The sequence below is a fragment of the Phoenix dactylifera genome, chromosome 7, assembly GCF_009389715.1.
Source record: "Phoenix dactylifera cultivar Barhee BC4 chromosome 7, palm_55x_up_171113_PBpolish2nd_filt_p, whole genome shotgun sequence".
NCBI lineage: Eukaryota > Viridiplantae > Streptophyta > Magnoliopsida > Arecales > Arecaceae > Phoenix > Phoenix dactylifera.
Window position 1 is genome coordinate 1,405,475 of NC_052398.1, and position 71,723 is coordinate 1,477,197.

The following is a 71,723-nucleotide window of genomic DNA, read 5'->3' on the forward strand; positions in this document are numbered from 1 at the left end:
ACCTGAAAATACAGGGAAAGAAATTACACATGGTGACTAGAACATAGCATTCCTACTCTAGTTTTCAAAAGCCATAAATCAATAATTTACCAAAATTACTTTTGACTCCTGCAAAACGAACACAAATTCTCACACGCAGACCTTGAGCTAATAAATCATTCTATACATTTCCATCACAGTTCTTCCAAGCCCATGCACAACCGGTTACCTTCGCCCTTATTAGGTGGAAAGGCAACCATGTCATCATAGACAGCATTCATACATGTTAAATACAAAAATATTTGAATGTGCCAATGATGCTAAGCAGTTGGAGACAACTCAAAAGATTCTGCAGCCCCGAATCTGGATTTCTGGCATGTTTTAAACCTGCAGAGTGAAATTAATATGTAACAAAAACAGTAAGAAGGGCTAATTACTACAGATTTAAAAGGTCACAAGAAATTTTAATGCAGCTGTATGGTGTAGGATTGCATGACATGTCGAGAGATAATATGATTCATACCTTCCTTCATATTTCTTTCAAATTAGTATTTTGGTGCTAAGATATAGTAGCAAATTATTTTGGTAAACAGTAGCCACTGAAGCCTTGGATAAGAGAACTCCTCCAGCACCCGTAAACTTTTATGTTTTTTTCAGTTCAACCTCCTCTTCTTTGCCCTCTAGAAGTACAACCATAGGATGGAAGACTCACTGTCAGTGAAAGTAAGTAGAGAACAGTAACAGAAAGTGAATCAGCGCCCATGGGGCTGAGGCTTTCTTTTCTTCATCAAAATGAAACATGAACCATGATTCCTCCTACCAGATACAAAACTTCATCAAAACTTGTTAATTGCATCAGTTGTTCTTACTAATCATCAAATGCATTCTTTCCAATACATGAGCTCTGTCCATCCTGAGAACAGCACACTTCAAGTTAGGCAGGTATATGCGATATGGCTAGACATGCTCAGGCATAAGATGTTTTTTACAGATAAGTGGCTCTTAAACTGTGCCTGCAGCAAAAACATGCCTTTACATGAAAAAATAGTTAGCCAGGCACTAACAACCTTCAAAATGCAGTCAATGCAGATTATCCAATCATATAGAATTTTCAATATTCCCAATTGTCCCATTTGGGTTCTTCCACGTGGATTTCAGGTTGAGCTCTTTAACCCAAGCTTAATCTGCATGTAGATAACCAAATCAATTGTAGGACATCACTTCTGATTGTAGATAAGAATTCACCTCGAGTTTTTGTTGCACATTTGATTGCTATCTTATATCTGCAGTGGAATTGCACTACCTTTTCAATATGAAAATACAAAAATGTGGAACAGCAGGAAACAGTCAACAGAATATAGGTTATTGAAATTATTATCATGATGAACAATAAAAAACTGTCATCAGCAACTCTATCTCAAGTGACATAAAGTTAGGAAATAAAAGTTCTAAAATATGAATAAAAGTATGGTAGTCCATAAACAAAATAGCAGCCAATATTTTTCACTCTAGGCAAAGAGCAAGATTGAACCAGACGCACAAGCAACACTAGTTAACTCTATACCAGCATGCATTAATATAGCATTGCAAATATTAAACACGAGAGAGCAACCATGAATGGAGAATGGCATCAAAATATTCTGTCACGAGGCATTGACAGTTAACAACAGATACCATGGTCCTGAAATGTTGAGCTAGTACACTCTCCATGGATATGATTTTGCAGATAAGACGAAGTGAAGTACTATGTAGCAAAAAACAAATTAACCGACCTTCGCTTTGTTTTCAGATAGACTCAGAGAACTTCACATATCAAGGAATTCACCAGACTTCAATAAAAAGATTGCTTCCTACAACTGCATAACAAGGAAACTAGGAATTTAATGCATCAATAAGATGTAAGAAAAATAATTACTAGACTTGATCAATCCGGTTCAATCAAAGGGGGGAAAACACCAAACTCAGAACAGGATAGGAGCATATCACCTCTTCAAGAATCAAAAGATATGAGAACGAGATAAGAAAGGATCATGTCGTCTCTTCAGGAATCAATATATAAGAATGAGATAAAGAGAGAGATCACGCTAACAAAAATACCGGAAGGATCTTCTCAAGGTATCACTAGAGAGAGAAAGAGAGAGAGTCTAGGTTCTGAGTCCCCCATGGAACAGGAACGATGTGGTCGATGGCTCCAGCACCACAATGCCCTCCTCTTTCCTTGTTTTTGAATCCTTTCAAACAGGATACTTAGCATACCTAAAGAAATTAACTGAGCATCACCTTGTTTTCAGATCCAACGGATAGTTGAAATCTCAAGACATTCACTTGACTTTAGTATAGCAAGAAACTAGGATCCAACGGATAATTGAAATCTCAAGACATTCACTTGACTTTAGTATAGCAAGAAACTACGATCAAATACAACGCAACAATAAGTTCTTGTTTTGCTGAACCTATGATCACTCCAGTTCAATCAAAGGCTCAGAACAGATCACCTACTCGAGAAACAATATATACGAAAGCAAGATAAAGAAAGGGTCACATTAACAACGTACCAAGCAGAAGGATCTCTTCAAAGTATGGCTGGCAAGGATCTAGGTTTTGAGTCCATCGTGATCCCCATTTCCTTACAATGCCCTCCTCCTTCCTTGTTCTTGGGTCCTTCGCAGAGAAACAAAGAAGAGGGACCTCAAATTTCTTGAAGGAGATTAGGGTTTCCGGACGGGAGAGATCGTCCTCTTTCACTGTTCTTGGATCCTTCAGGGAGAAACGAAGAAGAGCGACCTCAAATTTCTTTAAAGAGATCGGGGTTAGATTTTCCGAACGAGAGAGAGGAAGAAAGAGGGAAAAGGAGTAGAGAGGAGGAGGAGGAGAGATCGAAGCGCGCGCTAGAATTACCTGGCCGCTTGAGTCTTGACACGGGGAAAGGCGGGAGGCCGGGCCCGGGATGCGTACCGGCGTATCTGTAGCGAGACCAAGGCGGTGGAGTTTCCCTTTCATCAAGTACGGTGGACATGAGATACGCGTAGAAAGTACGCGGACTACTTTTGATAACAGAAGCATAGGATAGTAGGATACGCCGTACGCGTAGAAAGTAGGCGGACTATGCTTGACATCAGAAGAGACGAGTAGAACACGTGAGGAATATATGTAGGCGTACACGGTATGATAAACCAACGGAGGATACGCATCTTAAGAAATTCATCCGACTCGAATAAAGCAATTGTTTCCACTAACGACTGCAAAACTAGGACTGAATCCAATGCCTTGGATAGATGGGACACAGAAATATTATAGATCACTACAGTTCAATTAAAAGGAAGAAGATACACTCAATCCCACAATAGGCTGCAGGAACGGACGGCCTCTTCAAGATTTAATAGAGTGGGAGATAGTGCCAGAGAAGCAATCAAGCCGAGACGAAACGGATGCCTAGAGACTCGAGTTCGACTCGATTTAATATATTTGAATTCAAAATTCGACCCATTAATATCTAAACTCGAATTTGATTTGATCAAAATAATAATAATAATAATACTTGAAATCAACTTGATTCAACTCGAATATCTATGGAGCCATACTCGAGCTCTGGTTCTAGCTCAAATTGAATTTTGGTCATAATTAAAAAAAATATAGTTAAAACATAATATTACATAATATTATATTTTTACAATATTAAATTAATAAGATATATTATAAATACATTATATATATATATATATATATATATATATATATATATATATATATATATATATATTACTAGGTTTACAAACTTTCAAACTAAGGATTTTGCTACTCAACCTCAACTTGAAAAACTGTTCAAGCTACTTAAGCTCGATTTGAGCTCGCTAATCATCGAAGTCGAGCTTCAACCTAAGCCGAACTCAAGCACCCTATGGCTGGACTTATTTGCACATCTTGATAATACGATAATGAACGTTTCAAGATATAGACACCTGAACAAGGAGGAAACACAAAAATGTGGGTAAGTTGGATAATTCTGAACCCTTCAAAAAGGACTCATCCGGTCAGCTGCTTGCCGACGTCCTAATTGCATGCATCGGCATAAAGAAAGAACAACAAGAAGAGGGGGACGAACCAAATGGAAAGGAAAGCAGGTGAAGGCACCGATGAACAAAGGCCGAGTGTGGAACGAAGCAGAAACACAAAAATGTGGACAAGTCGAATAATTCCGAACCCCACAAAGAGGACTCATCCGTTCACCTGGTTGCCGACGTCCTAATAGCATGTTTTAGCATAAAGAAAGAACAACAAAAAGAGGGGGACGAATCAAATGGAAAGGAAAGCAGGTGAAAGCACCGAGGAACAGAGGCCGAGCATATCATAAGTCCACAAAGCAAAAGCCCAGTCCTCACTTTGTTGGCTCTAGAAGTGAGAATACTTGTTCCATGGAAAGGTGGGGCCATGTAATGCGAGCAGACGTGAGCAAACTAACAAGAGCCATATCGCTATCACGCAACAAAAGGTAGGTTCCACCGTACCAGTTTAAACCTTTGAGTAGAAGGAACAAAAACAAATCGGCAAGTACGTCAACGTCACTCATCAGAATCTAATGGTGACCTATCTCAGTTACTTTTGCTTTTGATAGGAAATTTACCATGCCGCCCTTTCCTTGTTGATATGATGATGCGGTTATTAGCTATTACATGCACATCACATTCAATAACAAGAAGATTAATTATTCGAGTGTAAAATTTGATCTATCAATTAAAAAAATGTGTTGCTATGATTTATGAAGATTGTTGTGTTTACAAAAATTTGAAAAACCTCCCAACAAAAAAGTATCATATAAGTGGTTGGAAGATACTTCTTTTTATTTTAAATAATTAATTTGAGTTATAATTATAATAAAGCACATCTTAGATAGCAAGCATGATGAAAACTTAGAAAAAATGTCACGCTATTTACAATCTTGTTTGCAGGAAATGTATTATTCTTAAGTTTGGTGTGGTGGAATTTAGAGAGTATGAGGATTAAAAAAAATCAATTAACATAAAAAAAAATTGGAATCTTAAAATAATGCAGCACTTTTAGCTTGCTATTTTTTAACATGTTTTTACTATTTATAACAATATATCTTTTTTTTTTTCAAAGCAAGAAGTCTATTCCTGAAATTCTCCCTCTTAGGCCTTAGCCTCCCTTTTTTTTATATAATAAAGTTAATCACTTTTAGAACCCTCTGGGAGCGTTGAAGGCAGATTTGTCATTTTAAAGCAAGCGAGACGGAAAGCATGGCTATTCCTGAAGCCTCCCCCATCCTCACTCCACTTTAAAGCCTCACCTTGCCGCGTTCGCTTCCCACCGTAACCTGACAAAAACTTCGAGAATCACTAGGCAAAGAGCCGAAGAGGCCTCACCGCCTCTGTTCCCAGAATACCCTCATTCCCGATCAACAGACACCTCTCTCTTTTCTCCATGGCGGCGGAGCTCGAGGATGAGCAGTCCTCAACGTCCGGAGCCGACGAATCCGACGGCGACGATTCCGCCTCTCTCTCCCTCTGCGACCTCCCACTGGCCGGCCATGACGAGTCCGACGGCCCCAATTCCTCCGACTATCGCCAGTTATCTCCTCCTCAGGACCCTTTCGAGTTCTTCTCCGGCAACCGCTCCGCCGCCGAGCAGATGTGCTCCGCCGAGGACGTCTTCCTCAGAGGGATGCTCCTCCCCTGTAATCCCCCTCCTTCGCAGTCGTATCCGGCGAAGAGGAGCGATGCCCCCGCACCCCAAAACGCGCCATTCGATCACAGGCGGTCGGAGTCGCTCGACGGGAACAACCAGCCCCGGAGAGGCAGGGATCTCGCGGCGGAATACCGGAGGCTGAGAAGGGCGACCTCGGACTCGGACCCGAGGACCCCTCCGCCGCCGCCGCCGCCGCATCCTTCGGCGATGCCGAGGTCGAGGCCGAAATGGTATCTAGTCGTTTTCGGGTCTGTGAGGGTACCGGTGGCGATGGAGATGAAGGACATCCGGAACCGGCAGAGACGGCGGAGAACGCCGCTGCTTGCGGAGTGTGACGGGTGGAGGAGCGAAGGGGGGAGAGGCCCCTGGAAACTTCTCCGGTCACTGAGCTGCAAGGCGGCGGGGAGCACCGTCGTCGCATCGCCGTTAAGCTTCGTCTCGCACCCGGCCCGGTCCGAACACCTCCCTGGGTCCTGTCTCGCCCGGCGAGAATTTATCGGTGCCGGTTTTCCTTATCAGCCCCTATAGAAATGGAAACCGGTGAATCAAATTGGGTGGCAATTTTCTTTCTTCTCTTCTTTTTCTTTTGTTTGGGTAACAGAGAGTGAAGATACTACAAAACGAATGAAGGTAACATTGAAAGCCTCTATACTAATGGATTGAGTCAGAACTCGAGGAACATGAAGACAAATAAAGCTGGATAGAGTGGTGCATAGCATCTTGATGTTTCTCAAGGCTGGATGATATCAAGACTCCTTCCTATTAATCTATTTTACCACTGTATTGGAGTCCCTTCTAACAAAATTTTATCACTCTTAACCATATCAACCGCTATTTTCAACCCATGCCAAGAAGCCATACGTTCTACTATAGGTACAACGTTTGTAATTATAGGGATTGATGCAGCATAAAGAATTCTTCCTATATGATTTTGAATAACAAACCCAGCACCCAAAGCATTAGGCCGAACTAAATCATCAAAGTTCACTTCAAGAATACAATGGTTTCTCAAGGCTGGATGATATCAAGACTCCTTCCTATTAATCTATTTTACCACTGTGTTTGAGTTCCCTTCTTGCAAATCGTCCGAGGGAGGGTGTCAGTCATCAATCTTGAGATTATACAAATTTTCCTCCAAACAGCGGATGCATTTCTTGGTTGGTTGGAAGTCCTTCAATCATCATGGAAGTGATACTTTGCTTTCAGCACACAAGCTAACAAGCAGTCAGATTCCGTTACTATCTTACCAACTCCTTTGATCATCAAAGCTTCCCACCAGTAGCCAATGTTTGGAATGCCCAATCCTCACATCACCTTAGGTTAGTAAATGGTTTTCCAAGCTATTGTGTGCATGTGTACGACCACAGACACAGGTTTTGTTAAACCATTCTATTAAACTTTTTGGATCTACAGTAATTGAAATCATGTGGATAGGCAAAGAGCAATGTACAGATCTCACTAAAGTGATCCTTTCAGCTGAAGATAGCCGGGCATTAATTTTATCCATCATTATCTGCATATCTCCTATCGTAAATCTTATTCCTTAATGGTACGCCAAGATATTAACCCAGCTCGTCAACTTTTCTGATTCCCAAACAGCTAATATATTCAGCCATTGGAAGCCGCAAGCATTTTTGCCACCAGCTTGAATACAGTATTACATAAATTAATGATTTCTTTTAAAACTACTAATTTTAAGTTCCCGAGCCAGTGGGGTTACACTCTGCCTGACGACCGGTTTATGGACGAGGAGGACCACAAATACTTTGCCGAAGAATCGAATTATGCGATTGACCGGCCATGACGCAGTCTGGGAGCCCACCTCCTTAATTGCATCTGGGATCAAAAGGACCTCAAAAATCAAAAAAAAAAAAAAAAAACAAAAACAAACAAACAAAACAGACCTGGTTCAACATCCATTAGCACCTCACTAATTTCAACTTGAGCTTGCTTTGAAACTTAATATTGCACATTTCTTCCAATTTTCTTTCTGAACATTGGACAAAAAGCATGTTCTCCAGGCTTTCCACATCAATTTTCTTATCTGCTACAAAGGAAGGACTGCTTGAAATGATTTAAAAGCAATTGTAAGCAAACTTCTTTGCTGAGAGATCCACTTATCTAGACAAAGGATGTTTAGTTGGGAATAATCTAAGGGCTCGTTTGGTTCACGGAAAGTATTTTTCTTTCTGGGAATATGATTCATGGAAAACAGATTTCTAAGAAGAGGATGTCTAGGAAAGTATTTTTGGCATGTTTGGTTGATCATAGGAAAATAACAAATTTCCAAAGTGCTTATGTTTGGTTGACCATCCACTTTCCTGGAAAAATTATGTATAATTCCTATTATACCCTTAATAAAAATTAGGTTTTTAATGCCTCGTTAATACTTCTTTAATGCTTAAGAGTCTTTTTAGAAAAAAAATAAAAATTGAGTGATTCCTGCCTCATAGGAAAATAACTTTCTCATGTTTCCCATAGAAAAGACTTTCTTATAAAATATGGGAATCATATTCCTATAGGAATACAACTTTTCCATCTTCATACTTTAAAAACTCCAACCAAACAAGAGACATCTAATTACTTTTCCGTTGACCACACTTTCCCCCATTCTTTTTCCGCGAACCAAACGAGCCCTAATAGGGAACGAAAGAGGTGGTAAAATCAACAGCAGATCTTGCCCTTATTTTTTTGGAAAAAAAGTAAAATAAATTGCACAAAAAAATGATATTTTTCCAAGCTAAATTAATAAATGTAAGTAATTTGAAATTATCTCGATATGATGAAAATATGTCTACTTATATAATATAATTATATTAATATATTATAAATATACTAATATATTATGTTAATATTTACTATAAACTTAATATTAGTATATTTTTATTATATATTAATTACACTAAATATAAAAATATATTTATAAACTATAGTATCTTAATCAATATATTAGTAATTAACATATTAATAAATGTTACTTATAAACAATAATATAATTAATATATTAATATATGTATTGATAAATATTATTTTTAATAAATATTTAATCGATATTCATTAATAATTATTAATCAATGTGGCTTGGGTTTATTAATAAGTAAAGTATTTACATAATACTAATATGTTTCTTAAACTGTTAATTAATATATTTATTAATATATCAAAAATATATTAAATTTACCTATAATAAAAATTATATAATATATAATTTATTTAAAAATATTTATTAGTTTATATAAATATATTTTGATATTTGAAATGATTATTATTAATAATTTTTCTGTAAGTGGGCCACAGACTAAGAACAAATGGACTAAATAAAAAAATTAATACTCAAATAATTTATTGATAGCCTTTATGTAAATAGGGTATAAAGCCAACAAATGAATTGTATCAAAAACAATACATATATTACTTAAATTATCTATTCAATAGTATTATTAAAAAGTTGACAATATGCCCACATAAAATTATTCAAAACAAAACATAATATTTTTTTTGATGTTAATTTTTAAAATAATTTTTCTACCAATCAAATACAGTAAAATATTTTTCCCTCCACAACTATTTTCTAGATAAATAATTTTTAAAAATCGTTAGATTACCCACCTCAAACAAACTGAAAAAGGCTATAATTTTTTTTGAATAAAAATAAGATTCACATCTTATGAAAAGAAAGATATATTGAGATATTAAAAAAAATTAATTCTCACCGAATAAAATTTAAAAAATATTCTTAAAGCTTTAGATAAAATAAAATCCCTTTACCGAAAGAACAAGAGATACTTTATACAATTTTTAGATAGTCAACTAAATATAAATCTTTCTGAAATATATCATTTCTTTTTATGATTAACTAAATATATAAAAACTATTTTTTTAGCCATCACATACTCAAACATCAATTTTTCAAAAAAAAAATAGTGGGAAATAAAAAGTTTCTCTGCGACCCAAATGAGTCATTTAATTCCAGCTACACAGAACTTAGGCGAGAAGAAGGGGCCTGTGATCAAAGTTGGACAAATTACCAACAGGAAAGACATACCAATTAACTACACGCCAATTAGCTACAATGTTTAGGCCTGGAGGAACCCCATAGGGAAGTCCAAATTGTCACGCCCCGGATCCGGATCCGTGACACGGCCGTGCTATTGCCGACTATCGCCCACAGTAGCACGCAGCCTCATACAGGGGTAACAGGTAGCCAAAAAGGATTCATCCTTATATATATATTAAAAGTTTGCAGTACAACCTTCAAGTTTGAAACCAAAAATACAGAACTTCTATGCTATTCAAATGTACAGAAGTATATAAGCTTCTCCAAAAATACGAAGCTCTGTAACAAAATAAAAACATATCTGATGGCGATCACTGGTGAGGATCTGAAAGAAAACGAAACATAAACAGATGTGAGCTACACGGCTCAGTAAGTAATCCTGCATAATCCTACCGGATCAACCAGTAGACTAAACATGTAAATCAGGGTTTTGAGAAGCTGACATGCATGTTTATCTAATAATCATCCTGGCATAATAAGTATGCAATTTAAACAAAGCAGTAGTGCAAATCACAAAATTTTCATATTATATGCATATGAAACCGTGCCCCCCGGCATGCCGTGGTCCTTTTACTCTCGGATGCTACTGCGAAGTCAGACTCGGCCACTGGCGGGGCCAGCTCAGTTACTATTCAGCCACTGGCGGGGCAAGCTCAGTTACTATTCAGCCACTGGTGGGGCAGGCCCAATTCCAATTCAGCCACTGGCGGGGCAGGCTCAGTTACTATTCAGCCACTGGCGGGGCAGCTCAGTTACTATTCAGCCACTGGCGGGGCAGCTCAGTTACTATTCAGCCACTGGCGGCTCAGTCATTCTCAGTAGCATCTTTGAGCCCATTATAGTGCCTCTGGGCTAGCTAAGACTTTATAAACTTACATGCATGATTATAATATCAGTATCATCATGTTGCATACATAGCCATAGCTTCTGGGATCATTAAAGTTACTTATGCATTGTAACATATCATGTATGAAACATATATACTTAAAATAAATGCTTAGGAAACATTAATAACATAACATGATCCATAACAGGATTAGGACAGGTTACTTACATTCTTCACTAATCATGCATACAATTCAAATTGTATGAAAAACACTGGTTCATCTTATAAAACGTAATACAAGATCTACGATAGGATTAAGACAGATTACTTACCTCAATTCGCTTTCCAAATTGCTCAAGTCCAGGTGACAAATCCTTAATCACCTAAAACAACATCATAGGGTTTACATTATTCCCCATTTATTTATTATAAAATCTCTTAGTTCATCATACTATGAACTTACTTGCTTGGATCCCATCCAAGGATCTAGCCAAGTCCAATTTACCCAATTTAGAGCCTTTGGGGCTCAGTTTAAAACCAGATTGGGCCCACATGGGTTGATTGGGTTTTTAATTGAAGGATTGGGCCTCGTTTATAATTGGGTCCAACCTTTTCTAGCCAATTGGGTCCTCTGTCAATTTACTGGGCCTAATTTAGTATTAATTGGGCCTGCTGGGATTAACTCCACTCAACTGGGTTCGGACCCAAATCAATTTGGGCCTAATTTGGTTCGGATTTGACCCAATTTGCAGTTTGGGCTCGTCCAGACTTAGCACAATCTGATTGAGCTCGGATTTAGACTTGCCCAGTCTAATTGGGCTTAGGTTAGTCAAATTTGGCTAAACCCCCTCTTTTTATATTTTTTCTTTCTTTCTTTCTTTTTCTTTTTCTTTCCCTTTTTCTTCCCTTTTTCTTCTTTTCTCCTTCTTCTTTTCTTCTCCTTCCCGAAGCTTCCTCTCCTCCCTTCTCTTTCATCCCGATCTCCCCCTTCCTCTCTTCTCCAACGATGGGAGCACGACGAGCGGAAAGGGCGGACGGCGAGCGGAGGGGGACGGGCCACGACCGGCGGCGTCCGCAGCCAAGCCCCGCGGCATCCCCGGCCGAGCCTACGGCACTCTCGGCCGCGCCTGCGTCGACGGTGCTCGCGGCCGAAGCCGGCGGCCGCCGCACACGACGACGAGGATGAGTCCCCTCTTCCTCTCTTCTTTTCCCTCTTCCTTTCTTTCTTTCATTCTTCGTCTTTTCTTCAACCTCCCTTCACCAACCCCCCATATTCTCTCTCTCACTCCCAAACCCTCTCTCTTCCTCTCTTCATTCTTCCCCTGTGAAGGAAGAAGGGGGGTTTGGGAGGGCCGAGCCACAGTCGGCGGTGCCACGGCCGAACTCGCGGCGTCCACAGCCGCACCTGCGGCGGCCTTCTCTTCTCCCATGGGGAAGAGATGCCGGGAGAAGCCGGCGGCACTGCGGGATGCCCGCGGCCGCTCCCTTGGTCTGCCAGCAGTCCCCTTCCTCCCTTCTTTCTTTGTTTCTTTGTTGTCTTGCACAAAACAGGGGGAGGGAAGGCAGGGGGCTTACCTGGCTTTTTGCTGGTTACCGTTGGGCAGTTCTTCCCCCTGGTAGTCCCTCGTTCCTCTTGGAGCTTCAGGGCTCCTTCGCCTTCGGCTCCAGGGCTTCAGCTCTCTCTCTCGTTCAGTGTTCTTGGGGGTCTGTGACTTAGGGTTGCCGGCAGAGGCTTAAACAATTGTTTAGAGGATGACACCCCCCTCTGAGAGGTCCCATCCGCTCCATTCCTCCCCTCTCCGGGACTGGCCGCCGCCCCCTGTCTCCGGTGCGCAGGCATCGGCTGCCAGCAGGGGTGAGGGTCACCCTTCCCTGTCGGTCTTATCCCTTCGTTTTTTTTTTTAAACATTATAACAGCACTGTCCACAGTAAAATTTGGGCCCAAACCCTTAGCTGGGCCCATTTTTTATTGGGCCTAGTAGGTTGTGGGCCCGGACATTACACAAATTATGATTTCTGATAGCTGAAAGAGGAGGAAAAAAAATGACAATAAAGATTCAAAACATGCAGGATGTTCAATGAAGAAGAAAGAAATAACAAAAGGCCAATTCAAAATTTTCGAACAAACTCAAATATCCCTTGTAATTTTAATATCATCCAGCACAATCCCCAGAAGACCTAAATCAATAACAAGCCAAAATTACCAGTTCCAGTATCACTGCATCCTGGGGGCGAGAACCTCACATGATGGCTTTCAGGTTTACTTAGGGAGTACAAAAAAAGCTTTATTTTGACGACCATCAACCATAGGGGCAACCAATTGAAACAGTTCTCCAGAATATGATCATGGGCAAATTCAAATTTGTAGGATTCCTAATTGAAGACCTTAGCATCACAACTGGTAACATCACGTGGAAAAGATCATCAGATATTTTTTATATCGCAAGAAAACCGTTTCCGTTAACAATATTCTACAACCCATACCGCCATCAAATCACAAAAACATTCACAAGGAACAAAGATAACAACCCTCGTTTTCCTTTTTCTAATTCCTTTTCGACATGAAAAAAAAAAGGACCTAACCCTAACCGCCGAAGCCGTAGAGGGTGCGACCCTGGCGCTTCAGAGCGTAGACAACGTCCATGGCGGTGACCGTCTTCCGGCGAGCGTGCTCGGTGTAGGTGACGGCGTCGCGGATGACGTTCTCGAGGAAGACTTTGAGGACACCACGGGTCTCCTCGTAGATGAGACCGCTGATGCGCTTGACGCCGCCGCGGCGCGCGAGGCGGCGGATGGCGGGCTTAGTGATGCCCTGGATGTTATCGCGGAGGACCTTGCGGTGCCGCTTCGCCCCGCCCTTCCCCAACCCCTTGCCTCCCTTGCCTCTCCCCGACATCTCCGACTCTCTCTCTCTCTCTCGATTAAAGGGAATCCAGGCCTCGCTGCGCTCGGAACGAGGAAGAAAGGGGGATCCGAAGGGATCTTTTATAGAGGATTTCTTATCGCGTCGACCGTTGGATGGGACTGCGATCCGCGAGACAGAAATGTTATTCTTTTCATCCGTCCGATCACGGGATCTCGCATTTGATTGGTCGAGATAGGGCTTCGGCGGATCAAAGAAGTGCTCGCTTGCGAAGGAAAGTGGCGCGGGCGGCAAAATCGGAAGCAGAAGCCGTGCTCGGAACCGTCCGGGAAAAAAAATAAAATAAAAACATCACCAAGATGGTTGGAAGGGAGCTTAGATTCCACCAAAATGACCTAAGTTTGAAACGTGGGGCATCGATTAAATATGAAAAGCAGATGCCTCCTTCTACTTTGTCTGATGGAGTCACCATCTGATCTACCGAACCAGTGGACAAACATATGGGTCGGAAAGGGTATGTAGAAATTTGCAGCTTGCATCGAACATTTCCTAGTGAAAGGGGCCAGTGGAAGCTGCTACATGGATGAAGTTTCTTCTCCTGCTTCTATTTCTTGCCCCAAAAAAAATAAAAAAAATAAAAATAAAATAAAAAAAAAGATAGATGTTTAGGCCGGTCTAGCCGGGCCGGAATCCACCTACCGTAAGTCCGTAAGAAACGTGGGCCCATATCCCTTATTGGGTTTAAAACTACTAATCCAATAAATTCAAGTTATACTGGGGTCCAATCCAAAGCTTCCGATCATGGACACAAAACTAGCCCATATTAACTAATCTAAATCTTGACTTAATCGCCTAAATAACATTTGAACAAAATAAAAGTTTTTGAACCAATTAAGGAATGAGAATAATATATAATTACTTTATAAAGTTGGATCCCACTCACAATCAGTCAGTCAGTCACAGGTCACGGCTAACCTATGGCATTATCCCATAAGTTGAGTCCAGCCAGAGGAAATGGGTACGAAGATTTGGCTACCTCTCTGTTTCAAATGCAGCTCTCTCGCTCATAATTAAAAACATAGAGATCAATAAAATCAAAAGAAAATATATATTTTCTTTCATTTCTTGTTTTAAGCAAAGGAAATGGGTACGAAGAAAGCAAGCTAGGCAAGAGCAGCAACGTCAAGGGAACCACGTTTCGACTCGGTACCTTAAAAAGTTCGAAGACATGGAAAGTCTTTGTAACTTGCTTCACTCTTCTTCCAGATGACTGACCTTGATGTTCTTTGAGTGTATTGATATATTTTCCTTCTTTTTCTATATATCTTCATTGGTCGATTAACCTTCTGAACCTAATGTCATTAATCAACTGTTGTTATAATTGTTTTTCGAGAAATGCAGCGTGTAAAATTATGGAGGGTCGAGCTAAACAGGTTCCATGCTTTAATATCTACAAGAGAAATCGATTCCCAATATAGAGAGAAATCTAGGGCTCGTTTGGTTCGCGGGAAGTATTTTCCCTCCTAGGAATATGATTCCTGGAAATCAAATTCCTAGGAAGAGGATACCTAGGAAAGTACTTTTGGCATGTTTGGTTAACCATGGAAAAGTGACAAATTTTCAAAGTGCTTATGTTTGGTTGACCATCAACTTTCCTAGGAAAGTTATGTATAATTCCTATTATGCCCTTAATAGAAATTAGGTCTTTAATGCCTCTTTAATGCTTCTTTAATGTTGAAGGGTCTTTTTGGGAAAAAATAAAAAAGGAGTGATTCCCACCTCATGGGAAAGTAACTTTCTCATGTTTTTCATGGGAAAGACTTTCCCATGAAATGTGGGAATCATATTCCCATGGGAATATAACTTTTCCATCTCTCTTCTTTGAAAACTCCAACCAAACAAGAGGCATTTCATTACTTTTCCGTTGACCACACTTTTCCTCCTCCTTGTCCTGCGAACCAAACGAGCCCCTAAGGTATAAAGAGCAATCTGTCCTAAGAGAAGCTTGGCGTAGACATATAAGTGTGTTGTTGTGGTTGAACTTTGGGAAAGAGAGTCCAACATTCTTCTTCCTTTGCTTTTATTTCTTTAGAGCTGCTCTAAGCCATTTCAAACTGCTTCAAATCACTCTTAATTACCATAGTGCTACTCTATAAATCATCTTGCCATGTTGTCATTGATGTACACATTATCATTGGTGCAGCATAAAATTAATTTAAGATAAAAAATAGCATGCATTATTTTTAGTAATTTTGGGTGCATCCACTGCAATACAACTTGTATATGAGTAATGCTATTGAACTTTCATAATGCGCGCATGAGCAATTCTTCTTCCACGTGGCAAAAAGAAATTGGTGCAATTCATAACAATCCCCATACATAGGGAGTTGGTTGATTTTGGAATTGCCGATCAGCATTTGTGCCTGATAAAGTTTTGAATATGTAAAACAGATGTCGCGGTGCATTTTTCTTTATGAAATGATATTTTAACTAATTAATGCCTCCAAAGTGGAGAATATTATTTTTATTAGCTTAAATGTTGTGCCAAAATTTGATGGAAGGTTCCTTGAGATTAAATTTCCTATATTTCTTACAACACGTACACCTAATTTCTTTTTGTATAAGTCACTCATATAGTACGATTTTTGATACATTTACTATTTTATTATCCACTTTTCATCCTTTTTTTTCAGAAACAAAAAATCATATTTCAAAATCTAAAGCAATCTTATATGGTGACAACAAAAGAAATAGTCAAACTAGTGATGGTGATGGAAAGAAAGTATACACTTCGAAAGGGCAAATTATAGAAAGATGCTTCATTGATCTTTAAAATGCTGCTGCTGCTTCTTCTTTGATGGAATTATTTATTCGAAGATGTTTTATTGATCATTGATTATGGATGCAAATGAACATAATGACATACTACTATGTAAGGAGAAAGACAATCAAGTTGACTTATGTTTCTCAAATCTGTTAAAACCTAACACTTGATGCCGTGTACAAGTTTTAGATCCCCAAAGTTCATTTTTCCCTTTGCTATAATGCTGAGAAGGATCAGACTAACCTTGGATACATAATAGAATTACAGTGCCACTCCGACGTTCCTCGAATCTCTTATGCATAAACAGTTACGAACAAGTTCTGCTCTCATTGTGTTTATTAATGTTATAAAATAACAACTAGTATTACACTAACAATTGTAATAATAAATGTCATGCACAAGTTCCTCTCTCATTGAATTAGACTAATATAACAAGTTTTGCTCTCATTTCATTAATTAACGTTAGGTATTAGATTCCCAAACCACTTTGAAATTGAGGGAGCTCTGCTGTTGCGCTACGAAAAAATCAGAGAATCCTTACCCTAGTTAAAGCAAGACTTCCAGGTTCCCACCGGTACTCTTCCCCCGAGGGAGAAGAGAGTCTATTTACAAGAGAAAGAGACACAGTTTTGCTCAGCTGAGGCGCTATAGAAGGGACAAAGGGAAATCAACAAGAGGTGCTTCAGAAGGAGAAACAGAAGTTTGCTCAGCTATTAGGTGCTTGCAACAATGTGGTTAGGGAGGCAATCAATTGATCCTCTGCTTCTCTAGCGTTTTTTGTTTAATGTAAAGGGAGGCAAAAAAAGAGCCATCCGGCTTTTATTGAAGATTAATCATATTTACAACAGAGACGAGTTACATTGTCGAGGGAGAAAATGAACACATGCTAGAAAAAGAAGCTAAATAACCCAAACCAAGTGTCTGATAAAAGAATCCTCTCTGCTCCTCTAACTAAAGCTTGCTGGTTTTCGCATCTTCAACTAGACCAAAGATCGCTCAACTTGGCTGGCCTTCCCTTAGCACATCAGCTAACTTCTTAAGATGGTTCAAAAGCTCTTGGCGAAGGAACAATGAGCAAGCAGGTGGCTCGTTGAATCCAGTCCAGCATCACAAAGGGATATCCTCGAGTTCACCATTCCATCCATTCTTTACAAGGATTTCTTCTCTGTGCAGCTTGTTCTTCCACGTTAGCCACAAGAAAACTTCGACCTTCTTTAGGATGGCCGCATTCCAAATGAATTTATAAAACGAATATGACAATACCATTTTAGGTGAGTTTCCAAGGTCCAAGCCGGCGCATTGGCCTAACGGCACTCAAAGGTCCGCTTACTTTTGGTTAAAGAACAAGTGACAGTCTCCATTAATTTGTTGATAAATTTGTAGTCCAAGTCGCCTTAATGAATCATTTTGGTCTCCCACCACCAGCCATGAGGCGTTCCTACCCCAAACCGTCCCCTTCAACCATTTCTCTAATCCTTATCCCCCTGGCCGTGCTAGCTTTTATCTGCCTCTTCCTCTACCCCAAGGATTTCGAGCTCCAGTCCCTCGTGGTGACCGCCTGCCGTCCCTCTCGATCTCCCTCTTCCAATTTCATCGACCCGGTCGCCCCGAAGCCCGACTTCCGTCTCCTCATCGGCATCCTCACCCGCGCCGACCTCTACGAGCGCCGCCACCTTCTCCGCCTTGTCTACTCCCTCCAGCCCAGACGCGCCACCGCTCACATCGACATCCGCTTCGTCTTCTGCAACCTCACCAAGGAGGACCAGCGAGTCCTCGTCGCCCTCGAGATCTTGCGCTACGACGACATTATCATCCTCAACTGCACCGAGAACATGGACAACGGCAAGACCTACACATACTTCGCCAGCCTCCCGGAACTGTTCGACGGAACCAATGGCGACGACCGGCCTTACGACTACGTCATGAAGACCGACGACGACGCCTACCTGATACTCGATAACTTGGCGGAGTCATTGATGAACAAATCGAGGGAGGACATGTATTACGGATTTGTGCTCCCTTGCGTCAGCATGGATCCATTCCACGACTACATGTCGGGGATGGGGTATATATTGTCGTGGGACTTGGTCGAGTGGATCTCGACGTCGGAGATGGTGAGGAATCGTACGGTCGGGCCGGAGGACAGGTTGACGGCGGAGTGGCTGAGAGATGGGAACAAAGCGAAGAACCGGTGCACGGCGAAGCCGGCGATGTACGACCACCCGGAATCGGAGCCCCGCAGCTTCTGCCGGCACGAGTTTGTGCCGCATACCATTCTGGTGCACAAGGTGAAAAATAGCTTAAATTGGGCCAGGATGCTCGAGTACTTCAATGCCACTGATGGGTTGAAGCCTTCCAAGTTCTACCATATTTCTTGAGCGCTCCCCCTTTCTTTTTTTTTTAAGTTTCATTTTTGTGTTACTTTGGGGATGTACAATTCTCTGATTTCTTGTATTACTTTAATACGCGAACGTGACAAGGGTTGAGGTTATGTCTGTCCGATGGCTAAGAAATACTATGCTCCTATTGACAAAAAAAATCTAGTATAATAATTGTAGATCAAAAATTGTGTTCTGACCTATGGATTGAGTGCGATTAGCCACTTGACATTTAAGATTTCTTGCCTAGATTAAAAAAAGAAAAGACCAACCTTTTTTCAATTTGTTGAAAAACTCCAGCCCTTTTTGATCCAACTCAATCAGGGTGTGGGCACCATCTTATTTTTGAGGAGTGCAGAAGAATATTGCGATACAATCTTTTTAGATTTCATAGAGAAGTGAACAACGATGCTATAGGATCTACTTTTATCGGCGTCTATAGTTGATCTTCCTTTCTAGTTTTCTAACATTTTGTTTTCTAACTCTCAAGATTGTATTCTTTTTGCTTAATTTAAATCATCCAATTTACGGAAAAAGTATAAAATTCTAGCCCTTTGTAGGTCCAAACTTTGACTGCTTGAACAAGTAATACCATAGCAACTAGAATCATTATTCTGTTTTCGCATTGAAATAGGATGAGTTGGGGCAACTTACATCAATTGCTCCTCATATATAGAAGCTGAAAGGGATTTTGATTTAATCGTAATCTAAGATTATAAGGTGAGGGAAATGGTTCTAGACTTCCAGTATAAGAGAACATTAGCTCTACTGCAGCAATATCATTTTGCCATCAAAGTCAAAAGCGACATTACCTCCCTGTACACTTGTTGTAATCAGCAATCCTAAAATTAATTATTCAACTACCCTACTTGGCCAACCATTACAATTCATTAGAGTTTTACATGTATGATGCACATGAATGTAAACATGATGGTTTCCGATTCAGTTTACCCGATTAATGAGATCTTATATGAAAGCAAATTAGCAAAGATATTATGTGAGGCAGATATCAATATATTTACTTCTTCCATGCGTGGAAATTTGGTCGATACTTATAAAGTTAAAAAACCAGAACAACTATTTCTAGAAGCAAATTAAAGAAATTTTGGAGGAAGGCTTCCTGACCTAGAACAACTATTTCTAGCAGCAAATTTGACAAGAAATATCCCTCTCCATATATGCAATATTTTCAAGTTGAAAAACCAAGTTACTAACTTGAGCAACTTCTTGCAATAGCAGAACTTTTCAAAATTCGGAGGACTCTTAGTTTATCAAGACTCTCCTCGTTACTTGAGAATCGAAGTTCCCATGTGTGATGGAGATGATAAGTGGCCTTTGACATGACCATATTTCTATGTCCAATACTAGTTGACTTGGCCACGAGGTTGCTTGATCCAATGTAATTAGCCGTTGCACAAATACTCCATCATTCTGTTTGATTACGTACTCAAGGCAACGAGAAATATGCGTCGTGCCCTTATGCAGTGCGCATGGATCCTAACGCCAAAGTCAACTTTTGTTTGCTTTCTTTCTTTTCTTCCATTAAAGTTAGCCTGCCGGCATATTTTTAGAAAAACTAAAATTATCAATTAAAGAAATTTTGGAGGAAGGCTTCGTGACCTAGAATAACTATTTCTAGCAGCAAATTTGACAAGAAATATCCCTCTCCATATATGCAATATTTTTAAGTTGAAAAACCAAGCTACGAACTTGAGCAACTTCTTGAACTCTTAATTTATCAAGACTCTCCTAGTTACTTGAGAATCGAAGTTCCCATGTGTGATGGAGATCATAGGTGGCCTTTGACATGACCATATTGCTATGCCCAATACTAGTTGAGTTGGCCACGAGGTTGCTTGATCCAATGTAATTAGCCGTTGCACAAATACTCCATCATCCTGTTTACATAGTCGAGCAAGGAGAAATGTGCGCCGTGCCCTTATGCAGTGCGCATAGATCCTAACGCCTTAGTCAACTTTTGTTTGTTTTTCATGTGAAGGGAGGCAAAATTGCACCCAGATTTTATTCATGGAAGTGAGATATGTACACCAGCCTAAGCCAACCCTTCGTTTCGCTCAAAAAACGTGAACACTGTAGTGGACCCAAATATAGCGGCTCTCTTCCGTTCCTCCCCCCCAGATTCTCGCCTCTCTCCGTGCGTTCATCTCCCCAGAGGTTGTTATACACTGCACGCAACACTAACACTGACGATAGCGCTAACAAGCAACCCAAGCATCATGTCCGTCAGTGGAGATTGGGGAGGTGTGGCATTTGTGATCAGAGACCATAGCTCCAGATTGATTGCTGATAGAGAATGTCGTTCCCTTGAGGCCTCGGCATTTGGGGTGGAGCTCAGAGCGGCATGAGAGGAGCTATCTCATGCGAGACATGTGCTAGGGGCTGACATGATTATTCTGGAGGAAAATTCCGCTGTCTTGATTGACCGCCTCCAAACAGAAGGGCGGGAGGAGGTGGAACAGCTGCTACTGTATGTCATGCACCGGATGCTACGGAACTGTTGGGCTATCTAGGTCAGACATGTCCTTCGGAAGGCGAACCAAACTGCTGATTGGGTCGCTTCCTTCGCTGCTAAGCATTCTTAGGAGTTTTCTGTGGTCCCAGCAATCTTTAGTTCCTTTTTTTAACAGTTTGAGCATCCGGCTCTTAAAAAAAAAAAAAGCATCATGTCCGTACCCACGGAATCTCGACCCAACTTGATGCTTAAAGGCCAACGCTGCCCGCCGTTTGAGCCCCCATCAGCAGCGATGGAGCGTTCCTTCCCCAAGCCATCTCCTTCCACCGCGGTCCTCCTGCTTCTCCCGCTATTCCTCCTAATTCTCATCGTCCTTGTTCTCTACCCCCACGAGTCCGAGCTCCAATCCCTAGTCACCTCCTGCCGGCCCTCTCGAAGCGCCAGCTTCATCGAGTCGGCCACCCCGAAACCCAACTTCCGGCTGTTCATCGGCATCCTCACCCTCCCCGACCACTACGAGCGTCGCCACCTCCTCCGCCTCGTCTACTCCCTCCAGCCCAAACTCACCACCGCCCACGTCGACATCCGCTTCGTCTTCTGTAACCTCACCAACGACGACCAACATGTCCTCATCGCCCTCGAGATCATGCGCTTCGACGACATTCTCATCCTCGACTGCGCTGAGAGCATGGACGATGGCAAGACGTACGCTTACTTCTCCAGCCTTCCAAAACTGCTCAACGGCACCAACAACGGTGGTGGCCGACCTTACGACTACGTCATGAAGGCCGACGACGACATTTATATTAGGCTACAAGAATTGGTCGAGTCATTGAGGAACAAACCGAGGGAGGATGTGTACTATGGGCGTGTGATCCAATGCTACGAAACGGATCCTTATAAGGGTTACATGTCGGGGATGGGGTATGTATTGTCGTGGGACTTGGTTGAGTGGATTGCGACGTCGGAGATGGTCAGGAACCATACGGTTGGGCCGGAGGACAGGGTGATGGCTGGGTGGCTGAAGGATGGAGAACGAGGAAAGAATAGGTTCAATGAGAAGCCGGCCATGTACAACTACCCGGAAGGACGGCTCAACCCCTGCATGCATGAGTTCATGCCGGATACCGTCGCGGTGCACCAGCTCAAGGACAACTCCAGGTGGGCGAGGACCCTCAAGTATTTTAATGTCACTCATGCGTTCAAGCCTTCTACGCTCTACCATATCCCTTGAAACGATTCCCTTAGCTTCTCTCCGCAGAAAAAAAAAAAAAACGAATTTAATTCGTTTTCACTAATAGTTTGTAATACTGCAGATGGATATAATATGCTTGTGTGTGGGTGGTGGTGTTTTGGTGGGGTGGTGAGCATACATCCATACACGCCTTCAAGAAATTCATAAATTTATCTGTGGAATAACATTCTATTAATGTGTCGTAATATTGCTGCTTGCCATCTTAGATGCATAACTAGTTTATAAACTCAAATGTCTTGGTGGATCGATCAACAATTCAATCTTCCTTTCAGAGGAAATGTTAGCTCGACGTGCAACTATGACTGGTTGTTCTTTGGTTAGCGTCTTCCATCCGGGACACGCTTGCCCCAGATGGCTAAGGGTGCATGTTGTCAACTAGCCCCCAAACTAGGTTGAGGTAAGCCCTCTATCTTCGGATTGTCAGACTAGTGGGTTGAGGTTATCCTCAATCCGAACAGCTTATCCCTAACGAACGTTGAACTTCGGGCAGTGGCTCCTTGCGCGCTAGACCAGTCTGTTGCACACCTACAAAATTATTTAGGTATACAAAAACTGATGAAAAACATCAACCTGACATAGCCTAGATCCAGCCCAGCATTCCCTGTCTCTCGCCTTATCTCCGCCCTAAATTCTTCTACATTCCCAGTCTCTCGCCTTATCTCCGCCCTAAATTCTGCTGCTTTCCACGTTGCCTTCGTAACGGCGTGTACCGCCGATGGTGTTCACGTGCATGGTACGAAAAGATTTTGGCAATAGGAAATTATGAGAAATTTCAACTAATGCGACCAAATTCGATGTCGGGTCCCCCACATGCGCTTGCCTAAAATTTAGTTCATAACGCAACCGTTCCTTTCTAGTCTGTCCCTAGTTAAACTACGTAACGAATGTTAGCTGCGGACTTAGGCCAAGTGTTCAATCTTTTTCTAATTACACCAAGTACTGACTACTTTAAGTCATCTAAGCGGGTGTCATAAACATTTCCAATCAACGGCCAACCTCCATTGGAATTAAGACCCATACTTTGTAAACCCTCCAAACTCCTGCCACCAGCTGTCGTGAAGCCTTCCCTTTCCGAACCAACTCCTTGCACTATAACTGTAAGGCCCAGTCACATTGGGCCATCCTGTTGGCCCAGCCCGGTACCTAAATCATGGCCTGAAGGCCCATTATCAACACAAAACTAGCCAGTGCCCTAGTTGAACATGAGAGAGGAGAATGGGTCCTTCTCCATCACAAACTCCATTAGAGGCTAGGATAACCTAGCCTTCACTTTTATTTAAAGCCCTCAAGCCCCCAATTCTTCCTCATCCGAAGATCGTCGCAGTTATCGCCGTTTTTTTTTCTCTTTCCTCCCTTTGATTGCCGACAACTTGAGCTCCCTATCCTCATCAAAAAACACAAGCAATCCCTCGCCGGAAGCATAGGTAAACGAGTCTTGATCTTCTTCTCTTTATTTTCTCGTTCATAAGCCTCGTTGCTGGCCGAGTATTTGCGAAAAATTCATGGAAAGGTTATCTCACGTTTTCTGATTAGAAAACCTTCTCCTTATGTTCTTTTTCTGGCCTCCTTCGCCGCCAGCGCTTGTTGCCGAAGTTGGGGACTTATCCTCCATGCCACTCTTGGTCATTGCCGAGTCCACCACCGGAGATTCATGATGGCAATGGGGAAGAATCAAGCCCCTATTTTTGACCATTTCCTTCCTTCTCCTGTTGTCGGTTGCCCTACTACCAATCGTCGGTTTTTCGGCTGTCGACCCCCACGGCCACCCGATTGTGGCCCTCTTCTTCTTCTTCTTCCTCTCTTTCATCTTCTTTTCTTCTTTCTTTCTTCTTCCTTATTTTTCTTTTTTGATTTTCTCTCTAAGCACACCAAGGGATCCTAGTGTAAGCCCTATCTTTTTTTTTTGTTCGGGTCTCAGTTGGCCCCAGTTAGGAGCTATGAATTTGGTTACCGTTGACCTTTATTGAGTCACTTAAATCATAGCTCATTTTGATTAGTTTAGTTCGCCTTGTTTAGACCGATCCGTACAGTCGGATATCATTGCCTGATCAACTTTGCCTTTTTTTTTATCTTGATTTGGGCATGAAGTCGTATCCCCAATGGTACCTTAATTTTTAGCTTTCATAGCTTCTAAGAGAATGATAAAATTAATTATATTTTTTTGATATTAAAATAGATGAATATGACCTATCTAATTGAGGTGAGATTTTGAAGCATGAAGAAGTAAGTAACCTAATGCTTTTTATACAGTAAGTAACCTAATGTTTCAAAGTATATTTTCTGATCTTTGGTAAAATTATAATTAGTTTATTAAATTTGATTGTGATCTCTATTTTATATTTGATTAAATAGATCAGAATTATTATTATTATGGTAATAATTATTTTAAAACATGTTATGTATTATAATATTATTGTATGATGAATTTTGAAAAATATTATCTAGTAATTTATGAAATTTATTATATATATATATATATATATATATATATATATATATATATATATATATATTCTCAGCTTGGTTATGATCTAGCCTCGCTCATGAGGATTATTCATTAGTCTTGTCGACTTATAATCTGAGAAATTAATTTCGACATCGAGCCACCGTTGATCAAAATAGTATTATTTGTTATCGGACACTTTGTGCACCTTGTATCTGCTATCTGACCCATGCCACTGGGTTATATGGCCATAGCTTGATGTTGGGTCTAGCATCTGTGCCGGAAAACCTGCACATAGAAAGAAGAAGAGTTCGAAAGTTATTGGAGTTGATTCAACTAGAGGCCCTCCAATGATTAGCCAACGAAAAAGGCTTCACGGAATAGCAAAGGAGAAAGATGAGACCTGGAATAAGATAGAGAAAGAGTAGAATATTGTATGTACATCATCCGTATCTAAACTAATATCTTGAGCCTCCGTTTATAGATGAAAGTCCTTGTTCTACTAGAGTTGGACCATAGAGTCCGATGTCAAGTGAAGAACTATCTCTTAGCTTTCTTTATTTATATCAACCGAAGAATCCGAGTCTAACAAAAATAGATTTCTTCGGTGCCATGATGTGTCGGTCTACAATTTGGTGATCAAATTTGGGCAACATCACGTTAGTTGATAGTCATTGGTAAATCAGCATGTGTAGGCTTCGTGAGCTTTTCATATGTACATAACAAGCACCTCAAAGAATTTTTTTAGGTATTACATCACTTTAAACCATTTTAAATAAAATTTATAGTCATACATAAGTTTTGTAGTAATGGAACATGATGACCAATCATTTCTGACTCTACAAAGTCATGACTCAGGAACGGGAAAAAGAAAATAGACAAAACCGAAGCTACAAGCATTACTGGACTATCAAATACAGACAATTTTAATATATAGCAAATCATTATTGCATTCAATACAATATACTAATGGGCAAAAGGGTATATCTAGTTAACTATTTAATTTTAGAGAGAGGAGGAGGTTACAAATGGGATAAGAGAAATCAGTTAATATTTCTAATAGGGAGACCGTTTATGAACGATTAAATAATGTCTGATGGCGAGATGAATTAAAAAAATTTAACAAGGAACTAAAAATTTAACATATCAAAAAATTAGGGACCCATAATTTTTTGTTCGAGGACTAGATTCAAATTGGTGTCGGCAAAAAAATAATTTTTTTTGCATGAATACTCTCCTAATATCGAATTTTGCATGAATACCCTTCTAAAATTGATATTTGCATATATACTCTCGTAAAATACTTGTTTTGCTATTCTACTCTTTTTTTTATCCTTATTTTTGCATATGTACCCACGCCATCTAACACCGGTAAAAAATTAACGGTTTTCAAATTAAAATGACTCAAGTATCCTTAATGGGTAGATGTGCAAAAAAAAACATATATAATGTGATCATGGTGGAAGACAAAAAAGTAATTTTAAATATTTATTTTTTAATTAAAATAATATATGGTTTTATTAATGGTGTTAGAAGAACGGTTAAATTAAGGGTTGTGTAAAAATAGTGTTTTATGAGGGTCCAAAAATAAATATAAATTTTAAGAGGGTATTCACACAAATTTGATATTTTAGAAGAGTATTTATGCAAAATAAATCCAAATAATTTTTACCATTGGTTCGGCTAAAAAAAATTACAGACCCTAATATTTTTTATATTTACACTTATGTCCGCGATTCACTCTCTCTTTTTCTTTTTTTTTTGATAAAACAATATTTCATATTGCTCTTAAATGAGTACAGCCAGCTACATCAGCAGAAATAAAATAAAACAGAGCATCAGGGACGGTATCCCTAGTCCAAATAACCTCTCCAAAATGCCGAGCAACAAAAGAGGCAACCCAATCGGCCGCTCTGTTTGCCTCTCGATACACATGTGCTGCATGAAAGGAATATATCTCCCTAACCAATCTGCGGATCTTCCGAATCAGTGGGTGGCCATCCCCAAATCTATCCACTCCTCGTATCCAGTCAATCACCGTAGAGGAGTCACCTTTCAGGTAGACTCCATCTGCACCAAGTACCCTCCTCGCATAGGAGACGCCCTCCCAGGCTGCCCGAAGCTCCACCTCAATAGTGGTCGAACCAGGGGTGCATCGACCTCCTGCAACAATCAGCTTGCCCTGGTGATCTCTGATCACAAAGCCTGCTCCTCCGTAAACTCCATCCGCCGACCTGCCGCCATCAAAATTAACTTTGAGATGACCAAAAGGCGGGGGCACCAAGGAAAATAAAGCGAATCTAGGTGCTGTGACAGCGAAATGGGTACCCCAGATGTCCCTGGCCATCTTATAGGATCTCGACACGGTTGTCGTGGTGATCTCCGCAGCATGCCGAAAAGCCCTGCCCACCGCCGTCCTCGGAGTCGACCCACTGCCCTCAAAGAGGCACGCATTTCTGTCCAACCATATGTGATAGGCGAGGTATGCCCTCCTGATCCCCTCCTCAACAGTGCTAGGTCTCCTCATAGACTCCTGTAAATGATGCAATAGATCTTCCACTGACTCCGATGTATGTGCGAGAGGAATAGATGATCTCTCCCAAATCTGCACTGCCCTAGGATAGCTAAGGATGACATGGGTCACAATCTCCTCAGTGTCGGACAAGCCTCGCAGAATGGAGTGGTTCGAATACCTATCCCTGCTAACATCCTCCGGGTCGGTAGGCAGCCCCAAGCCACCTTCCATAAGAATAAGGCCACCCACGGGTGGATCCGCATCCGCCAGATCCAACCTTCATCCATCTGTCGAGCTGGCTCTCTACTAATCAGCGCTCGGAGGTCCCTGGCATGTACCCTGGATCGCCCTGTCGGCACCCATACCAGTCGGTCCGGCTTCTCCCTGAACGAAATGGGAAGAGTTAGAATCTGCTCTGTCAAGTGCTCCTTGAATGTCTCCCGAATCAACCCCTCCCTCCATCTGCCCTCCTCAGCAATAAGCAAGTTACTGACCCTGTACCCAGCTAGCCTATCAGTGTCCACCATGGTCGGTAGTTGACAGATAGGCATCTCAGTCATCCAACTATCCTCAAGGACATCAACAGAACGCCCATCATCTATGACCCATCTAACCGCGGGGAGCGCTATCTGGGCCTAGAACACATCTCCATCCAAATAGGTGAGCAGTGACGTCGTACCCGGCTGCTCGTCGCCGCTGAGATGGCCCCATATTCACTCTCTTCAGCACACTCGGTAGCTCCTTTGCAAATCTCTAGATGACGGATAGACCCAGAGGGGCGTGCACTTCTTAAATTGGATGGGTCTATTTATCAACTGCATTGTCGCGGCTAGGGCCCTTCGTCCGTTCGGTTTCGGCCTGGGAGAGAGAGAACGTGAGCGTCCATGGCGATCTTTCAGAAACGCTTATTGTCGCAACCTCTTTTCTTCTAGGGTTCTTGGCTCCTTGAATTCCCTCGGATCCGCCCTCCTCCGACCTCTCCTCCGCCGACGCCGAGATGTCTCACGGCGGTGCCGCCCCCCTCCACCACTCCTCCCAGTCGGACATTGACGAGATCGAGAACCTCATCAACGACAGCGTCCAGTCCGGCCCCGCTACCGTCCTTCCCGCCTGTCCACCCAGCCCTCCCCGCGCCTCCATCCCCGTCTCCTCCTTCCCCTTCGTCCCCTCCGCCCTCCCCCCGCTACCCTTCTCCAACAAGAAGCCGCCGCCGGCTCCCCCGCCGCATTTCGCTGTCCCGTCCTTCTCTGCCGGATCCTCCCCCCAGGGAATTGCCGCCGATGGATTTGGGCCGCCCGCCAACACGCTGACGGAGCCCATCCGGGACACCGTCAAGAGGGATCTCACTCGGATAGCGACCAACCTGAAGCTGGTGGTGTTCCCGAACCCTAACCGGGAGGATCCGGGGAAGGCGCTCAGGGATTGGGATCTGTGGGGTCCCTTCTTCTTCATCATCTTTCTCGGGCTCGTTCTTTCTTGGTCGGCCTCGGTGAAAAAGGTACGGAAAAACGCAGATTATTTTATGTTTTCTTTCTCGATCGTTTCCATCTACTGTATATTTGTTGTTTAGATCTTGGAAGAACACAAGGATCTTCATTAAAATATCCCTGTTTGTTAAGAAAAAGGAATGAAATATTAATTAAAGTGTTTGCAAATTGGTTTCTTGATTCCTTCCAGTTATTGCATTCTCGCCTAGATCTTTGAGGAATACAGCGGCTGCTTCATTAGATATTACCACCCACAACAATAGAGTTCTGTTTTTCTCCCTTTTGATGGAATAGTATTTCTTGAATAATGGTTAAGGGACAACGTGGAATTGGTAAAAGAATAATGATATTAGGGTATTGAAACTGTCAGGCGAACGTTTATGCGCAAAAATGGCGATTCTTGGATGTGAATTTTAGTTTCTGATACTGTTGGTTTTTTGAGAATGGATGGTCTCCGAAACGGTTGTTTAAAAGTTCTATTTTTCAATGTATAAAGAAACTGAGGAAGAATGACAATGGAATGGTTTGTTTGATGGTTACCCTTGACCATTGACTTGCTTGGCCTACATCGGATCATTTTTTTTCTTTTTAATTTCTTGTTAGACAATTGAGACTGTCCAACTCTTCTTGTTTGGATGCATGAGGTTGGTCTGTTCTGAGTTAGAGTTGGATTAGGGGTGTAGTTGGAGGAAGGGGAGGGAATCTATTGAAGTTTAATGGTAGAAGACTCTAAAGTTGGGAAAGGAAGTCTAGGAATTTGGAGGAAAGAGGCATTTGAGAGACGGATTAAAATTCAAGCAATCAAATGCTAGCAGAGATATGCGTCTCTAATGGTGAGAGAAGATGGGAATCTGATAGTGATTAAAAGAGATATTGTGTTATAAGTAGGAGCAGGAAAGGTGGAGAATTGACTTGGAGATTTTATATAAGAATGGTTTGGTTGAGAGACAGAGATCAGTATGCTAACTTCATTTATGAAGTGGAAAATGGGAGGAGAAGGATTAAATTTATATAAGACTGGGGAAAGCGATATTTTTAGAAGATAATAAATTACTATAGGTGGTGCCTTAAATGTTTAGATGGAAGTTTGAACAGTACTGTAATTGATAGTTTTCGGAGAGGAGCTTGAGAAGGAGTTAGATGAAGAGAAATTAAGTAATGTTGTTCATCATGTAAAATTTAGAAGGTGCCCTATTCTGATCTTCATTACCAGAAAAAAAAAAAGATAGCCCACCAAACCCAAAATTTTGTACTATATATTTTTGCTTTTCTCACCTGATGCTCAGAATCGCAGAGATCATACTTGACCCAACTTTTGGTCTGGCTTGCCTACGTATGTTTGGAGCAATCTTCAAAAAAATCCTAAGGTGGGAAAACTACTATTAAGAAGAGAACAAAGTAAACTTTGTGAAATTTTTGTTCATGAGGACAAAAACTTCCATTTTACAGCTTTGTGACTTCACAAGTAAAGTTTGGGGTTGGGTCTTGAAGTTTCTTAAGTGTCCTCTAATTATTCTAGAAAGGTGAAAGGTTGGTCGTTACTGTTAGTGTGGAACAGGTTGGTGAGAGGTTTAAAGAAGTTAGAAAGGTGGAGCATTTTGCCTTGTTGCTCAGTGGAAAATATGAAAAGCGGATATTTCAGAAAAACAAGTGCTGATATTTTGAGGTGACTGAAGATGCATTGTCTGATTTGCTGCACATCAAAGCTATGAGGTTGTTGTTCTCGTTACATCTTACTTATACGGACTTTAGCTGTTCTTGTGTTTTCTCTTGTTTGCTCTGTAGTTTATATCTTGATTTTCCATTCTACCTTGTTAAGGGGATTGCAGGCGTCTTGCTCTTTCTCCTTGTATTTATTGATGTCATATTGGATTCCTGATCTTATAAACACTGTACAAAAAGAGCTTGTTTTTCATATTTATTTTCAGAAAGGTAGATGTGGTTTTTGGCAAATTTCTTTTAAGTAGCCATATTTATTGGCCCCCTTCCTAGCTTTAGTTCTCAAAAGATTTGTCTTTGAATAAGTTAACACTTCCTCAGTGAGGTGCTCGTTGTTGAAATAAATAGGCATATCAATAGAATCAATTGCTTAAGTGACTGATAATCTTGGGCAAAAGGCCAAGGGTTAAAAGAAGATGCATGCTGCCCTTTTTGTTGTGATCTTAGTTCTTTTATGTGCTGACAATTAACGGAAACGTGAATCACAAGTTGATAGGTTAATGCCTTTCCCTGAAATGAGCTGGCCATCTCAAATGACATGGTTGGCTTAAGTGCTTGTACAACCTTGTGGAGGGGTTGGAAGAAGATGAATGATGCTTTTTTTGGTCTTAGGGAGTCTTTTGTAATTACCTCCTGCTTTTTGGGGCTGGATTGTGATTTTTTTTGGTTGCGGAATATCTTATTTTATTTGCTTCTTTTATTGTACTCTCCTTAATTATTAGGCTGTATATCTTGGGGATTCACTTTCAGAACTTGGACACATGTCCAAGGGTAGATTTTTGCCATTATAGCACAATTTTGATTTTTTAAAATAGTTTTATTGTCTCACTTGTGACTCAGTTGGCATCACCTATCCTAGAGTTGGGTGATCAGCCATTGTACCAAAAAAAAAATAGTTTTATTAAATCTGAACCATTGATTTGACTAAGAGCTTCATGAAGGTGAACTTGAGAGATAACCATATCACGGGGTTTGATCTCAGGGAAAGGGAGCTGGGCCCTCTGCTGGTGTGAGCCAAGTTCTTGACAGAGCAAAAGGTAATTGGAAGAGTGAGAAATTCTATAGAGTCATCTTGAGTTCCGCCTTGGAGTATTCTATGCCTGTACATTTTTCAGCTAGAATTATTGAGCTTTTTGTGAAACTCCAGAAAGTCGGTAATCATCAGACATAAGGCAGCAATGCATTCTTCTTATTGCCCCCTTGGTTTCATGGATACTGAATATTAGGAAACTGATACCTTTATGATACGGTATGTTAAAGAGTTTTGAGCATTTAAACTATGCTAGTCACCGGAACTTGTCTTTATTCTGTGAGCCCCAACTATAATGGAGTCTTTAGTCTGAATCAACACAGAGTGGTGTTCTTCATGGTCCAAGCAGGTCAATGATAGAACTAAATTGACTACATGGGCTTAGATCAATCTTATCAGGAAAGCAGGGAATTAGAAGTCATTGGAGGATGGTTCCAAGATACTCATGATCTAAACGATGTTTAAATTCCTGACTGGTGTTGCGATGTATTACTGCTGTCACTTAATTCACACCCAAAGGCACTTTATCACTATGACCAATTATCTTATGTGTCATTATCCCCTCTGATTAACCTTTTTCCAAGGGTTCTGCTTTTCATTCATAATCTGTAATGCACTATGCATGAAGTAATTCATTCAGGCATATGTAATGTTGCCAAAGTTGTTTTTAATTAACGGTGGTTACATGTCATTGGGAAATGTGTCATGTAGGTGATTGTTGCAGCACATGACTTGTGTATTTTATAAGAGGTTTGACATTATGGTTCCTGTTTCAGTGGGGGTAATTGTTTGTTGGTCTATCCCTTCCTTCTCATGAAAATCTGTTGCGAATTGGTTGTCAAGTGCATGTAACAACCTGAAACTGTCACAGATATTAATATCTTTGGAAGGCTATCGTGCAGTTATCTCTAGTTCCCTTTGTGATGTTCTGTCTACTGTCATTCAAGCAAATTTGTCCACTAAGCTTTAATGAATGTCAGTATAAGCTTATCTAGACACTCCTGCAGGATGCACTGTCTTAGTATATCAATATCAAAAGAGAAGACAACAATATTGTGCATCAAAACATGCTCAATGCTAATTATTTTTATATATTTGCCTGTTTTAATTGGTGCAGTCGGTATCAATCAAATAGCCATTTTATTCAGCAATCATATTTTTAATTTTACTCAGTACTTTGACTGTAATCCTGTATGACATGGATCAGCACACTTAACAGTTCCTTTTTTTTTTTTGCTACCTGTTCTTATTGCTTCTTCTAGTGCCTCAGAAGAATATTTGTCAGGTGTTCAATTTTGCATTTCTTCTAATTTTTATCAATCTGTTTCTCTGCATACAATTGTTGAAGTCATATATATTACAGTTTTAAAGTTCAAGCAATTGTTTTTTGAGCTTCTTTTGCTATGCAATTTACATTGATAGTAAACCTGTGTTTCTGCATTAGTCCCTTCTGTGCTTAAGTTCTGCTGTCATAGTCATCTACGTGCTCAGATGTCATCTTGTACCTCTTTTCTTCTGTTTCTTTCCCTGCATACCTCCGCTGGTGTTCCCTTTTGCTCTTGGGCCTGATTCTTTTCTTGCTTGCCACCACTGATCATCCTCTTGACATCCATTTTCTATCTGTTTCTTTTTAAGAAGAAAATTCCGGGCAAAGGTTTGAATGTGATGAGGCTGGTAGTTTGGAGTCCAGAGTGCTGTATCGGGCAGGTAACAAGGTTGCAGATACTGTATTGGCAGTGGATCTGGAAGTGAAGGGTTGGTAGGGGCAGTACACGCCTTTAGCTGTGTGCAGGTAGGGGTTACACATTTTATGCTATAGAGATCCATGAGGAGCAGAGTTTAAGAGAATTTTGACTGAGAGTAGCTGTCCATTTCTTTATCAAGAAAATGAAGTTGAAAAGGTTACTTTTTTATCATTAATAATTTTATATTGTAGTTTCTGAAGCCAGCTTGCAGCGACCACTTTCTAGGATGCAATGTAATTATCCAGACAAGATGTGGAACTTCTAGATGTTTATGCTTTCTTATATGGCTATTTCATATGGTTATACAATTTCCCATTTATACTGCCCAAATGAAGAGTTGCTTCTCAACCTAAATTTACTTACTGTATGTCAAGTTCCATGTGAAATATTTTGCATTTGCTTACATCTTAGATTCTTTTGTCTTTGATAATTCCAGTCGGAGGTGTTTGCTGTCGCATTTGCAGTACTTGCAGCTGGTGCTATAATTCTGACGTTGAATGTTTTGCTGCTGGTATGCATCTTTTCTTTTATTACTACATTTTGTTTATCAGCAGACATCTGAATCACCTCACTATTGTCTTATTACAGGGTGGGCACATAATCTTCTTTCAGAGTCTGAGTCTTCTGGGATATTGCCTGTTTCCTCTGGACGTTGGAGCTCTAATCTGCTTGCTGGGAATCAATGTCATCATCAAGATGATGGTTGTGTTGGTTACATTTTCGTGGAGTTCCTGGGCTGCGTACCCTTTCATGAGCACAGCTGTGTCGCCGCGGCGAAAGGCCCTGGCCCTGTACCCGGTTTTCCTCATGTATATATCCGTTGGCTTTCTGATTGTTGCCATTGATTGAGACCACAAGTTGCTGATCGCTTCTTGGGGAGCCACACACTTTGTGCTCCTTGGTGTCCTCTCTTTGATCAAAATTTAGTCATATACAGGTATAGATGATCACTACCTTGTCACTTCTTTCTTTTTAACCATATTCGTTTATTTTTTGTCAGATTAGAGAACATGATGCCCTCTTCGGCTTAAAATAGTGAAGTGGTTGGCATCTGTTCTGCGAATTTTAAAAATATTATAATAAACTGCATCAAAGAAAAGCCGTTTGAAGGCTAGAAAAGAAATACCATTTCCAAATATTTTGCACATTTGGTTGAGATTGTAACTGTACGTTCTAGTTTGTTGCTTTGAGATGGTTAAAGATTAGCTAGATTGTGTATGTATTACTGTTGTTACGGACTTACGGGTGTTTGGACGGTCCCTGATCGATCCAGGTGGTAATTTTTGTCGTTGTGCAGTCTTACTGGGTGGAACAAGAATCCCAAACAACAAAAGAGCGGGTGGAGGAGGGGAGTGCATGCCTTCTATCCCAGAAACTTGAGGCCCAAGTATTCTACTGCCTTCGGCTTTTAGTTTCCTTTTCACTCTTCCTCCTAGATCTCTATAAAAAAGAAAAATCACTAGACTATTGCCTAAGTGTATGCTCCTGGATAAGTCTAGTCCAACTTGTAATTTTATGATTTTATTTATTATTCTGGTCTAATCCATAAATCTCAGTTTGTAATTTTATAATTTTATTTGTTGTACTGGCCCAATCTATAAATTTAATAGGATTTTCATCCCAATTACCTAACTCCAATTTTTTTTTTTATCCCGACTAAATGCTAAGCCCGGCCTATGGCTGGAGATGGGCCGATAGCTTAATCCATCCAGCTTTCGCAAATCTTAATGTTAGTTCCTCTTTCTGTCAAAATCAAGACATGGGATAGGGATGAAATCTTACGAAACGTACCTTAGATGAGATACTGCATAGAAAAATAAATGATACTCGATAAATTTATATATCATATTATATTGAAAAATGCAAACAAGATTGAAGTTTTGTCATTCACCAAATGGTGTACCAACATACAACCAAACTGAAATCCCCTCCCCCCCCAACCCCCCTCCCCCAAAAAAAAAAACACGAGAAAAAGAGCATGCCAAAGGAAGCATGAGGCATAAGCCATTAAAATTCATGCGCTCGCCACCGCCACCCTCTCAATAAAAGAACCCAAAACAACAAATATGCACGCCATCACATAGAAACCCAAAACCAAAAGAAAGAACGATTTTTTTATTATTATTATTATTTTTATTATTATTATTTGAGAAAGAGAGAGAAATAATAATGGAAAGAATTCCTCGTCTCACTTTTCCATTCGATCAGATCCACTTTCATCGATCTGAGCTGGTCCTCTCCAAGCTTCTCTCTTTCCAGTACCGCAGCTCCAGAGAAACCTGCCTCTCCATCTGAATGTGCCGATAGAAATTAGCGATAAAGACCTCCGCCCTCTTATCAACATCATCGCCCGTCGATGCACCACTTACGGTCCTGGAGATCTCCGAAGCCGAGCTGGAACTCCTTGACACCCCTGAGGCTGTGCTCGTCGTTCTCGAGGGACCGAATGAAGAGCCGACTTCGTAGTAATCCTCGGTGCAGCCCAGAAGTCCCGATTGGGCCTTAAAGCTAAGCCGGCGAGGCCCCGCAGGGGAACCCAAGAGATAAGACAAGAACCATCTGCTAGTGTTGAAGGATAACAAGAACTTTACCTTCTGAATTGCCCTTCTTAGCCGACCAAGGAGTCGTGATTTCTTAACAGCCATGATTGATGAGTGCCAACGGAGAAGCATGAAGGAGATTTTTGAGTGATACGAGGGGAATTGGACGGTTGGCGTGTGGCTTTATATAGGAGAGGTAGTAGAAAGGTTTGGCCGGCAGAAGTAAGAAGCTGCCCGGCTTTGGGAAATTGCCATGTGGCTACGGAAAGAGACGTGGGGGAGTGGTAGTCCGTCTTAGATAGGTTGCGAGGAATAAATCAATGGTGTACGGAGCCAGATGTTGCCATGTAAGCCAGGATGTTCTGGTTTACGTTGTCAGCCGTCCGATTGATGGTTTTTATATATATATAAAGATGCTCATGACGTTCTGATGGATTTGGATTGGTCAATGGGCAAAGTTTGAACGGGTCTTGTCGGATTTCCGTCCTTCCTTGTCGTGGAAGGATATATATATATTGATGTAGGGTAAGGATAAATATATCAACGCGCTTAGTTGTTCTTGGACTCGGTCGCCAACGATGCGCCGGTTTGAGCTGGATTGACCGAACCCAACCCAATGGCCTTGTCCGCTCAACCAGGATTGCCGATTTGGGAATTAGATGTGGGGCAAATAGAAGAGAGATTGGTGCTAGACATTAAGATGGCATTTGATGTCCTAAATAGGATCATCAAAGTGATCTTAGCTCACTGCTGATCTTTATCTCAGAGTAATCTGATCCTTAATGATTAAAGATCACTATGTTTGATATGCTATGTTCTACTGGTTAAAGATTTTTGAATATCCGCAAGTGACCTATTTGGTATTTCATGAGAATCCGAGATCATTGACAGTATAATACCAAAACTACCACAAATATATACCATAAAATATACTTATTAATCATATAAAATATATTATAATAAATTATTAATGTCTTCCATAACAATATATTTATTTATCCAATAAATTACTAACCCTATAAAAATATATTAATTATTATTATAGAATTAATATTTTCATATGTGCTTATAATGTATTATTTTAATACTAATATTTATTTTGATTAGGAAAATAAGGTAAATAGAAGTAACATATTAAATAATTTTATAATATAAAAATAAAGTACAATGATATATTTTTAATTATAATTTAAAATTATAATCGAATAATAATATGACAATAATATCATTAGTAATATATCATGATATGCTGTATATCATAAGCACAATATATGTAATATTAATATAACATTTTATAATAATTCGGTAATTGATATAGCAATTTTTGGCTGGATGAGGGGCATTTTTGTCACTAAATGTTGATCCAAGATTATTGCCTTAGGGTGATCTTAGATACATGACCTCAAGGACGGATTTTTAATCACTAGGTTGGGTGATGATTTAAGGAATGAGAGTGATTTAGGATTATTACTACGTAGGACAACCATGGTGCAACCAAATTCAATAATCTTGTTACCATCATCCATATCACCCTTGATTTTGGAACGATCAACCGATATCAACCATCCCCTAAGAAAAATGTGCACATATTTTGGTAGGAACTTCTTGATAGTTATTAGGTTGGTTACAGATTCAACATTTGTAGATACCATATCTCACTCTCTCATACAGGATTGTTGGTGAATGGTATGCTCCTTGCTCTTTTTTGAGGCAACACATATTTTCAGGAAAGCCAACAGTGCAGTTGATTGGGTAGCGGCTTAGGCCAATCATATAGTGTCCATGTTACGAAACTCCACAATAAATAGTTCTGCTGAATTTTTAAATATTTTAATTTTTGATTCCTATGAATGGGATAATATATTCAATTTACCATAGAAAAGGGAAGAAATATGCACGATGCTGTAATAACGGATATAAAGCTTAGACAGAGCAATGTGGAAAACAAGTAAGAAACTCAAGAGAAATATCCATGATATTACGGGGAAATTGGCTGCCATTAGCGATGAAATGACATTAATTTCTTCAAGTTAGTCAAGGTGTTGTCACCATATCCGAAGTGTTTTTAAATTTGTATAGAAATGTATTGGTTTTGGAAAAAAAAATTATATCCTTGCTGGACAAGCTTTCTAGCAATAGCACATGCTCGTATTTCCGCTGCCTATGAGGCATATGTTGGTCAAGATTTTTTTTTGCTAGAGATATATTAGTCAAGATTGTAAACATGTTTTCATCAAAGTTTAATAAAGAGATTAACGAAGTGGAAACCAAAAATTCAAGATACGTATCAGCTTCTCAAATTACATTGAGTGCAATTTACGGGAGTTAGCAAAGTTGTGATACTTGGTTGGCCTCATCTAAATTTTGTCAAATGATGTAATTTGTTCAACTGAAGTAAGTGGATAAAAACCCAGAGAAAGCAAAAGATAATAGTTTAGGATTTGCGGCGGATGGAATAGAGTAAGAGAGTTTGAATGTACATACATGTTATAGGTTGGTTTGCTATTTCACTGTATTTATTTCATATCGGTTCTGCATTATGCAGATTTAGGATATACATGATCAAGGAATCTATACAATACTTTTAAACTAGATTTTTTGGATGAGATTCTGAGTTACAATAAATGGTATATATATAATGTCATATCTCAACTGTATAATAACAAAAAAAACCTTTTCTTCAATTCCGAAGCTTGGTGCTTTCTACTATATCTTTTCATGGATCCCATCCATCTGTTCATGCGTAATTACATGCCAAGAGTGCAAGTAAAATATCGATAATAAAATTGGACGGACCTAAAAGCATTTTACTTTGATAAAAGCTACAATTCATGGTGCATCTGTTGACCCTCCAGCACAGGGAATGGCCAACAGGGAGGGATCTCCAATATAAAAGGTCTGCAACTCTATCCCTCGAAAAGATGTAATTCTATAAGAGTAAGCTCGGGGATAGCCTGAATCTGACCTTAAAAATAAATACATATATGACATATAGATGCTGTCATTCCACATCTCCAAAAAAAGAAAGAAACATTAAAAAAAAAAAAACAGAAATTCAATGGGGTTTTTTTTGCGTACATACCCCCACTGGACAACATTTTTGAGGAAAAAAAAGGCTATTGGATAACGTATTTAAGCAAAGTGCTTGTTACAGAAGGCCTGCTCGCCTAAAAATTGGATTCTAAATTGCTTAGAAGTTTTACCTACAAAAGTTTCTCGGAAAGTACATATGGAGTCACAAGCCCTGTATTATCTTCAGACCACAACTCCTCTCTAAAAGAGAGATTTTATATTTTTAATGAGACATTATGGCTTTTTTTTTATATGGCGTTGCCTGCATTGTTTTTGAAACATATGGCATTTATGGTGTTAAGCAAAACGTACACAAACAGTGGATTTGTTTAGATCTCCAAGCCTCAACTCTAGCAAATCTGCATCACTTCTGCTGGCCTGCTTGCAGCCTCACCAGTTGTTATTTTTCTTCATAAAGGTTCTCTCTTTTGACTGCAATCGTGTAGCTTCTGCTAAAGGTTCTATCTTTTGACTGCAATCGTACAGCTTCTGCTAAAGGATCTAACTACAATCATTACAATCAAAGTAGCTTGATGGGCTTAACCATCGTTTTGCTTGAAAGGGGCCAGAAGAAATGGTGGTGGGGGTGGGTACTGACCATAGCTTGATGCCTTGATGCAATCATCCAGGGTATCTCAGTGAGGCAGAGGCAACGAAACGGACCATGGAGTGTGGACAAAGAAGGCTGGCTTCATGGTGGCGATATTGGGTACGTGGGTTGACAAGCTACAAAGAGGTCATCAAATAAGCTGTGCCCATAAATGGTGCACCTTAATCTCGGTCCACTTTTGCTCATAAGAGCCTCCCGGTGGCCCATTTGTTTTCCAGATTATGATCGATTGCTTTAAATCAGGCTTTACACTGGGTATCTTATATCCACAAGGCCCAAGCCAGGCTGAAACACACCCAGATTAACATTGGGGTTTGGTATGTCAATGGACAGGGGGTTAGGTTATATCTTATGAGCGAAAGAAGGATTCAGCTTCCAATTCCTTCATGCAAATCCACGGTTGGACCATACAATGGTTGCTTTCAGATCCATATAGATATATAAATAAAAAAATTAGAGTGTTTTGAGATCTGTACAGAGGACGATCGATCCAATGGTTGATGTCGTGAAAGAAGATTTAACATTCTTTCGCGTGAAAGATACAACTCGAACCTAGATCTCAAAACACTCTAAACTCTTTCCTTCATCTGCCTGTATGGATCTCAAAGCAATCATTGTACAATCCAAGCATGGATTCATACTAAGGAAGCTAAATCCTTGGTTCGCATGTAAGATACTACCCCTGTCACAAGGGCCGGATTTGTTCAACAACATTTGTAACAAATCCAGCCCAATAAGACCGTCCAAATGTTGTTAAATGTGCAGCTGTTATTATCTTCGAGCGGCCCATTTCAGGTGGTGCTTGCTCTAGAAGAGGACATACAGGGTATTCTTCGTGGAGGCCATTCCCAAGGCGCCATCTGGCACGACATTGAGGAAGGACATCCAGGCGAAGCTCGCAGCTGGCTGTCCAACGGAACGCGTCCAGGATCCACTCGATCCTACCGTCCGTCAACACGTGTCATACCTAGCGGGCCCCACCGTGAATATGTATCCGTAGGAAATATCTGCGAGGTGCAACGTTTGTCGCACAGCTGTCAACATGAATATTTGCAGATGGTGGCGTTCGCTCCTTGACGTAACAGTGTAATGTTTTTGAAATGGAAATGCAACAACTAAATTATTTATTTTTGGCCGAAGGAAGGAGTGGAGGACCAAATCCAGCCATGCATAGCAACATCTCACTACCAAAAGCTGGGACCTCTAAAACTGGGACAACATATCGGTCAGGATGCTATTTAGATGTCAATTGGCCAGCAAATTCAATTCATGATCTCTCGCAAATTTCATTGATGTGTTTTTTATATAGATATATTATCAACATTGTTGTGTGTCTTAAAATTTATGATACCAAGTTGAGTGGAGTAGAAATGATGGATATATTTGTAAAATAATAAAAAATAAATATATTAGAGGAGTTGTTGCATAAAATAAGGATGAAATGATGAACAATTAATAGAGTCAGTATGAAAATACATGGTGAAGATTTAAGAAGGTTTCAATAGGATACCTTGATTTGTGTTGAAGGTATGTAGTCGAGTAAGGAAGAGAAGATATGAAATACTTGGTGAATAAGAATATATATAAAGTGGACATCAAACAGATCGAAGAAAAGAGTAGATAATTATGGTAATAATTAATTATTGGGTATTCACACCGTCCGGTAGATTGTTAGTTGCCATGATCATGATCAAGGAACTGTACCATTTTCTATCTGCTTACACATGCGAGAATACTTAAGATCCATTAAGAACATACGCTGGGGTTTCAATTATGGATTGCCATGATCAGAATGAGGGACCCATACTATGTTTTATATGTTGCATAAGAATATCCAGGGCTATTGAGAACGTATGCAGTGGTGTGTAAATTGCTTGTTGCCATGATCATGATGAGGTAACTGTACCACCATGTACATGGTTAAATGAGAAAATCATATCCGTTGAGAACATATATGCAGGTGTTTTCATTTTCATGGTCGTGACGAAGAGACTATACGATCCTCTACATGTTTGCTTTAATATCGATGCATTTATATACTGCTCCTTTATTTCATCCCCTTGAACCATGCATGCAGGGACGCCCCTCTGTATTGTCGTGAGCTCGTTTTGTGATGGACATGATGGCTGTCCTAAGGGTGATGTGGACGGTAGAGATTAGACATAGACCGGGCGTCAAAAATTGAAGGCTAAACCCATAGATGCCAATCAAACTCCACCAGCAGTTTATTAATTTCCATGCCTCCAGTGGTAAGACAGGGAGATCCATGACCTGCAGCAGAATGAAGAAGCGCCATTGCTATTGAGCACGGTTTCCAGGATAAGTCTCAAGAAGCCTCGAGCGAACAAGTAGTGGACCTCATCCTTTTGTAATAATGGTGGCCAGTGTTTCAGGTCCACGTGGTGCTGGTCGCCAGCAGCCATCCATTCTATGCCTAGAGACTGACCTCTCACCCCAGATTATCCCTTCACGGACTCTCCGGCAAGCTCCAACCAAAGCGGCCGGGGACTTCCATGGCACCCCACCTGTGAACTTGTTTCATTCGAAAACATGGCTCTGTTTGATGTTCTGAGCCACGGCCAGTTCACACTGTTTATCTGCAAACAGAAAAGATGCCCGCGGTAAAGAGAGGCGGAGGGAAATGACTGTCATTTAATATTGATGCATGCCTTTTAGGACCAAAGCCAGATGCAGGAATCGACCCTTCAAAGGAGAAATTATTTGCCTGCACTGCATGCATACTCGATTAACGAGGCCCACAAAAATCAGCTACCGTTATTGACGGCATGCATGGCCACATGGTGCATACAGTGCAGGCAATAAATTTTCCCTTCAAACAAGGTACAATGCATATACAGTGTCCCACCAAGCCATTGGTTTGCAGCAATCTCCTCACGCTATGTGGCATGGAGTTTCTTCCTGTAACGCAATACCATCGCAACTTAGAAAAATCACGCAAATATAGTCACCCAGATATCTTCCTATCAATCATTTTTGTTCATTAAATGGCATATTTCAGGATAATAATGCACCGCATCATTTAAGTGGCTTTTTGAGCGATGCTTTCACTTATTCAAGCTTTTTCTAAGTATTAGCTGGACCTATAGTACGTATCGCAGACTGAAAAATTTATTTTAACGTTCCTCTTACAACGTAAAAAGACTCGGAGGAGTGTGAGAAATACTCGTGCATGCAGGTTCCTTTAGCTTAAATGTGAGGAGAGAAGGACGAATAGCAGTCGCTCCCCATCGTATTTAATGCCTCCTTGTTCTTTTATCAAAATAATTTATCTACGGGTTGGAACGGGATCCCATCAGGTAAAAATTGCCTTGTTTTTCAATTCATAAAGTAATTTAGCCATCCCATACGCAAACTTATCCGGTTATCCTATTATTTTGTAACTCAAATAAAAGATTTATATTATTATTTTTTGTGCAGGGAAAAGAGAGGAAGCGAAGTGCTTCCCCTCAATTTTTATTAGGTATAAAATCTATACAGGTGGTAAAAAAGCAAAAGTTACAAAGTACCAGGATGAGTGAAAGTTTAAGGGAGTAAGAGCATTCATATGATGATCATGACTCTCTTTTGCTTTGCCATTTTAACGAAGATTCCCCCGGTGTTTGAAAGCAAGAATTGACTTATGGAGGACTGCAGAAGGAGAAGATTTTTTATCAAAAAAGATTGTAGCATTTCGTTCCAACCAAAAGCTGCCGACACACTGCAACGGCAAGCGGATTCCAGGCTCTTCTCAAAAAAGCCAGCTTTAATTTTTCTATGGTGCCAAAAAGTCTATGGAATCTTGAAGATAGGCCGGCAGCCTAGAGAACTCGAGGTGTGTTTTCAAGGATGACCAGATGATTCTTGCAAAGGGACACTTTATCATGAATAGATGTTTCTTGTCACCCAAATGCCGGTCCAGCTTTACAATTCCGCGCGTGTTAGTCTGAAGTCTCGTTTTTTCAGAAAACTTCACATCTTAAATATGCAGTGGGATGCACAATTTTTATATACTTGGGGTGCATATGGTTGGACTGCACCTGACAAGACCAGGAGCAAAAGTGTTCTAAAATTTCGAATTTAGTAATTTTTCAGAAAAATATATACAAATAATAATATAGTGAGCTGAAAATACTTTTTTTCAGTTTTTTTTTTTTTGTAGAAAGATGAGGAGTTGGAAGCTAAATTGCGAATAAAAGGGTGTTGCAGGGTATGAGAACAAATATAGCTGCAGACCTTACTCTCATAGCAGACTAGAAAGTAAATGCACAACAGAATATTGCTACAGAGATTCCGACTGAGAAAAACATCAGCAGATTACAAGCTGCAAGAGTTCCAGCACCATACCATAACAGAATACCATAGAATCCAAAGAATCTGCTGAGGATAAAGAATCCATCAACATAAAAGATAAGCACGCCTCCCATGATACCAGAAACAAGCCCAGGCGATGCATAGAATATGAAATTTCTACTGTTATAATGCATATGCTCGAAGGATTGAGTCCATGCGCAAGTACCAATTATTTTTCCTATTTATTCTTCAATAGCCACTCAACTTCTCACCATCTCAGATACATGACATGTATCCAGTGTCGGAATCAATTACGTAGGCACTTATATATATATATATATATATATATATATATATGTATATATATATATATATATATGTATATATATATATATATATATGTACGTGTGTATATATATATAAAATAGTGGCAAAATTCTTTAGCTGTTCTGATGATTTTTATATTTATTATTTCTTTTTTGATCCTGATAGGTGTCACACCCATTCTCTTCTTGAAAGGGTGAATGCCAGACAGCAGAGATAAGATATCTATCCATGCCCCTAGGGAGGATGACAGGATGGATTCTCACCTCTGTTTTGAAACTATAATTACGGTGGGTAACGTGGCGAGTGACTGTTGGATGTGGTCCATCCAACGCTGGCGGGCTCCACAAGGAGTCAACCTGCATGAATGGCTGGGCCACAGTGTTCCCCACGTGTTGAAATGAAAAAAAAAAGGGTGCGTGAGTGTGGACCGATATGGGGCCCACAGATGGTAAAAAGCGAAGATGGAATGGGAGGCCCCCTCCGTCTCCCCTCACGTGCCGTGGTCCCCGCAGCTGGGGTCTTGAGCAGCAAAATTTAGCGAGGCGAGAGATCTTTATGTTTTGCCAACTTGGATGGGTGGGTACCTGGAGAGCGATGGCAGGAGCCACATTGCAGAATTCATCATTAGAGATTCCGACTCTAGAATAGTTGTTGCTGGTAGATACCAGATCTTTATTTTGCGGAGACTAAGTTGATGATGGCTTAAGCTGGTTTTTATTAAACTTGACTTATTTTGCGGGCCAACGCAGTCGTGCTTGAGGGCAACTTGACCACGGTGATCGGCTGAATCCAGATAAGTATCGGTGGCATATGTAGGTGCCACCCTTTGCTTCGAAATATTCGGATTATGATAAGTGGAGATGTTGCCTTCCAAACTAAGCATGTATATAAAGAGACTAATGGGACTGCAGATTAGATGGCCTCGTTTGTTGCTAACCATTCTGCAGAATTCTGTGAGATGGGAAGAGCGAGTTGCATAGAGCACTCCGAAATTTGTTGTATTTTTACTTTTTTTGAATGTATTCGCACTAGACGCCTCGTGCAAACTGATGGCCCCATAAAATCAAATAAAAATATTTTTTCTCCTCTCTTTCCTTGCTTTCTTATTTTCTTAAAACTCTTTTATCTTTTCCACGATTTATCCTTTCCTCTTCTTCTTTCTTATTTCTACCTCAATCGTTTTGTTTCGTCGGTCTCCATTGTCGATTGCAGGAAACCATCTCTATTCATCAGCTTTCAGAAACTTTCATCGAGAGATGCTGAAGCCCATTTACAGTTTTTTTTGGCCCAATTAAGTTAGAAAAAGGTTTCAGCATCGCGCATCTCATATCTCAAGATAAGACGACGATTACATAAGATTTTTCTTCATTTTGTTTCCTGCTTTTGGTGTAGCGTTTATCTTGTACTCATAGTGTCTCAGCGTTGGGCGGTGATACTTCCCTGGAGCGATGGAGGATGGTGGTGGCACCCTACCTCTATTTTTTTTTTCTAAAAGAAAAATAGACTAGCTCCGTCACAATGATAAAGGAAGATGTGAAGCAATTAGGAATACCATTGTGTTGTAGAAATTTGTATTGAACTATGAAAATAAAGAGCCATTTTTAATAGAATTTCTCAATTTCATGAATTTTATATTTCTGAGCTTAACAGATACATTCTATCTAACTTTATACTTAAGTGGAGTTGAAATAATGCAAAACATATCTGTTTTTTAAATAAAATGCACATATTTTTAATCTTGAATGCATATGTTAAGTGCCTAATGCATATGTTTTTCGATAATTAGTTATTGGATTGTATCCATAAAACTAGTAGAAAAGGTGTTTGAAAATTTTAAAAAACCGATTGTGAAACAATAAGAGCTATCATGATCTATATAATGCAAAATAAAGTGCACTACAAGAAAATCAAACATTGCCAACATTTTTTAATGTATATATCGACGCTTTTTAACACGTCACAAAAGCGTCGGCAATGTAAGCGTTGAAAATCAACTTGCCGACGTTTTTTGAAAGCATCGACACAATTAGTGACGCTAATAATTGTTGGCAATTGTCGATGCTTAAAAGCGTTGGTAATGCTTTTTTTTAACGACGTTTTAAAGCGCTGTAAAAGTTAAATTTTTTAAAAAAATTGTTTTAAAAAATTTTAAAACTTTGTATACATTTATCAAACACATACGCAGCAAAAGTTCTATACTAACACATGTCACAATCAAACGGGTCATTCGAAATATTTATATTGTCAAATATGATTACATTTATATTGTCAATTTATATTTATAATGTGCTTTGAAGAATACATTATATATATATATATATATATATATATATAATATGGTCCGCAAATCGATGTAAAGAGATCGGTGCAGTCCCGCACAACTGCTAATCGAGGGAAAATGCATATATAATTCCCAAATAATGTTCGAATCATCTGCGATCCTGAAGAAGGAATTCTTTAGTTAAGGTGGCTAGTGCATATCAGCATGATCCTCACACGGCTGCTGATAAAGAAAAAAAGATACCCATCAGAAGGTTCGAATCCTCGACAACCATGGCATTGAGGATATGCCTGTAATCTAGATCCATGGAATGTGTTTATTTGATGGGTCTTTACTTTAATTCTATCTGTCATCGGATACAACTAGACGAAGGAGATTCCTTTGATGCACCAAAGCATATAAAAGAGGGGGGGGGGGGGGAGCACATAAAAGGGAAAAGAGGCATAGGTTACAGTATATTGCGACCACAATATCATGCAGTACGGTTGATGAGGGGCTCGGGTTGAAATCCGATGGCCCCCATGAATTGCACCATTCCGCTAGTGCGATTTGGGACGCAATGCGAGTTCATGGCCGCTATATGTCCAAAGCAATCCAAACTATATATTTATGTAACGAAAGAGGTATTATTTTCTTGTTAGCATAAACTGTTATCATGCCAGAACAGGCCATGTAATTTTCGCTCACAGTGAGAAGAGTCGAAGTGACCCTCATTGTGATTTTCGATATTAAAAAGCAATGTGTGTATCTGGAATGGAGGAAAGTCTCACGCTCTGATTTGCTTAACAAAACTCTCCTGTTACACCTGTTTTCTTTCTTCTCTATCCATCCTTTTTCAACTTTTCTTTCTTTCTGGCTAGCTGCGGTTGTGATGGCCGACCTTATACTTTATGAACATGAAATAGAGTTCTTGTTTTTCTCGATAGTAGCAGTTCACACCTGTCTTTCTGTTGAGAGGAGATCCCATACCAGTACCTTAAAAGATTCGTGATTCTTTCTATTCTCCTCTTCTTTTTCCTTGCCGACATGGTGGTAGGTGGTACTCCAAGCGTGCTCGGCGAAACAATTAAAACAAAGCCACATCAAAGTGGGGGGTCGGATTGATCGCATCCTACTAACCTAAGAGTCCCTATGTCGCTGTTTTATCCTCGATCACATGCGAGCCCGTTCCAACCACCATGGGCTCGTATCAGCCAGTATCATTTCCCCGACACTTACAGGACCATGGGACTGCCAAAACGAGCGCTGGCTGGGGCACCCTTAGCCCCACTCGGCTTGGCCAACCGCTTCTACTTTAATGGTGGTACAAGGTCACTGTTCCTTCTCACCTTCACAAAGTTCTTCGAGACGTCTGACTTCATGGTCCAACCCCTGTTCGATGAGTACCCTGTTAGATGAGTTCAGTGCAACTGGATTCAGAGGTGAGAAAACTAGCGACAGAAGGATCGTACTTGACATTGAGTTTTGCTGATGATGCGTCTTATCATACTTAGTTATCAAACTAGTGCAACTTTTTTTTTATCTTGTTCGGCAACAAACAAATAAACAAACAAACAAACAAGCACAGACCCTTTTAGTCGTCATATTGTATGCTCCCATCCAAGAACCTGTTATTTCTGTCCATAAGTAATTGGTATTGAACTTTCAAGGCCTAGCTTTGTTGTATAATCTTCTCCATTGTGTGGATGATGTACAACACATGCAGAGATTAGGTTTGCCTAGTGTACAACCAAGAAACAAACTTCTTTCTCCTCCGGCAATAATAAAGCAAGCTCTATGGACCGTCATGGCTGAAAAAGATGTGAAGACTAAGATTAACCTTGGGTTCCTGGTAACCAACACTATCAACTCAAGTTGATAATTTTGCTTTCACTTTTGTTCCCCTCGAATCGCATCTATTTGCCCTTGTGTTGGCTGGGATGGTTGGTATGTCCTTTTACTCTATGACCGGTGAGCTACTAGTTTCTTTCAGAAAGTTCGGAGGTCCACGTCGATCATCTGAGCTGATACGAGGATAGTTAAGCTCAGTTTACTAGAGGGGATAATTAGAGGAGATATCCTGCCAAATACCTCAAAAGCATCCCGAAATAGGTTTATTCAGATAAGCGCAAAAGTTAGAAGAGAGAAGGGATAATTCTATTCCGCCATTTTGGCGGAATAGAGTAATCCCACGAAATAGAGGAAACTTATTCCCTCTAATTACAATTTTACGCTTATCCACTCATTAAAAAACATACCAAAAAAGTGAGAGAGCAATTTTAGAATTGTGACAAATTCAAATCATTGCAAAAATTAAATGCATTCATTTTTGCTCGAATTCTTCCTCAACCAAACATCGAAGAAAGAAGACTGGTCCCAAAAAAACTCCAGCCCTTCAACAGTACAAGAGATATTAATTCCACCAAACTTATCTCCCCTATCAAACGTAACCTTACGTTTGATTTACAAAAGTTCGGTAGCATGATGCTACTTTGCTGGTCACACTCAAATCACAATACCATCTCAGAGTACTCACTTATCTCACTCTGTTCATTGACAGGTCAGCCGGTGCCATGTAAAGGAAAGTAAAATATCTCAAAATCAAAAGCCTATCCCACTAAAAACACTGCTTGCATAGTTAGAGTCAGGTTTTCAAGTCAAGAGTCTTTTAATAATGTATCTAATAATAGTCTTTGTATGGACCCCTGCTCACTCTCGCTTATAATCTTCTTGACTCTAGCCGATTAACCTGATAGCAAAGCACATATATAGCTCAGAAGTTTAAAAGTACACGCCTTTGTATGCTTGGTTCTAGCGTACTATGGTGCATAGATGTAGATGGGTTTGATGTCTTAACTAGTCCTGCCTGGTGGCGGACCTCTTCACCATGTTGCTCAAAAAGGATTTGAACTCTACCAACCTGATCATGTGTGTCGAACATATATCCTATGCTCGCGATCTGCATCAAAATATGTGTTTCCATATTTCTTCTCTCCCATGGTCACTGAGAGGTATGGCATCTTTTTCATGCCTTGTCAATGAGACTGATATTTTGCAATGAGATATAGGTGTTGATGTACGAAATTGGCAGCATGTTGAGGGAATTCCTCCACGATATCTAGGAAATTATCTAATAATTTAGGGTGATAATGTCCTGCAAGCTAACCTTGATCACTCACACTATGATGATCTTTCAAATCAGCATAGCAATCCTCACTATAAAAATAATAGTGAGATGGGACATGATAGAATTAATCTGCCACATAAAATGGGCCAATACAGGATATTTGGGAATGACACAAAAAGATCTAGATTGGTGGATCTTCCGCAATAGAGGCTTGATCCTGATCCTAATCCCAGTTTTGAAATACATGGCTGCCATAGCCGAGTTCCATGAACATATTGTTATTGTACGTAGAGAGTGAGATCATGTGCAAATGAGGGCTTCTAACTTCTTTTATCACGGAGAAAGGTAGTTATTTCCAATAATAATCATTCTTTTTCGATATTTCCACATCTTGATAACTCCCTCCTTAGTGATTAGCAGCGGTTCCAATAACTTTTCATAAGTAATGAATTCCATCAATCAGCCTTCCAAATGTGGTTCTCGTTTAATGACAAGTAGTCAACAACAATCCCAAATCAATATATACTATCAAGCATATATAGTTGATCAAGATATATTAATTTCTGAATGCAAACAACATCTAAAAGCCTAAACTATTAATTCAATATATTCACATTTTTTTTAAAAACAAAATTCATCTACATTTCTAAACCATTCTAATGCAAGGAGATGTGGAGAGGATGTGACTGACCGTAAACGATAAGGTTTACAGCAAGTGTCACACATTCATTTTGGTATAACCATCCTCCATGCTGCCAGAGTTGTGCACCACACCTCGATAGGTCCCCCTCCCGCCCCCCAGGGCATTGCATCCTCAAGTGCCCATCCACAGATGCATGTGATCTACCTTCGAAAACTCTTGCTCCACTCCATGGCATCTTTTTGAACAGCAGACAGATAGAGAGAGAGAGAGATATCTAGAGAGAGCAAAGTAGAGAAGAAAGAAGCAAGGAGAGAAGCAGCGCATCTGTTACTACACACCGCACCCCACCGAATGCTGCCATAAATGGTGGTGACAACCCGTCGATCCCGCTCCACTCGCTGATCTTTCTCCGGACCCCAGTCCTTGACCCGGTTTCCCCCTATTCTGTCCCGGGGGAGCAGTAGACCGCTACTTTCACATCCTAGTTTATATTCCATCAAAGCGTGCCAATACCCGCATCCTCCCTTCTCCCGATATAATATCCCATACTCGGAAGTCCATCTACTGCCCCTCTTCTGTCTTCCCCCAAGTCCACGGACATGGAAGCGGAGCTAAACCTTGAGCTAGCCCTCCAGCCATCGTCCCCTCCCGAGCCGGCCCGAGTCTTCTCTTGTACCTACTGCCAGAGAAAGTTCTATAGCTCGCAAGCTCTTGGGGGCCACCAGAATGCGCACAAGCTCGAGAGGAGCCTTTCCAAGAGGAGTCGGGAACTGGCCGCCGCCCTCCGCCCGCACGTAAGCTCCACCTCCGGCCAGCCTATTTCGACAGGAGTCTTGTTAGAGAGACGGAGGGAGGAGTACTGCTGCTATAACGTAGGGGGGTTGGCCACACGTGGCCGGGTGGAGACAAGGGCGTCGACATGGCTGGGGAGTCACAGGGAATCAGGTGATAAAGGAAAGCTAGCTGATGAAATCGACTTGTCCCTAAGGCTATGAAATGTGCTCTCTTTTTGCTTCCCATTACTCCTGTTTTCCCGTAATTTTTCTCCCTTAATTTGGAGCTAGCGCACCATATTAACGAAGCTTCTGGAGGTACTTTGCTTCGAGTCAATCAAACACTTTGTCTTCTCTATTTTTTTTCCCCTTATGACTAGCTATTTTTATGTACTAGATGGAATGGCCTTGGAGGTCAAATGAAAGGGAAGAGGAGACGCTACGATGGTGATCAGAAGACTTTTTTACATGAAAATGTTGGATTGTACATGTTCGAGTGTACCAAGGGTGTGGATTAGCTTAATAATATAGTCTATTCTATTATTGGTATCTACTACTGTGGAAACAGAAGAAAATTCTCATTTTTTTCCTAGTGGAGGTGCGTGCAGATGTCTGAGGACGGATTGCAGACTCCTGTTGCATGTAATCTATATCTTTGCTTCTTCTGATGCTTTGATGTAGTTCCATCTTATTTGATCTCCAACAACTTATACTGACGCTGCAAGTCTGCGACATTTTTTACATCAAATGGAAGGCTGGAAGGGGGATGCCTGGTGGGTTTTACAATGCTAACTAGCAATGATTGGGCTCTCACTTGTGATGGTGATCTCTGGCTGTGAAAACAGAAGGTAATTTCAGCAAAAAAACAGAAGGTAATGGAGCGTTTTGATTATATATATATATATTCCCAAAGTCGCGCAAGTGGAGTGGCCATTGGTCAGCTTTATTTTATCATTGGAATCAAACCCTATATTAAATTTGTAGTTCTTTTGGAGTGAATCAAATCTCTCTCTATATAATATTCGGGAATTGAAAAGGATAAGATTTTAGGTATTTGGAATTTCTTCCAATGAAATGATATTTAATTTTTTTTATCTGAAAGGATTTGAATAACAATTTTGATATTTTAGGACTTGGAAAATTAGATGCTGATCTTGAAAAATAGAGCAAGAAAATTTTTTACCATATAGAGATCTTGAAAGATGGATCTCTAAGAGATGGACACAGTTAATAGAAATAGATAACAATTTATATTATATATCTAGGAGCAAGAGAAAGGTAAAAGACAAGAAATAAAGCAGAGTTTATGTGAGAGAGTTTAAGATCTTGAACATCCTTTAGCAACTCCTACAATGTAATTCTACCTATCTTTTTACCGTTCTGTTGCTCTTTTCAAAAGGATAGATCACTAAGTCAATGTCTTGCTTATATGATCTTTATGTACAATGACATACTACTTTGTGTAGATCAAACGTGTCAGTCTAGGATTCAGAATAAATATTAATTAAAGTGAACAACAATAGTGAAAGAAAAAAAAAAAGGGAGAGAAAAATAAATTTATTCAAAAAAAGACTAAAAATAATGAGTTTGGCTCCTGCTCTCAAAGATGCCTCATCTAACCAAAAAAGGAAAAAAAATTCACCAACTCTCTTCACGTCATTCTCTCAAAAATTCTAATAAGATTAGGGCTTGGCAATGAATCTCAACACTCCCCTTCATCGTAAAGTTTATGCTGACAATGTTAAATTTAATGATTTTGTGAAATGTTGTAGTAGCCATTGTCATTGTTATCGTAGTAACAGCAATATGTAATGATTTATCAAACCAACAATTAAATAATGCAACTTTTGTATAAGCTCGAACAATAATTCATTCATCGGCTCATTTCTATCGCTGCATATGTTGAAATTAATGATGTCCTCCAACCCTTTCTATCAGTATAGACTCCATGGTCACTATATCGAGATTCTATCAAGCATCCAGCTTATCCCATCGAACATCAAGTTTCCAATTGCAATTACTACTCACCAGAGCATTAGCTATTACCTGCAAATAAGTAAAATCAACAATAAAATTTTGATCACATTCACATGCCTCCAATTGAGTAGCTCCATTTATCTATAAATAGATAGTTTTTTACATAGAATCAAATCCTCATGTGCAAAGTTTTTTTACTGTTCGAATTTTGAAATAACTTCAAAATTTACTAGTGTACTAAAAACCTTGTCAAATACTAAGATGCAAAATGAATCATCTACACAAAGTATATTTTCTTGTTGCTTGATCTTCAAAGCTACTTCAGAATTAGTTAGTTATTCATCCTCATGTAGGGATGGCAAAATATGATCCGATCCGCCACCCCGACCCGTGTTCGACCTGCCATAAACAGATTTGGGTTTGGCCTAAACAGGTTCGGATCATAAATAGGTTGACCCGTTTAACCTGTTTGTTAATTGGGTCGGATACGGATTTTAGATGTCCGATCCGTATAACTCGTATAACCTGTTTAATTGTTGGGCTGATAGAAGACAAGGCCCAGGGCCTGCCCAACTCTTCGCCACATGCCCGCATGCCCACTGCCGCATCTCCACCTCGGGCCCTCGGCCCGATTTCATTTTCACCGTGAGGGCATGATCGCTGATTCGCTTCCCTCAGTGTCCCTCTCCTGTCTCCCCTCTCCTCTCCAGCTCTCCTCCAGATTCTTTGCTTGGCGCCGCCCAAGCTCTCTTCGCCTGGCTCATCATCATCGAGCCCCCCGATTCAAGACCCTCGCAGCCTCGCTCAGGTCCTCGTAAAGTTAGGGATGCACGTCAAGGGAGTGGAGAGAGGAAGAGATGGGAAAGAAGGCCATGGCTCCGACGGCGGTGGCAGCCGACCTTGCTCTCGAAACACTTTCTTGCCGAACTTGATCTTTCCATCTCCGATGTCGTCGATCTCGGCCTCACCCTCTCCACTGAGATCCAAGAATCGCCGCCCCTGACCTCGTCACCGTTGACTTCAGAGGTGCCCTCTCAATCGATATGCCTCACTCTCTTTATCCTTCCCCCATCCCACAAACCCAACCACCAAACCCTCCTCCGGCGTCGCCACCACCAGTCCATTCCCTTCAAGCCTTAAGCCCTGAGCCAGGCCTGATCTATCGAAGCAGGCACCTCTATCTCTCTCCATCGAACCCTCCCATCTTTCTCCCTCTCTCCATCGAACCCTCTAACCTCTCTCTCTCAGTTTCTCTCCGTCGAATCCCCCATCTTTCTCTCTCTCTCTCTCGCCAGAAGCAACCCCACGGCCACGGTCCCCACCCTCCCATCTCTCTCTCTCTCCGTTGAAGTCGAACCCCCTACCTCTCTCTCTCTCCGTCGAACCCCCCACCTCTCTCTCTCAGTCTCTCTCCGTCGAACCCCCCATCTCTCTCTCTCTCCAGAAGCAACCCCACAGCAACGGTCCCCACCCTCCCATCTCTCTCTCTCCATCGAAGTCGAACCCCCCACCTCTCTCTCTCTCTCTCTCGCCAGAAGCAACCCATGGCCACGGTCCCCACCCTCCCATCTCCCTCTCTCCATTTGGTTAAATGGGTCAGAAAAGCAAACCCGATCTGTTTAATCGACCTATTTATTAAACAGGTTAAATGGATCGGATCAGGTTACCGGTTTAATAAATAGGTCGGATTCAGGTTATAATTTCTGACCTATTTAATAAACAGGTTGGATTCAGATTTATACTTTTTTGACTTGTTTAACATCTGACCCGATCCGTTTATGTCCGACCCGATCCGATTGCCACCCTTATCCTCATGGCTAGCTAAGTCACTGCAAGAAACATCTACATCTTGGACAGTTTCAGCAAAAGGCTATTCTATATGATTTGACTTCTCAATGTAGATCTCTACAATCCGATCAACTATAACATCCTTTAACTCTTTTTGAGTAGTTTCAAAATCAATTGATTTTGCATTCACAATCTCTTCTAAACTTATACAGCAGCTATCCCAAATAGCTCCTCTTGCTCCAGATTTTCTTTTTGAACTGAGTGATCCTTGAGTTGATCAACCTTGCCATACTTTAGATTTTCTTTTAAACTTTATTCATCCTCCAACTGATTAAGCTCTTTTTTACTTCAAATCTTCATCTTTAAACCATTTTAGCTCTTTTTTTTGGATTTTTAGGAAAGTTTGAACCAAAACCCACTATTCAAGCAACTTTTATTTAAGATATCTTATCTTACTGGAACTTGAGTGGACGATTGCAAGAGTACGCATACTTTCTTCAGTTTTTCTATATCATGGATATAATGATAATTCTCTCTATCCATCAAAATTTAGAGAATCCACATCACCTTTCTAAATTTCATATTCTGTTTTCTTCTTGCAAGCTCATTGTTGATAGTATTTGTTGACATCATCTTTGACTCATTCAAAATATCCCACAAATCTTGTCCTATCTAATTAGCTTCCAAGTTAGATAATAAATGTCGTTCAACCTGCAGAGAAAAGCAGTAGCAGAAAAAACAACCATGTTGATGTTGGTGAAATAGGCCATCACGATCCTGATATCGAATTATAATAAAATCACGTACAACGAATTATTGAAAGGTCTAGAACCATGTTAAACAATTATCTTAAAAAAATAAACAATCAAGTTTCCACTCTAAAACTATGCTCCAAAAAATTTAATCGAAGCCGCACACAGTTTAACCATACTCCAACCTCGCTCTGACTCCTTGCTCTAATATTATTTAGAACTATGTACTTCTCTATGTAAATCAAACATGCTGGCTTAGGATTCAAAATAATCATCAATTAAATCGAGCAACGGTTGTGGAAGAAAAAAATTGGTAGGAAAAAATAAATTTATCCAAAAAAATAAAAACAAAAAATAATGAGTTTAGCTACCACTCTTAAAACACCTGGCATCACCAAAAAAAAAATATCACAATTTTTTTCACATCACCCTCTCTCCCTCTTAGTAAAACCGTACTCCTCTAACTAAAAGATAAAATATCACCATTTTCCACCAAAGGACAAAAACATCAATATCCCACTTTAATTAGAACATAAACTCAAATACATTAAGTCTAGGACTCAACGACTTAACTTACCGTGGAACTAAATCCTTTATTAGAACAAATTACTGGCTAAGCAAAAATCCTAATAAAATTAGGACTTTGCAATGAATCTCACCACTTTATGACCCGACTGAGAAAAATGTGGCTATGTTCTAGTCGGCAACCTTTCAATGCAAGAGAATCTCTGAGTGCCTTTGGACTTTTAATGTTTGCTAATATAATGAAATATTCTGATCTCATCATCTTCTAGACATCACTCTCAGTTTGCTCTTTTTAATGTCAAGACAAGAACCTCAGTGCCAGAGCTTGGATCTTGTACGGGTACCGGTGAAAGGTATTGGCTTAAATTTCAACATGGGAGTGCCTTGCTCGAGTAGGTGTCTTGCTTGTGTAGATGCTGATGAATCCCATGCATCCCGAACAAATCCACATGCATTGCATCTTTCCACAACGATTGAGATCGAAAGGAATCAAATTGAGATGGAAAAAAGCTTAGAGCTAGAAAGTTCCGAACAACGATTGAGGAGATTTTTATGACGTAGAGTCTTGGAATTTGATTTCTCCTTCCAAGCGACGACTAACTACATTTCTGTCCAGCTCAGAATCTAAGAGCTTACAAAGTGCTGAGGTCTTATTTTCACCTCAACTTTATCATGGTTAACATCGATCCAACACTAAAGAGAATCCCTTCCGAGATTATCAGAGCTCCGATGATCTAAATGTCAAAGTTCCGATCTAATCATGCTTTTGGATGACGAATCTTGCAGCTGCGTGTAGTCATGGCTTCCATATATGCTTGCATCCTGCCAAGATTTGACGGCATTAATAGCTTCCCTGGGCGTGGTTGGAGTGGAGACCTAGCTCGAGTGGAGATGCCATGAAAGGATTCTTGATGCCAACAGTTCATACGAGGGCAGGTAAGATGGACAAGTCCAAAACGGCATGAATATGGTCTGATCTTTCTGAAAAGGACCTGATGGAACCAGTGCTCTCATTACTAGAGAAAGATCATGCCAGCTAGAGGGATCTAGTCCTGTAAGCAAGCTACTAAAAGGCCAAACAAGATTAGAGTTATGGACTCGGATGTCTTGTCCTCCATTGCCTACCCAGGATTCGAGAGCACCTCAATCAAGACTTTCCATTACAACAATAAAAGCGGCCCACCCCTCGACATGACCCTAAAGCAAGGAAAGGATGTTGACCTCAATGGCCTCGTTCGATCATCACCTTACGCTAGACAGACGAGTAATGCCTTCGCTCCTATTTCCGTTCGGGATGTAGTCTGAATCCTCTCCGGCTGTACTGCGGTCAATGATCGGCAGAACGAGACGATCGCCTCTGCGGTGCGAAATAGTCGGCATCGTCCGCGGTTCATGTTTCACACCACAAAAACCAGTGCATGTTTGAATGGACGACATGTCTGTCCATCTTGGAAATGGATGGATTGCTGTTGGATGTCTCAAACCACCTATGGATACGATGCCAAAACGTGCCTTCTAAAATGCATAAGAATGCACCACGGAGAAACCGAAAACTGGTATAGACTCAACCACAGAGAATCTAAGCATGGATTTCTCTCTTTCAATCCTCATCCAGAGAGAATCTTAAACTTCAAGAGAGGTAATAGGTGCATTATTTTATATATATGGCCCCCTAGAATCACAAGAGTTGGCACCAGACTCAGCGGCATGCATGATGCACCATCATCCCATTATATTAATTGAATTGCACTAGAACCATTATTGAGTACGTATTTAATGATTATAATAGTCATTATTTGTTGTTTTAAAGAAAAATGGCAGCTACTCGATCAACTTAAAAACTATTTTTTAAATGCTGATTTGATTTTTTTAAAAAAAACTTTGTTTTAAGCCATGATAAAAAAAAACAACAATTATTATTTCTTTTACATAATCTTGATTATTCACCACACTAAAATAACAATCAAATAATGATCATAATTACTTAAACACCAGTTAATAATATGTGTAACATAACCAATCCCCTGCAAAACTATTAATGTAATTGTTATAATTATAAACATGATCCAAATTGTGTGGTGTCGCAACATTTCCCATCATATGCTGCAAATCATGCAAATAGGGCATAGCCCCATGCAGCTCCCCCATTTTCAATCCAACGGGGTAGGAGCAAGGAAGAAGTTAACTTTCAATAATAGCCCGTAACCCCCGCGCATGAACTGTACCTATACTATTGGGCCACGTCAGATGGACAACTGATGGGGAGTACATGTAATCCCAGGGGTGGCATGCATATCAGTACTCGTCCTTTATGTACGTCGGATAGGTTACTGATGAGTTTGGATCTCGACACGTAGACAGACACTATGTGAATTATAACAAAATATGTAGAAATTAGAAGTTGATCGGTTTGTAACTTTATTCTAGGCAGCTTAGGTCGGATTTGGACGTTTCCCTGCTCCATTTGCACCTACATGCTATGCGATGGATCACGTAAGCTGAAGCCTGGTTTCGATTCCTCGACATTGCGTCACGTCTAGTCTATCATGTCTCCACTTGCAGCTCATGCCTGCGGATTGGGCTTCCATTTGTTTTTTAGTGCCTTCGCGAGCATCTCAAGGTTTGCGTTAAAAACTTATATACAAGGTTGTACGAATTATTTAAGTTTGATTTCCAATTTGGCCAGACTCGCTTGAAGTAAAATGTCGAGAGCCTCCTCTCCTTTATTATTATTTTTTTCTTTATCTTAAGGCATCCTTGGTCGAGTCTAGCCCAAATCTTTTTGGATTCTGAACGGAGATTAAGCCCGAAAAATTTATACTGGATCGGGCGAAGCTTGACCCGTACCTGAATCCAAGCCCGGCTTGAAGCCCAAATGGGCTCGACCAAAAAGCCTGACACCGAAGAGGTCGATGGTGGTGCCGTACCGCCATGGCGGAGGGCATGGAAGCTGAGGAGGAAGATGAAAGGAAGGCGGACTTATGAGAAAGGAGTGAAGGGAGGGGGAGGCGAGGGTTAGCGTAAGGATTCTGAGAGAGAGGAGGGCGGAGGTAGCGAAGGAAAGAAGAAGGCGAAGGAGACAGGGTGTAGACGAGAAAGGAAAAGGGAAATTTTTATATGGCTGGATGTACTCAAGTTAAAGTTATATGAACTGCCGTTTTTACCAAAAAAAAAAAAAAAACGGAAAAGGGAAAAGGGGAGAGCAGATGAAATAGAGAAGGAAGTAGAGGGAGCGTGGGGGAAGAGGAGGGAGGTTAGATACAAGTCTACAACCTTCCTACAGCCCATGGGTAGGGGTCGAGATCTTTGAGCTAGAGTGGGCTCCGGCTTTGGGTCAGGCATCAGACAGGCCACAGCTTGACAAAATCCAATCTGAAACTCATTCAAGCCTCAGATTTCACGTCCAAGACAGGCCGGATCTTTTGTGGCCCTAACCTTGTTTGAGACAACAAAAGCCGTAAAACCACAAACTACATGCAGAGGAGCATTCGAAAGCAGTAATGGAGGTTATGCGAGCAAATATGTTTGACAAGAAATAGATGTCATTCATTGGCTGTCATAAGAGGATCGTTCCATGGAACCTTAAATTTGTGATAATTATGTTGCATTGCTAATTCAAACCTTTGCTTACTACTCTGCTATCAATTTACACACACAAAAAAAAAAGGAAACTACAATTATAAACTATCTTATTTACAGGGGGTTCACAATTTAAAACTCACAATACTTTCAATGCAATTCAAGAAGATCAAATCGATTTTAACAATGGATCTTTACGTTATGAACTTAGACAATTGTCCAAGGTTGTCACAAGCGGCAGCTTTGGTGCCTGGAGCTTTCATGGCCTTCAGCTGAGGAAGCCATCAAGTGTCTACATTGGCGCCTAGGAAGCAGCTGGCCATCAAGTGCCTACATTGAGGGCCACATTAGTCTCGAGCAAGCACCCTGTTCATTGATTTGTTGAAGCAGTAAATTCTTTTAACTGTTTCTCTCTTTAAGAACAAAGTATTTACTTATAAAGAGAAAAAGAAGTTGGGTCCATTTATAACATGTTCCCTTGGATACAAACTGATGTTCGAACATTTTATGTTTCTAAGAAGCCTTATAGACTTTCAAACACTTAATAGGAAAACTATAAGTAAAACTAAAGTAAATATCATGATTTCATTGGTGCATAACTTTGAGTACTTTACAACCTTACTGTCTATCAATATGATGTTCTTTGATGCCTTTTTTGTAAACGAGGTATGAATTATGAGAAGTTTATAATTCTACTTATTTATATGATTCTTTTACTCAGGTGCCTTCTTGGTCATCTAGTTGTTCCATCTAGGCCTTCAAAAAAGTAACATCCAAGGACCGCCAAGTCGATTTGACAACATTGCAACTGTTATGCTCTTTCCTATGTCAAATATTCGTCAAATTAAATAAACTAAACGCAAGTAAAGAACTCCATAATCATGTCCTTGTTCATACAAAATTCAAACTAGGACCAGAAGCTTCAAGATGGTTAAAGGATTTACACTTTTGTTGCACTAATGATGAAACCACATTGACAAGATCACCTTATGCAGCAGGCACTTGACCTTCCTAGTGCTTAGAAATGCACCATCCAAAATAATAAACATAGAAAATCTGGTCGCTAAACAGAAAGGTATTACTACCGGGATAAATGCATTCATAAATATAAATTCTCACATAACATGATATACTTTTAAGCACACGAAGATCCAAACGAAAGCATTGATCTATCCAAATAAACAATGAAAGTGGCAAATAACAATTATTATCTCTTTCCTTCAAAAAAAAAAAAAAAGAGAAGCAAATCATTATTTCTGTATTTAAGGTTTATTCTAATAGAGTAACAGATATTAAGATGTTCTAACTTTTGTTCTTTTAGAAATGGATATAGACGATCAAAAGAGGGGTTAAAGAACTGATTTTTATGCATAAAGGAACCCAGAATTTTTCATATTACAGATAAAAAGCTCGAAGGCCAAGAGCCATTGAAATAAGAGGCGAAAGGGTGGAGATGGAGACGGGAAGATACTCCAGCGTTCTCTCGGGGGACAAGAGGGGTATTGCAGGGGGAGGAATCTCGAGGGGAAAGGCGAGGAAGAGAGAAAAAGGATTTATTACAGTAATATTTCAACTTGCATCAACTGGCGCCCGTGGCCTAATGGATAAGGCGTCTGACTTCTAATCAGGCGATTGTGGGTTCGAGTCCCACCGGGCGTGCTTCATATGTTTTTACCATCTCCTTTCTTTGCTCTCCTTTTTTTTTTCTTTTTTTTTTTGTTTTTGTTTTTTGTTTTTTATTATTTTATTTTTGTTTTTCTATTATGATGTTCCTGTCTCATTTCACTTATCATTTTCATAATATGGCACTCGAGGGCTTTTTTATTAATTATATCTATTTTTGTTTTTCTCTTACGATCTTCATATCTCACTTCATTTATCAAGTTCATGATATGACTTGCTACCATTTTACTTGATAAAAAAAAATTACTCATGGCTTATAGCAGTTCAACAGGAAAACCAACGAACCAAATTTAAGATCCAGCTTGATTTCCATAAGATTGAACTGCATTTGCCGCGAAGCGATCCACCGTAATGGATCTGCCAAGTTTAACTTTCTTAACCAATTAGTAGTATCTAACTTGTACAATTATTTTGATAAAATATATTTTCATTTTAGCATATATATAAAACTAATTTCATGTATTTTATTTTTAAAATGTTTTTGGTTTGACCAGCAACACTGTTAGACAAAGCTCCCTCAACATGATCACAGGGACTTGAAAATTGCAATCACAAAAGATGCCCTTTATCCGCTCTACAATTCTTTCACTCAAGTTACAGTGTTATTTTGATTAATAACCACGGACATACGCCGCCTGCGGACATTTAAAGTATCAAAATTTCATTTGCATTGTAATACAATAAGTATTTAAGTGTCACATAAAATGCATCATTTGCATCATAATGAAAGTCAAAAATTAATTAAAAAAAAAATCTAGCAAAATTTTGACTCTCCAGCTTTAGCATTTAATGGGCTACGACACTTGAAACATACAAGGTGCGACATACCGGTAGTCATTTAAGGTGATTCTTGAGAAAGGATGCTTTATGTCACTTACCAAGTGAACGATAATTATAACTTAAAATATGCAAACATCGGTAAAGAACAAATATCACTATTTAATAGAATGTGCATTGGAAAGCTTTGATGAGTCCCACAAACGCTTGGAACTTCTCCAACAAATTTTGCCAAGGCTGCAGGATAGGTCAAACAAGAAGTGCTCTTTCTTTTCCCCAGGATAAGTTGATGTACATGTTATATAACCTTCATAGACTTCTCCATTCACATTGTCTTCATAAACTTCTTAAGCATATTAAGGTCACCACAACGTTAAGTAACTCTTAGACCTGCTAGGAAATTACTGAAGGCTTCACCTGGTATCCCTGGAATTATGCAAGCAGCTGGATTTTCTACCATCAGGCTAAGCAGCACATGTATACTCCCCGAAAATTGTGCCATAGTTATTCAACACAATACAGAGTTACATTCTGAAGGTATTAAATCAAAACAATATTATGGTGAACATATATTGGTGGCATTACATAAGAGTCAACAGTCTTGAGTAAACTAGTGCACAGTTTCTAAAGATCTTTCAGAGCACATGGGCAGACATCATAATAACAGAAGAGCTAAACAAGAACCTTACTTTACTGTACAGCCAAGAATCATGTACAAGCACTCGCTGGCCGAGACAAGGAGTCACATAACCAGAGCTTGAGGTCTGCATCATCATTCCCTGGTATACAGTTAACCCATTTCATGTCGGTAGCTAATTCCGCAAGCTATGGCACAAGACCAAGACGACTATGTCATGACTCCATTTGCTAATCTTCCAGCTCAACAATCTGAGCTCTCCTTTCAGCTGCTTTCTTCCTGATGAAGATGCCCCATCTCATAGCTGCTTTGATCTTAAGCCACCCAACAACAGCTCTACCAGATGAACGGTTACGATCCTCGTCGAAGTTAAAGTTCGGGCAAGGAGAAGGAATGTAGGATGGAAAACCATATCCATCTTCTGGTACACTGGAGGATGCCCCACCCATGCTGAAAACACGAAGCAATTGTTGCATTTCTTCATTCTCTAGTATTTCATGGCTTCTCATGCGGATCTCTTCCTCCGAGAGATTAAAATCTTCAACAGCCTGGACATCCCGTTGACGAGACCAGTCATCATAAGAATTCAGGTTTGTTGACAGTATTGACTGGCCCAATGGCTGAAATCCGAGGGTTGCCTGTTGAGGTGGGCCCAGTGCTAGCCCAGTGCTATCATTTCTTGTAATTTGAGTTTGCTGAGAAGATCCATTGAGCAGACTTTGTGGGGCAAATGAACTGCTTTCATACTGCATATGGATATTTGAATCCACATGTTGGGGATGAGCAGAGTATCTGTTCACTTGGTTCCCATTGTACCCAGCAGAAGCAGCATCTCCTGGACAAAATATACAATAGTCAGCAAACTGAACCTTGGAGTAACATGCAGCGTTCTAACTCTGCAGAGTGGGTTAGTTTAACTTATGTCTTGGAATATCCAAAGCAAAAAGTTCTCCATTATATTTATTAGTGAAGCATGTGCGGAAGTCTGCATTAAGTTTCATTTTTCAGGCAAACATTTTATCAGCTGCAATTACAATTCAAACAATGATCATCATGGTTACCGCACAGACAAGGGGTTATTCTGAGGAATTAGGAAGTCACTCCCAACCTAAGTTAAAAGTTGAGCTAAGCAATTCACCTAATTGTTGGATTTATAAGTTTAAAAAAAATTCATTACCTCCAGCAACCACTCCCCTATCCACTGCAGGATGCTCAGCTGGAACTGTAGTTGACATATGCTGCTGACAAGCTTCTTGATCATATAAAGCAGTATGGGTTTTTGAAGCTGATGGCTGTCCGCTTCGTGTAGCAGTTGTCTTCTTGCTCTGCCTGAAGCTTAAAAGAGACTTGCCATCATATTCTATAACGTGCATCCAATTATCATATGCCTTCTTCACCAATGTATCTGCAAAGACCTGAAAGACAGTATAGAGTATTTACCACTTTTCTCAGCATTATTTTTTTGTTTATATCATTTGATAGCAGAATCTACTACACTTAACAAAAATAAAAACCAGTTAAACTAGATAGGTTTTTTTCTTATAAATGGACTGGATAAAGAATTTAACTGAGCACACAGCAGCTGACACTACGTAGTATATTCATGTTTGAGGATGGTCTAAAATTTTCATTGTTTCTTGATGTTGGTGTATGCATGCATGAATGCATGTATATGTGTGAGTATAATTATGTATGTATATATATATATATGCACTTTAAATCGGGTCTGTAATCTTCAAGAAATAAAATAAGGTATTTTAGCAGTGAAAAACAATGTTATCAAATCCTGGTGCCAACTACACCAGGATAAATGCACTTAACCATATTTGGCATTTATCCATACACAAAAACAAAGCAGCTAAACATACAAAGGACATAGTTATCTAATAGCCACTCAACTATGTTAATGCCTGTAGCTCCTATATAATGTTGATGCTTCTAGTTCCAATGCCTTGCTAGCAAAATCTATGAAGAATCTTGGAACTCTGCCAAGCAGTAATATGCTCATGCTATAACAATTTTACTAAATCTTAAGCAAATAAAGGAGTCACTTTGGAAAGTGAAATATTACAATTTTACAAGCACAGCATGCAGTATCTAAGCAAATAGTTACCCACTGTTTTTTGGCACATGGGCATGACATCATCGTATGCTTCATTCATTGCACGTATTTTTAGTATTTTAGTGGTACACCATAGCATAACTATCGGTTCAGCTGAGAGGTCATATGAATTACACTTCCATGTTAAAAACTTAAACTCATGAAAACGTATTATAGATAATCCATAAATAGTACCATGCAGGATCTGTTAAAAACAAAAGTACTGCAAATAAAACCGACCTTCTGGCTGTCAGTCAGACATTCAGCTGAATAAAACTGTCCTCCAGCAATCAGGCCACTAAATTCATAAATGTTATTGAAGACTGCACCAACATTCCTTGTTTCATCAGTATAGTATACATAATACTTTCCACTCAAGACACAAGTCTTGGCATGCTCCACAACGCTATCCCACATCTTATTTGACATGCTACTTCCAAGTATCTACAGTTGCAGAAAAAAAAATCATTAAACAACAACCAATAACAAAGTAAGATTCTACTTCAACAACCCATGTACGAAATCTTACATTCCGTAATCTTTGTGGATCCCTTACAACAAGCCGGAGAAAATCTTCAACCGAAAAGATTCCGCTCTTATTTAACTTTTTGTGGAATGCCCCATCCTTTCCAATCTTTTCCAATCTCCAAACCTCATCTGTTAGTTCAGGTGGGTAGTGTTTCTTGTATACTGTAAAGAATGGAAAGTAATGACATTTTAAAATGGAATTCTGATATATGTACAGAGAAAAGATACTAAATTGCAAAGGTTTGCTGTAAACCTACATTCCCCTCGATGATCCTTAACAGTAAAAGCTTCTGTTTTTGCCTCACGAATACGAATACCTTCACAGAAGCCTGATGCAACCTTCAGACCGAGCCTAAATTTTCTACTTCGTATCCAGCTAGAATTATCAGTAAAGATAAGCTCCCCAAGAGTCCCCACACCTTCTTTCAAAGTTACCTGGAGCTCACCAGTCAAAAGTGGTCTCTTTCCTTCACGCTCTTTGACTATGTAATTTTCAAATTCTTCTTCAGTCCAGTTATCATCATCTTCAATGTTAAAATCACCCTCAAGCACAATCACATCCAGTTTTGCTGATGACTCGGGCCCTGACGTTACAACAAGGCCAGTATTTGCGTCAATCAACACAACATGAATTGCAGCTCCCTGCTCTCCTTCAACTTTTGCTCCCGTAAAAAGTGGTAGAGACAACCTTGATCTAAAATGCAGCCGCAGGTTTCTTCCATCAGGCCCTTCTATACGCTTTGGAGAATATCTGCATTTCTTAAAGAATTAGAATAATCCTCACAGGTAAAATTTCTATAACAGTAAATATTTTTTACATATATGTGTAATCAAATTAGCAAACTGAAATAGGATAGTTAAAAACCAGTGATTATAGCATGAGATAAGAATAGTGTAATAAACTACGGAGATTAAGTTGGCCCAAGATTGTTAAAGAAAAAAATGATGATGAAGAAAATACTTCACTTTGGTGTACTGTAAATGTGCACGGAAATTCATAGGTGCCACTTCACTAGGGGCTTCCTGGCCTCAAGTAGCAGGCTGTGATACTGTACTGGTGAACTATCTGACTGAATGATGCTGGGCTAAGGAACAGAGTATAAATAAAACTCCTATTCTCATATTTATCAAAGTAAAAAACCAATCCACATAAGCAGTCACCATGAAAGTAACACAGGATACAAAATGTATCCAAAAATTTCATTTTTGTCCCATTTGGCAAATTCTCCCCTCTCTCCTTCTATGAAGTAAGGGGAAATGGAAACTAAAATGGCAGGAGATGAAGGCTAAAGCAAAAGTTTATGCTATATGCACAACCCAAGAACCATGTTCCCCAAGGTTATCAACTAGATACAATGCATACTTGACAAGAAAGCAATGTTCATGGCATAATATCTTTTACAATTAACCTTTACATAGATATACACACAAACAGACACATGCTTATAAGAAGGCCATGATCATGACATAACATCTCTTATACTTACCTTCTCAATATACGTATGTCACAGACCAATACACAAATCTGCATGCAATTGCACATACATAGAGATTTAAAGTAAAATATGGTGATTGTAGATACTATCCAATTCAAATATTGAACAAATATATCTTGTAGTGAAATTTCACTTATCCTCTAGATTACAAGTAACCTCTGCCATTCCTCATATCACTGTTAATCATATTAATGGTATCATGAAATCCCTTCTCACAATTCTTCCAAATGGCAACAACACGAATTGCGAAATAGTATGGTCTAGAAAATAACACGTAAAAAAGCAAGTTCATGTTAACCACATATCAGAGAGACTGAAGCAAGTAATCATCATGATCTCGCACCTTCCCTCAAGCCTAGCAGGACCCAGCTTTGCTAATGCACGTTCCACTTCTTCACTAACCTAATTAAAGCACATAGTGGCAAAAAGAATCAATCAGGCAAGCAACCCAAACAATCAATACAAAAATCAATTGGAAGGCCAAAAAATTAACAACGCACTCGTTAAAATACTAAATTGTCCAAAAAAGGAAAAGAATTAGTCGATTCCAAGTGCAGCTCTCTAATTGAGCCTACTGAACTACAGTATCAGCTTATGATTAGCATGGAATGTAAATCAAGCAGGAATCAAAAGAAGTAATCTGCTTTTATCAAACATGGGTTTTCCAGTCCGATACACAACAAGAAGTATCGCCAAGGATAACACAATACACATCTAACATTTCTTCCAATATAAAAAATTAAGAAAAGGAATCTTCTGCCATGATATGTTAACTTAATAAAGAATGTAAAAAGATTAAGAATACAAAATACAGACCTCAACAATTAACAATATTAATAATGATTCTGCATTAAAAGGTTAAAAAGGATTCTTCTCAAACTTGGCAAGACAAATAACAAGTTCCATAAATGATATATCTACATCTAATATAGCAATGAAGAAAATTATCAGTTTACATGCGCATTCTTGGAATTCTAATATTTTGTTTGATTTTACATGAATTAGCTTCCTTGCTTCTCATGTTCCTACCTTTTCCACTATTCAATTATCAAGAATGTAAAGATGGTCATTCAATTTTCATACACTTGAGTTCTAGCAATTACACTTTCTTTATTTTGTGTCATCTCTCTAACTCCATCCCTCACCTTGACAGCCTCTCATCATTGGCAATCATAATCTCATTTGACCCCCTCCTCCCAAGGTTTCCATTAGCTATAGAAGATTTGGAGGTGAAAAGCCTAGAGGCCTTAGGTAGACTAGCAATGGCTTAGGTCAAGTTCAGGTGGACTCAATTTAGGACATAACATAGGAAACCTTGAAGCATACCTGACATGACTCCGCCTACAGACAAGCTCGGTCCAAGCTGAGTCTAGCATAACTTGGCCTCGAGCCGATCTTCCAAGTCATGGTTTTAGACTCAGGTCCAACACATTAGCTAACTAAGTAGGGCGAATCGAAAATATTTTAGACCCATCAAGTCATTTGATCCAAACCTGGGTCAAAACTCAACCCTCTGACTTTTCTTTCAGGTCATGGTTTTAAACTTGGATCAAGTCATTTTGGACCTATTTGAGATGCAGTTAGCGCATGGACTGGGCCGGGGCAGCTCAAATAGGAAAATATATTACTGAAACCCCACTCAATTTTCCAAATGCAATGCCAACACTTAGGTCCCAAAAAATTCAAACAAGGATGAGCCTAACCGAGTGAAATCATAGATTGACTTGATCAATTTGCAAAAATCGATTCAACCAAACATCACTTCAAGACCCTTCGCCCATACCTCGCCATAGGCTAACCAAAATGTCCTGAATCAACTAGCCCAGCACTTGCGACTTGCTTGTGTTAAACATATAACGGCGCCACTGAACCCATGACGACTAGTTGTAGCAGGAAACTTAAGTTTAAGTAGATTTCTCGAGACTGCAAGATTGGTGTAAGCCCGCACCGGCTCGCCGCGATGCAGAGCATTTCAACGAACGGTTGACCAGACACGTCCCTCCATTGGAACAGGAGCTACCCTACTCCCCCAAAAAAATGCTAAAACGGGGGCATGACGGCTGCAGTAGGATCAGCCGGAGATCAGCTTACGACTTTATTAACCATCTGCAACTCAATTATGGGTTGAACTAAACAAATAAAAAAGAAACCAACCTTTCTTAAATACTTTATCCAAGGTCATCATCCAGCCTAAACCAACTTGGCTTGACACAAATAAAACTAAACCTGCATGATCCAAAGAAATCCTTTAACCAAAGGCATATACCTAGAACAAAGCGAAGAAACCTTGATTCAATCCAAGTCCAAACAAGTTAGGTGTCACCCATAATTTTTGAGCACTGGGATGCTGATCAAGGAGATAACTAAGCAGCTTCCAAATTCCTTGAAACTTTTTTATATGTATCATCATGGTATTATTTCAACCATCCATTTATTCTAAAAATTTGACAAATCTCAACATTTTCACTTTAAAAATTATGGAATTTCTGGAGCTGCAATCAGAAAGTCTCTTGTTTGTCATCTTTAATTACATCTTTATTTTCATGCATTCCAATTAAAAAAGTAAAATATATAATTAAACTGCCATCTTCCTTTGATTATTGTCATGTATCATTAAAAGCCAAGGGCACTCAATGATATATTATATATCATTTTAGTTGCTAAATGTATACGCATACAGACATGAATGCATTTATGTTAGTGCATAATTATAACCACCAAAGAAAGCATATTCCAAAAAAAATCACAATGCCCATGCCACAAGCACATCTGAAAGCGGACCAAAAGTCAAAATTTGATATTCCAGAGTTTGAAAACAATGAACGTAGTAATAACAACATCCTCCCACTAAGTAGACCCTTAGTTTCCTTTTGTTGACCACTATAAGAAAACTTATAGCCATTAATGTGCAATCCATCTTAGAAATGCATCTTTTTGAATAACATAACAATGGAATTTTTTCATTGTGTCATTGTTCAAGATTAAATTGTTAATTTTACCAAATATAGAGATATGATTTCATTAACCATGCATGGGTGAACAGTGAAAATGTCATAGGACACCCATCATTCCCAATGTGAAATGGCTATTTACATAATAACAATTAATTAACAGCCATATATAGATGTTCATAGAATATATATATATATATATATATATATATATATATATATATATATATATATATATATATATATATATATATATATATATATAACATAATAGGGGTCCTCTTAGACCATTATAATAGCCATTTAGTATTGGTAATACTCGTTAGTTTAAACATGTGTGCATGCAGTAAGATTATGACCCCTTTTTTCGAACTTGATGCAAAGTGAAGCATAAGATACACATTTTCCAATTACCAGTATCATGGACATAGTTCAGATTTGTAATTGAATGTGAAACATAATATTTTCTTGCCATGTATTAGTTTTATTAGTCATGATCTGTAGTATCAAAGTTACACTTACAGAAACATGTAGGCAAATTCACATGGTATATCTTGTTTATTGTTTAGATCAAAAAGTTTGTATGGTTCAAATAATGATTAAAAGACCGCTGCCCCTATGATTTATACTGTGACCAGAAATAAAACCTAGAACAATTCTTGTGTGCATTCAACTATGGTATGCAGTATCTTAAGACAAAATATACATATCAAAAAAATATAAAGGTAATGTGGAGAAGAAATGTAAACCTCATCAAACTAATAATTTCATTCATGGTTTGTATTGTTCTGTGCCCATAATGAATTGATATTTTACAGATACGACCAATAACTGAAATTTGTTCATAAAATGTGTGAATTATAAAGAAAACACTGCCAGTCAGGATATATGATTTAGCTTACAACTCTGCGAAGAATTGGCTCCAGTGATGAACATAGTTTTTGCAGGCTATCCACCTTGAGTGCTTCAACAATCACACTGCACAAGTAGCATTTCAAATAAACAAGACATGTGTGAAGTGGTGATTTCTTCTTTGGTTGGGGGATAAGATAAGCTCAGTAAATATATGCTCTGAAATACAAAAGCAGAAAGAGAGCACAATCAAACTGAGGGATACAGCTAGAAAGTTTAAAATATTTTCAGATGATGATAAAATATAGAACAAGGCCTAAAAGACAAGGAAAATTCCATGAGCTTCCTTCAGCATCCTATATATAGCCAATGATCACTGATCTCTCATGCACATTATTATTTTCTGTTTGATCTCCGTGACCCTCCTAATAACTCACATGTCACTCGCACCTATCTCGGTATGTCAACCCCAAATAGACAGGATTAACTTTTATTTTAAGAGGGGGGCGCGGGGGGGGGGGGGGGGGGGGGGGGGGCCTCTTGCTCCCAAGTGAACTCATCATCTCATTTGTTACAATTATGATGAAAATGAAAGTGGCGACCATGAAGTGGAACAATCTATATGATAGAGAAAACAACAAACTCTTATAAAACTCCTGTATAAGAAGGGCAACAATTTCTAAAATAAGTCGTGCACCTGCATCAAGGACATCATTTAGCATAACCATTAAAAAACATGATTTATTATATCCATCATGTACAATGATTGTTGCCAATTTCTTGCATTTTCGCCCAAGGCAACTTCATGAGAAAATCAGTTTATTTAACAATATTGTGGTCAAGATCCTAGGTAGTAGGTATATGTACACAGGATAATGGCTGTCCTCCATGCACAACAGGTTTCTTACACTAATGAAAATTAGGATGGAAAAAACATCTGAAACCATGAACAAAAGAGTAGTTTGTGTGAAGCATGAAGAAATGTACTTTCATGCAGCCACATGTAAAACATGTGCACGCAACTTGGCATAATTACTCAATCACACAATCAACACACAGCATGCACATATCATCCTTTGGACTTGTAAGCAAGCATAACACGCTATGCATACACACAGCCCACAAAGACAGCAAACTA

At 39.7% G+C, this 71,723-nt stretch overlaps 6 protein-coding genes, 1 long non-coding RNA gene and 1 other non-coding gene across 22 annotated transcripts in view; 5 read left to right on the plus strand and 3 right to left on the minus strand.

The window, feature by feature from the left end:
* Positions 1 to 61: 61 nt before the first annotated feature.
* LOC103720421 lies at positions 62 to 3,004 on the minus strand. 11 transcript variants are annotated; one of them, XR_606158.3, is made up of 5 exons: positions 2,535 to 2,871; positions 1,225 to 1,262; positions 1,047 to 1,163; positions 503 to 892; positions 62 to 366 (listed from the first exon to the last, which is right to left on the minus strand). It is a non-coding gene; the product is annotated as an uncharacterized LOC103720421 (long non-coding RNA). The 11 variants fall into 11 exon arrangements; XR_005512410.1 differs by having other exon boundaries at positions 503 to 659; positions 800 to 892; positions 1,047 to 1,262; XR_005512411.1 differs by having other exon boundaries at positions 503 to 690; positions 800 to 892; positions 1,047 to 1,262.
* A 2,414-nt stretch (positions 3,005 to 5,418) lies between these two features.
* Positions 5,419 to 6,210, plus strand: LOC103720423. Its single transcript, XM_008810111.2, has one exon. The coding sequence runs from the start codon at positions 5,419 to 5,421 to the stop codon at positions 6,208 to 6,210; it is 792 nt and encodes a 263-aa protein (XP_008808333.1).
* A 6,762-nt stretch (positions 6,211 to 12,972) lies between these two features.
* Positions 12,973 to 13,524, minus strand: LOC103720438 (histone H4-like). The gene has a single exon (XM_008810131.2). The coding sequence runs from the start codon at positions 13,459 to 13,461 to the stop codon at positions 13,150 to 13,152; it is 312 nt and encodes a 103-aa protein (XP_008808353.2). The 5' UTR covers positions 13,462 to 13,524; the 3' UTR covers positions 12,973 to 13,149.
* A 4,155-nt stretch (positions 13,525 to 17,679) lies between these two features.
* Positions 17,680 to 18,749, plus strand: LOC103720439. The gene has a single exon (XM_008810132.2). The coding sequence runs from the start codon at positions 17,680 to 17,682 to the stop codon at positions 18,628 to 18,630; it is 951 nt and encodes a 316-aa protein (XP_008808354.1). The 3' UTR covers positions 18,631 to 18,749.
* Positions 18,750 to 21,395: 2,646 nt separating this feature from the next.
* Positions 21,396 to 22,398, plus strand: LOC103720440 (hydroxyproline O-galactosyltransferase GALT4-like). The gene has a single exon (XM_008810133.2). The coding sequence runs from the start codon at positions 21,396 to 21,398 to the stop codon at positions 22,335 to 22,337; it is 942 nt and encodes a 313-aa protein (XP_008808355.2). The 3' UTR covers positions 22,338 to 22,398.
* A 5,822-nt stretch (positions 22,399 to 28,220) lies between these two features.
* LOC103720424 (protein YIPF6 homolog) lies at positions 28,221 to 34,935 on the plus strand. 4 transcript variants are annotated; one of them, XM_039127881.1, is made up of 5 exons: positions 28,221 to 28,814; positions 31,505 to 31,559; positions 33,734 to 33,808; positions 33,886 to 34,234; positions 34,571 to 34,935. In XM_039127881.1, the coding sequence occupies exons 1-4, from the start codon at positions 28,314 to 28,316 to the stop codon at positions 34,140 to 34,142; spliced, it is 888 nt and encodes a 295-aa protein (XP_038983809.1). In that variant the 5' UTR covers positions 28,221 to 28,313; the 3' UTR covers positions 34,143 to 34,234; positions 34,571 to 34,935. The 4 variants fall into 4 exon arrangements, with proteins under 4 accessions (XP_038983809.1, XP_038983808.1, XP_008808335.1 ...); XM_039127880.1 differs by having other exon boundaries at positions 34,595 to 34,935; XM_008810113.4 differs by lacking the exon at positions 31,505 to 31,559.
* Positions 34,936 to 61,146: 26,211 nt separating this feature from the next.
* On the plus strand, positions 61,147 to 61,219 carry TRNAR-UCU. Its single transcript has one exon. It is a non-coding gene; the product is annotated as a tRNA-Arg (tRNA).
* Positions 61,220 to 62,500: 1,281 nt separating this feature from the next.
* LOC103720426 (calmodulin-binding protein 60 B-like) overlaps positions 62,501 to 71,723 on the minus strand; it is an 11,917-nt gene continuing 2,694 nt past the window's right edge. For both annotated transcript variants that reach the window (XM_008810115.4, XM_026809740.2), the window contains exons 3-9: positions 70,636 to 70,711; positions 67,126 to 67,184; positions 65,544 to 66,037; positions 65,288 to 65,448; positions 64,999 to 65,202; positions 63,835 to 64,072; positions 62,501 to 63,492 (exon numbers count right to left, since the gene is read on the minus strand). In XM_008810115.4, the coding sequence (XP_008808337.2) occupies positions 62,888 to 63,492; positions 63,835 to 64,072; positions 64,999 to 65,202; positions 65,288 to 65,448; positions 65,544 to 66,037; positions 67,126 to 67,184; positions 70,636 to 70,711 (1,837 nt within the window). In that variant the 3' untranslated portion in view covers positions 62,501 to 62,887. The remainder of the gene's footprint in view (positions 63,493 to 63,834; positions 64,073 to 64,998; positions 65,203 to 65,287; positions 65,449 to 65,543; positions 66,038 to 67,125; positions 67,185 to 70,635; positions 70,712 to 71,723) is intronic.

Excerpts from the sequence above, each read along its gene's own strand:
- LOC103720423 (XM_008810111.2), top strand. The coding sequence starts at position 5,419 with ATGGCGGCGGAGCTCGAGGATGAGCAGTCCTCAACGTCCGGAGCCGAC.
- LOC103720438 (XM_008810131.2), bottom strand. The coding sequence starts at position 13,461 with ATGTCGGGGAGAGGCAAGGGAGGCAAGGGGTTGGGGAAGGGCGGGGCG.
- LOC103720439 (XM_008810132.2), top strand. The coding sequence starts at position 17,680 with ATGAGGCGTTCCTACCCCAAACCGTCCCCTTCAACCATTTCTCTAATC.
- LOC103720440 (XM_008810133.2), top strand. The coding sequence starts at position 21,396 with ATGGAGCGTTCCTTCCCCAAGCCATCTCCTTCCACCGCGGTCCTCCTG.
- LOC103720424 (XM_039127881.1), top strand. The coding sequence starts at position 28,314 with ATGTCTCACGGCGGTGCCGCCCCCCTCCACCACTCCTCCCAGTCGGAC. Across the intron at positions 28,815-31,504 it reads GGTCGGCCTCGGTGAAAAAG|GGAAAGGGAGCTGGGCCCTC; the intron begins GTACGGAAAAAC and ends GTTTGATCTCAG. Across the intron at positions 31,560-33,733 it reads AGTTCTTGACAGAGCAAAAG|TCGGAGGTGTTTGCTGTCGC; the intron begins GTAATTGGAAGA and ends TGATAATTCCAG.